Genomic DNA, 72,089 nt, shown 5'->3' on the forward strand with positions numbered 1-72,089 from the left:
CCACCCAAATTAAATTCCTTATTCAATTAAATACCAATCAAACCATCAAAATCTATTCAATAGAGTTGGAAAAATAGTTTAAAAATCCATCTGGAGTGACAAAAGTTTAAGAATATCAAGAGAACTGATGGAAAAGCTATAAAGTGAAGTAGCCTAGCTGCACTAGATCTGAAACTATATTATCAACTGGAAGTCACCAAAACTCCCTGGTACTGATTCAGAAATAGAGCAATGGATAAGTGAATTAGATTAGTTACAAAAGAAACAGTAATAAATAACTCTAGTGATAAACCCAAAATCACTAGCTTCTGGGATATGAACTCACTTTTTGACAAAAATTGATGGGAAAACTAGAAATCAGCATAGCAAAAATTAGGCAAAGACCCTCATCTCACACTCTATTCTAAAATAAGGTCGAAATGGGTATTTAGAAATAAAATGTGATTCCATAGACCAAGGAGGAGAACAAGAAATGCTCTATCTGTTGGAGCTATGGATGGAGATAAGTTTATGACCAAATAAGTAGAAAACATTATATATCATAAAATGAATGATTTTCATTATTAAATAAAAAAGGTTTTGTACAAATAAAACCAAATGCAATCAAGATTAGAAGGAATACAGAAAGTTAGGAAACAATTTTCAGAGCTATTATTTCTGAAAAAAAGAATTCATTTCTAAAATTTATAGAGAATTGAATCAAATTTATAACATTATAAATTATTCCCAAATTGATTAATGGTCAAAGGATATGAACAGTAAATTATCTGATAAAGAAATTAAAGTTATTTATAGCCATATGAAAAATACTACATATTATTGATCAGAGAAAAAGAAATTAAAATAACTTTAATGTATCACCTCACATCCATAAGATTGGATAAGATGACAAAAAAATGAAACATGTTGGGGAGAATGGGGGAACATTAGGACACTAAAGTACTGTTGGTGGAAGTTGTGAACTAGTCATTCAGTCATTCTGGAGAGCAGTTTGGAACTACGCACAAAAGGCCATAAAGTAACTATGTCTATATGCCAAAGAGATCAAAAACATTTGGGAAAAGTCTTGTGTTCAAAAATATTTATAGCAGCAATTTTTGAAGTGTTAAGAATTAGAAATTCAAGGAAGGCCCATTAATTTGGAAGTGGCTTAATACTTTATGGTATATAAATGAGTTGGAATACTATTTTTCTTTAAGAAATCATGAGTGACTGGACTTTAGAGGAAGATGAAAAGATTTGCATGAAATGATGCTGATTGAAGAGAGCAGAATCAAGAGAACATTGTATATTATTACCTATAACATTGTGAGATGATAAACTATGATGGACTGAGTTCCTCTTAGTATTGAATTCCTCAGTGATCAAGGGCAATCCTGAGAAACCTGTTAAGGAAAATATCATCTATATTCAGAGAAACAAGCCATGGATTCTGATTAGAGGACAAAGCACGTTATGTTCACTTTTTTAGAATTTCTTTTGTGTATTTCTTTTCTTTTTCTTATTTTTTTCCTTCTTGGTTCTAATTCTTCTTTCACAACATGACAAATAGGGTTTATGTTAAACACAATTTTATGGATACAACTTTTAACAGACAGTTTGCTGTCATGGGGGGAGGGAAGGGAGGGTTGTAGAAACATGTGAGACTCAAATTTGCATGTTACATACATTTGCATATATTGGAAAAATTTAATATAAAAAGAATTTCACTTAACTAACTGTGTATATGGAGAAATGGAAATAAAAAGGGAAGAAATAAATTATATAGCAACTAATATGTACCTATATATGCTAAACTACACTATACTGATCACTTTACAAGTATTATCTTATTTGAAAGGTAATTGATGTTATCTCCATTTTGTAATTGAGGAAATTAAGGCCTATGGAAATGAAGTAAGCAGCCCAGTGACAAAACTAATCTGAGGTAGAATTTCAACTCAAATCAATCTGAATCCAGGTTCAGATCCCTTACTCACATCTCATACCATAAAACAAAATAAGGTTGAAATGGATCCAGCATTTAGAAATAAATTATAATAATATAGACCAATTAAAAACAACAACAAATACTCTGTCAAATCTATATAATGGGAAAAAAACATTTATTACCAAGCAAGAGAGAGAGAATATAATATAGTACAAGATTGATGATTTCGACTATATTAATTTTGAAAAAGATTTTGTAAAACTACAATCAATGCAGTAATTGGCCTTTATTTTTGAAGACCAGGACATCAGAAAGGTCATGCTGTGATAAGCACATGAATTGGATTATGAGTGAGGGGGACTGTGCTCAGTCATTAGTCTTATAGTCTCCTCCAGAGTCATTTGGGTCCAGTGGCCAGATTTGAATTAGGATGAGAGGGCCTGGAATTCCAGTCAATAAGAGTTAAGTGTCTTCCCTGAGGTCACACAACTAGTGGTAGTCAAGCCTCTGAGGCTTGATTTGAACTACTGTCCACCTTACTTCAAGCCCAGTGCTCAGAAGGAATGAAGAAAACTGGGAAATAATTTTCACAGCTATTGTTTCTGATAAAGGACTCATTTCTAAAATATATAAAGAATTGAGTCAAATTTATAAGATTAGAAATTATTCTCAAATTCATAAATGCTCAAAGGATATGGACAGCCATATTCAGAAGAAATTAAAGCTATTTTTAGTTATATGAAAAAAATGGTCCAAATCAGTATTGATTAGAGAAATGGAAATTAAAACAACTCTGAGATAAAACCTCACATCTATCAGATTGACTAGGAAGACAAAAATAATAAATTATAAATCATGGAGTAGATGCATGAAAATTGGATCACTAATGTATTTTTGTGGAGTTGTAAACTGATCCAACCACAATGGAGAGCAATTTGGAACTATGCAGAAAGGACAAAAAACTTTGTTTATCCTTTGATCCAGCATTACTGCTACTAGATCTCTACTCCAAAAAAAAAAAAAGGGAAAATGCTCCACAATGTACAAAAATAATTATTTCCTTTGCATTTTATTCCCTTGATATTCTTGACCTTTTGCTTCTCCAAATGAATTTTATTACTATTTTCCTACCTCCAATAAGTTGTTTTTTGATAGTTTGATTGATACAGCACTGAATAAGTAATTTGATTTGTGTGTAGTGGCCATTTTTAATGTGTTTTTTATAATGCTCAGACTAATCATGAGCAATGTTGACATTTTTCCATTTATTTAGATCTGATTTTAATTGTGTACAAAGTATCTTGCTTTTGTGTTCATATATTTTGCTGGATTTATCTTGGGAGGTACACTCCCAATTATTTTATTCTGTTTACACCTACTTCAAATGGAATTTCTCTTTCTGTCTCCTGCTCTTGGACTTTATTGGTCATATTTAGAAATGCTAATGATTTATGTGGGTTCATTCTTTATTCTGCTTATTTGCTGAGGCAATTATGTCAACTAATTTCTTAGTCAATTATCTAGTTCTCAAAGCGTATTATCATATTTTCTGCAAAGAATAAAAAAATTATTTCTCCATTATCTATTCTAATTCCTTCAATTCATTCTTCTTCTAATATTGCTAAAATTTTAATACAAGATTGAACAATTGTAATGACAGTGATTATGCTTGTTTCATCCCTGATCTTAATGGAAATGTTGCCAATTTATCCCTCTTACTTATAATGCTTGCTAATAGTTTTAGATAGATGCTTCTCATCATTTAAAGAAAAACTCCATGTATTCTTATGCTCTCCTGAGATTTTAATACAAATAGGTGCTATAATTTCTTAAAGGTTTTTTTCAGATTCTTTTGAGATAATCATGATTTCTGGGGGGAAAGAAGCTGGCTTTATTTCTTATTGTTATTCTATTTTATTTTTCAAATTATATTTTGTAATAGTTTGTCAACATTCATCCACATGCATATTTAGAAATTACATAATTTTCTTCAACCCCACTTTCCCACCTTCCTCCCCTCAGCAACAAACAGTTTAGTGGACATTGTATATATAGATCTGTGTTTAACATTTTTACATATTAGGCATTCTTTGTATGAGGAATAGGAAAACCATGGCACATGAAGGAAAAACACACAAGAATTTTTTTTAAGTGAACATAAGTGTTCATTAAGATTCTGTAGTGCTTTTTGTTTTGTTTTGTTTTTTCCTTCCTCTGCTATGGATAGCATTGTCCATAGCAGGACTCCCATGTTGTCCTAACTTTCTGAATTGATGGGAGGAGCTGCATCCATCAAAGTTGATCGATTCGCAATGTTGTTAATGTGTACAATGCTCTCTTGGATTGTATATATTGTGTACAATATCCCCTTCACTCAGCATCAGTTTCTGTAGTTTAGTTTACAATTAATTTCCTTAAGCCTTTATTGAATGTAGTATTTATAGTATCATGAAGTGAAAAGTATACATTTACTGTTTATATCTTTCTGCATTGTATTATGAGGTTTTAATTGCCTAGTTCATTGCAAATTTTTGTCTAGGATCCATGAACTACAGAGAAAAATGTGAAGTCCTTTCTTTCCCCTTCAATTTTCTCTAGAAGTCTATCATATCTAAGTTTTCTAAAATTCTATTCACATAATTGCCTTCTTCTTTATTTTATGGGTAGATTTATCTAATTCTGAGAGAGAGGTTGAGATCCTCCACTATTACAGTTTTGCTTTCTGTCTCCCTGTAACTTGTTTAGCTACTTCTCTAACAATTTAGATGACATACCACTTGGTGCATATACTACTTCATCACCTATAGTACCTTTTCGGAAACTGTAGTTTCCCTCCTTATCCCACTTACTGAGATCTATTCTTACTTTTGTTTTGTCTCAGATCAGGCTTGCTGTGCCTTTTTGTTTGTTTGTTTTTAACTTCCACTGAAGCATAATATATTCTTCTCTACCCTAACTTTTTTCCATGTGCATTTATCTGCTTCAAATGTGTTTCTCGTAAACAGGCTATTGTAGGATTCTCATTTTTGATGCACTCTGCTAACTGCTTCCATTTGGTTTTCCCTTCATGTAATCTTCCCCATTTGTACTTTTCTCTAGTGGTCCCCCTTATCCCTTCTCACAAATAATTTGCTTCTGAATTGTTCCCTCCTGATCAGTTCTTTTTTTCTTATTAGCCCTTTTCCTTTCCTTCTCCTCCTTTTCCCTTTAACTTTTCTTTTACTATCACCCTTCTTTTTATCAGTTTCTTCTTTCCCTTTCTTCTTCCTTTGGGTTTAATTTAAAACCCTATTGGGAAAGTATGTTATCATGTAATGCCTCCATTCTCCTACTATAATCCTTCTTTACATATCTTAATTGTATCCACTAGCACTTGCAAGATATATTCCTTGCATCTGTCCTTAAAGAAATACTATTGCCATTGATTAATTGATTTACAAACTCATTATCTCATAATCTCTTTATACCCACAGTTCTGCCCAAGGACACTTCTCTTAAATGTCCCATTAGAAATATAGTACTTGAATTCCTGGTCAAGACAGTGGAGAGAAACCCCTGGCTTTCCCTCAGAACCAACAAGAATCAAGACTTTTTTTAAAAACGGTTTTTGCAAGGCAAATGGGGTTAAATGGCTTTTCCAAAGGCCACACAGCTAGGTAATTATTATGTGTCTGAGGCCGAATTTGAACTCAGGTACTCCTGACTCCAGCGCCAGTGCTCTATCCACTGCACCACCTAGCTACCCCAAGAATCAAGACTCATAACAGATTTTAGAGGGACAGAACCCACAAAAGGGCAGAGGGGAGCATGTTCTAGAAAACTCTATCATGAAGAGTGCTGTGGGGGAAATGGGGGGTATGGGCTTGAGAACCACACCAGTGGGGAGAACTAACCTGAAATTCTAGGTAAAGGGAGGGGAAGCCTTTGCAGTGTGTATTGTGGGAGGACTGGATGAACCCAGCATTACTGCCCAGGACACCCATTTAGCCAAGCACTACTGATCTGGACTGCCAAAACACTGAGGCCCTGGCATTCCCAAAGGAGCCTTTAGCATTCCTATGGGAGCTCGTGGCCATTCTTAAGTATAAACACAGAAACAGCCCCAAGTGTGGGTGGTGGACTTCCCCAGTAATAACTAACCAGAGACAAGCACTGGCATTTCTAGGCCTGAACAAATTACCACAACCACTGGGTTGCAGTAAAGACAGCCCAGATCCAGCCCTAGGCCTTGGGACTAGGAAGCTGATATCCCCCAATATAGATAATCCAGAGATAGCTTCTGACATTTCTTACTTCTTGGTTTACTGAGCAACTCCTGGGGTTTCTAATTCTAGGAAATGATACATATCAATACAAAAGATCTGTGAACAAGACCCCTCCCCAAGACCCTAGGGAAAGCTAATACCCCAAAATGAAAAAAGGTCACCACTAAATAGGGTCTATTGAATGCTACCTTGGAGATAAGGATACTAGGTCAGAAAAGGAGGAGAGAAGGGATGCTATATGTAAAACTTCAGAGGAGACGATGAATTGTCTCCACCTCAGAAAGACGTCTTAGAAGAGATCAGAAAGGAATTTAAAAATCAAATGGAAAAAGTGGGAAAAGAAATGCAAGAGAAAATTAACATCATACAACAAAAAATGACAGAAGAAAAATTGGAAAAAGGCAAAAAGAAAATAATTCTGTCAAAATTACAGTTGAACTTCTAGGAAAGATGGCAAAGAGAAGACAGGCACTCTGATAAGTGCTCCTATTTTCCCCTCAGAAACAAAATGAAAGAAACCTCTTAAAATAAATTCAATGAGAAAACCCAGAAAGAGAAGCTAGAAGAAGAGCACCTACCAAGGAGGTCTGTCTCAGAGGACCATGAGTGAACTGGGAGATGACAGCAGAGGGTCAGCATGGGCACCAGCTGTGGAAAGTCAGAGAGCCAGCCTCAGCTGTAGAGACTTTGCTGAGTGGCGGGTGCAAGATCCAAGTTTAGCTGTAGGAGTCATTGGTGGGGGGGCGGAGCTATAGGAGGGTAAGTTTCAGCACAGAGTTTCAGAGCATGCCTGGAGAACAATCATCTGTGCTAGGACATGAGCTCCATATTTTCAGTGGAGCCCTTTGCCCAGAACAAACAACAAACAACCCCCCCCAACCCCTTAGGCTAAGGCATGGTCAACAGAGTTCACTCAATGGAAAGAGATTAATTCCCTCCCCCAAGGCCAAGCCCAGTGCTCAAGGTTAACTCAGACTGCAGCTGAGGGCCCCCAAAACTCTAGAGAAAGCAACCAGAACTCCCTACTGGCAGGCCCTTGGAACTACTAAGCCAAATGAACAAAGTCTCTAGGATTTTCAAAAGCAAACCTCTGAGAGCCAGCACCCCACCCCAACACAAGATCCTAGAAATATGGAGAAAGGCCAGAGAAAAGGGGACCCATGGAGAAATACTTAGAAGTAACAGATTCTAACCCAGAGAGTTCTAGCACTGATGAGGACAATAGGAATTGGTCTCCAGCCCAGAAAGACTTCCTTGAAGAAATCAGGAAGGAGTTTAAAAATCAATTGGAAAAATTGGGAAAAGAAACTCAAGAGAAAATTAACACATTTCAAGAAAAAATTAACATCTCGCATCAAGAAAACAAGTCCTTGGAAAATATAATTGAACAAATCCAAAATGAGAAAAATTCTCTCAGAACTGCAATTGTGAAAATGCAAAAAGAAAATGATTCTCTCAAAACTACATAGGGGCAAATGGAAAACACCTTCAAAAATAGAATTGACCAACTGGAAAAGGAGTGGCAAAAGATAAATGAAGGGGTGGCTAGGTGGTGCAGTGGATAAAGCACCAGCCCTGGAATCAGGAGTACCTGGGTTCAAATCTGGTCTCAGAAACTTAATAATTACCTAGCTGTGTGGCCTTGGGCAAGCCACTTAACCCCATTTGCCTTGCAAAAAATCTAAAAAAAAAAGATAAATGAAGAAAAAATTTTCTTCTCTAAAAAAAAAAGAATGGAATCGGTAGAAACTAACGACTTCATGAGACAAGATTGTGGTAAAGAAAACCAAAAGATAGAAAAAGATAGAGAAAATGTAAAATAACTCATCAGCAAATCCACTGAACCAGAGAACCAGATCAAGAAGGAAAATCCTGAGAATTATAGGCCTTCATGAAAACATTGAAGAGGGGAAAAAAAAAGCCTGGACTTAATATTACAGGATTTAATGATGGAAAATTGCCCTGATATCATGCAACCAGAGGGCAAAATAGTTATTAAAAGAATACATCCATCCCCTCCTGAAGGAGATCCTAAAATGAAAACATGAAGGAATGTGATGGCCAAATTCCAGAACTATCAGATAAAAGAGAAAGTCCTGCAAGGAGCCAGAAAGAAAAAAATATTAAATAACCAAGGAGCCACAGTAAGAATTAGGCAGGACTTGGCTGCATCAACATCAAGGGATTGAAGGGCTTGGAAAGTGTTATTCTGAAGCTCAAGGGAGCTGGGAATGCAACCAAGAATCCACTACCCAGCAAACCTGAGCCTTCTCCACTGGGGGAAAAAGATGGACATTTAATGAAATTGGAGAATTCAAACATTTCATGATGAAAAGGCCAGAGCTAATTAGAAAATCATGACATCAAACAGGAGGCTCATGAGGCACATGAAAAGGTAAAAAAAAAAAAAACCCTGCTATCTAGTAAGATGAAACTGGCTATATCCCACCTGGGAGAAGGATTCCCATATCTCTGGAGAATTGTAACTTTATTATAGAGTTGCTTAGCCAGAAGCAATGGACACTCATAACTTTTCTGTGACTCAGATAGTATAAGTTAAAAACAATACCTCCTTTAAAAGGAGATGGGAAGTCCCATTACATCAAGAGGTACAAAAGACCTATTGTAATTGAGGGGAAGAAGGAAGGAGATGTGAACCACCTCAATCTTCATCTCATCAGACTTGGCTTAAAGTTAATTTAGACACACTCAGTTAAGAAACTTACCTTGCAAGCATTAAAAGGGAAAAAATGGAGGGGGGGGAGAGCAAGAGGAGAAAAAGGGGAACTAACAAAAGGAAGGGGAAAAGGGAATGGGGAAAGCAAGGGGAGGGGAGGGTTGATATGAGAGGGCAAACAAACTGAAGGTGTCGATAATAAGAAAGAAAACACTGGGGAATATAGATAAAGGGAAAGAGGGGGAAAATAAAAATAGAAGGAAGATATCATGGAGGGCAATAAAGAGTTAGTAATTATATCTTTGAATGTGAATGGGATGGACTCTCCCTTAAATGAAAACAAATAACCAAGTGGATTAAAAGCCAGAATCCTACAATATGCTGTTTACAAGAAACTCATTTGAAGCAGAGAGATACATATAGAGTAAAGGTAAAAGGTTGGAGCAAAATGTAATTTGCTTCAGCTGAAGTCAAAAAAGCAGGGGTAGCAATCTTTCTCTCAGACAAAGCAGCTTCAAAAATAGATAGCATTAAAAGAGTTAAGGAAGGAAACTATATCCTCCTAAAAGATATCATAGACAATAAAGTAATTTCAATGTATGCGCCCAATGCTACAGCATCTAAATTCTTAGAGGAGAAGTTGAAAGAGTTACAGGAAGACACAGACAACAAAACTCTAATAGTAGGAGACCTGAAACTCCTGCTCCCTCAGATTTAGATAAATCAAATCATAAAATAAACCAGAAGGAAGTAAAGGAGGTAAATAGATTGTTAGAAAACCTAGATATGATATACTTATGGAGGAAACTGAATGGGGCTAGAAAGGAAAATACTTTCTTTTCTGCAGTACATGGCACTTACACAAAAATTGACCATGCACTGGGACATAAAAACCTAATGATCAATTGCAGAAAGGCAGAAATAGTGAATACATCTTTCTCAGATCATAATGCAAAAAAAATCATATGCAATATTGGGCCAGGGAGATATAGACCCAGAATGATTGGAAACTAAATAACTTGATTTTAAAGAGGGAGTGGTTCAAGCAACAAATTATAGAAAGAATTAGTTATTTCATCCTAGAAAATGACAATAATGAAATAACATACCAAAACCTATGAGATATACTCAAGGCAGCTGTCAGAAGATATATTATATCTTTGAATGCTTACATAAATAAATTAGAGAAAGAAGAAATGAATAAACTAAATATGCAGCTTAAAAAATTAGAGAAAGAACAAATTAAAACCCCCTAATTAAATAGCAAATTAGAAATTCTAAAAGCTAAATGAGAAATTAATAAAATTGAAAACAGGAAAACTATTGAAATAATAAATAAAGCCAAGAGCTGGTTTTATGATAACAAAACAATAAAATTGATAAAACTCTGGTCAATTTGAAAAGACAGAAGAAAACCAAATTGCTAGTATCATAAATCAAGAAGGTGAACTCACCACCAATGAGGAAGAAATTAAAGTAATAATTCAGAATTATTTTGTGCAACTTTGTGCCAATAAATTTGACAATCTAAGTGAAATGCGTGAATATTTACAAAAATATAAACTGCCCAGATTACATGAACTGGAAATTAAAAACTTAAATAACCCTAAGTCCGCAAAAGAAATTCAACAAACTATTATTGAACGCCCTAAGAAAAAATCTCTAGGGCCAGATGGATTCACAAGTGAATTTTATCAAACATGTAAGGAAGAATTGGTTCCAATTTTCTATAAACTCTTTGGAAAAATAGGTGAAGACGGAACTCTACCAATATGGTGTTGATACCTAAACCAGGAACAGTTAAAATTTAGAAAGAAAATTATAGATCTCTCTCTCTCTCTCTCCCTGTTGAAGATAGATGAAAAAATCTTAAATAAAATCTTAGCAAAATGATTACAAGTTATCACTAAGATAATACATTGTGATCAAGTAGGATTTATCCCAGGAATTCAGAGTTGTTTCAATATTAGGAAAACTGTAAGTCTAATTAATCATATCAATAACATACCAATCAGTAATCATATGATCATATCAATAGATGCTGGAAAAGCTTTGGATAAAATACAGCACCCATTCCCACTAAAAACAGTATAGAGTGTAGGAATAAATGTATTTTTCTTCAGAATAATAAGCAGTATCTATCTGAAAACATCAACAACTATTATATTCGATGGGAATAGGCTCAAGGCATTCCCAATAAGATCAAGGGTGAAACATGAATGCTTATTATCACCACTACTATTCAATATTGTATTAGAAATATTAGCTTCAGTAATAAGGGAAGAACAAGAAATTGAAGGAATTGGAATTGGGAAGGAAGAGACAAAACTCTCACTCTTTGCAGATGACATGACCTAGAAAATACCAAAGAAATCATCTAAAAACCTACTAGAAATAATTAGCAAATTTAGCAAAGTAGCAGAATATAAAATAAACGCTCATAAATCCTCTACATTTCTATAAATGACTAGCAAGAAACAGCAGAAAGAAGTAGAAGGAGAAATCCCATTCAAAGGAACCTCAGACAGTGTAAAATGTCTGGGAGTCTCCTTGCCAAGGCAAACTCAAAAACTTTTTGAAAACAATTACAAAATATTTGTAACACAAATAAAATCAGATTTAAATAACTGGGCAAACATCAAGTGTTTGTGGATAGGTCAAGCTAATATAATAAAAATGAGAATTCTACTAAACCTAAACTACTTGTTTAGTGCCCTACCAATCAAAATTCCAAAAAATTACTTTAATGAATTAGAAAGAGTTGTAAGTAAATTCATATGGAGAAATAAAAAATCAAGAATTTCCCATGGATTCAGTGAAAAAAGTGCAAAAGAAGGTGGCTTATCCTTACCAGTTCTAAAATTATGTTATAATTCATCAGTCATCAAAACTGTCTGGCATTGGCTAAGAAATTGAGTTGGTGGAACAGTGGAATAGACTAGGAAATGATTATAGTAATCTGCTGTTTGATAAACCCAAAGTGCCCAATTATTTGGATAAAAACTCTCTCTCTCATATCTAAATTATACAGGGAACTGAGTCAAATTTTCAAAAAAAAAGTTATTCCCCTGTTGACAAATGGTCAAAGGATATGCAAAGGCAATTTACAGTTAAGAAAATCAAAGCAATCCATAGTCATGGGGGAAAAAATGCTCTAAATCATTACTTATTAGAGAAATGCAATTTAAAGCATCTCTGAGATACCACCTCACACCTCTCAGACTGGTCAATATGACAAGAAAGGACAATGATCAGTGTTGGAAGGGATGTGGAAAACCTGGGACACTAATACATTGTTGGTGGAGCTGTGAACTCATCCAACCTTTCTGGGAGAACAATTTGGAATTATGACCAAAGGGCAACAAAAATGTGCATTCCCTTTGATCTAGCAATGCCACTTCTAGGCCTATACCCTAAAGAGATTATGAAAAAGGGGGAAAAACATCACTTATAAAAAATATTCATAGCAGCCCTGTTTGTAGTGCCAAAGAACTGGAAATTAAGTGAATTTCCTTCAATTTGGGAATGGCTTAACAACTGTGATATATGTATGTCATGGAACACTATCATTTTATTAGAAACCAGGATGGATGGGAGTTCAGGGAAGCCTGGAATTATTTGCATGAACTGATGCTGAGTGAGATAAGCACAACCTAAAAATCATTATATACCCTAACAGCAACATGGGGGTGATGATCAACCTTGAGGGCCTTGCTCATTCCAACAGTGCAACAACCAGCAACAATTTTTGGCTGTCTGCAATGGGGAATAACATCTGTATCCAGAGAAGGAATTGTGGGGTTTGAACAAAGACCAAAGACTATTACCTTCAAAAAAAGTTATTATGCAATTTTTCTATCTCATACTTTATTTTTATTCGTTAAGAATATGATTTCTCTTTCATCACACTCAACTGAGATCAATGTATGCCATGGAAACAATGTAAAAACTAAAAGAATGCCTTCTGTGGGGGTTGTGGGCAAGAAAGTAAGAATGGGAGAAAATGTACAAGTTACATAAATCAAATCTTTCTTAAAAATAAAGTTGTTAATTATTTCTAGTAAAAAAAACACATTCGAGCAAATGGAATAAATATAACAATACATTTAAATATAGAATTGATTAGGGGCAGCTAGGTGGAGCAGTGGCCAGTGCACCAGCCCTGAAGTTGGGAGGACCCAAGTTCAAAATGGCCTGAAACACTTAATAATTACTTAGCTGAGTGACCTTGGCTAAGTCACTTAACTCTATTGTGTTGCCAAAACCAAAGAAATAGAATTGACCAAATGAAAAAGGAGATGCAAAAGCTAAAAAAGCTAAAATGGAGAAAATACCACCTTGAAAAACAGATTAGGAATAGTGGAAGCTACTGACTTCATGGGACACCAAGAATCTGTTAATCAAAATCAAAAAAGGTGATAAAAAATAGAAGAAGATATAAAATACTTTACTGGTAAAATAACAGGCCTGCAAAATGGATACAATTTAAGAATAACAGGATTACTTGAAAGTCTTGTTCAAACAAAGAGCCTGAATCAATTCTTCAGGATATAGTTCAGGATATAAAATCATTGAAAGAATCCCTTGTTCCCCTTAAGAATCCCAAAATGAATACATGAAGGGATACTGTAGCCAAATTCCAGAATTATCAGATAATGGAGAAAACCCTGTAAGTAGTCAGAAAGAAGCAATTCAAATACCATGAAGCCACAGTCAGGATTACACAGGACCTAACTGCATTAACATTAAAAGATCAAAGTATCTGAATATAATATTCCATATATCAAGAGAACTTGAATTTTGACCAAGAACAATTACTCAGGAAAACACAGACTTTTCTATCAGTAGAAAATATGAACATTTATTAAAATAGTTGACTTTCAAAATTTCCTGGTAAAAAGATGAGAGCTAAACAGAATATTCCATCTTCAAACAGGAGATACAAGACATATATGTAAAGGTAAATTGGGGAAACATTTGGTCTTCAATAAGATTAAACTGGTGAAGAAGATTCTTATAACACTTGAGAATTGTAACTTTATCAGAGGGAATATACTTTGGTTGAAGGTGTGGTCATAAATGGACTAGTGAAATAGAGGGAAAGAGAGGAGATCAGAAGCACATGAATTTAATTCTCATTGAATTTGGCATACACACAAATTGAGCTTATGAATTTGTCTTAACTTTCAAGTATTAGGAGGGGAAAGGGGGGGAAGTGAAGGAGAGACTGATAGAAGGAAGGCAAGGAAGAATGAGAAAAAGGAAAGGAGAAAGAAAAGGGAGTGTGGTGGATGGAGGGCAGTAGAAGCAAAACAAAGGGAAGGAGATGAAATGAAATGAAATGAAAGGAGGGAGAAAATACAAATAGAGAATATGTGCTTTGGAGGGTCATAAAAAGTTAGTAATTATAACTGAATGTGAATGGGATGAAGTCTCCTATAAAATGGAAGGGGATTCAGTGCCATGACAATCAAACTACCAAATAATTATTTTACTGATCAAAAAAAAATAACAAAATTCTTATGGAACAAAAAAACTTCAATGATATCAGGATAAATGATGAAAGAAATGTAAAGAAAGATCTAGCTCTCCCAGATCTAAAACTATACTATAAAGTGACAGTCATCAAAACTGGTACTGGTTAAGAAATAGAGTAATGAATCAGTGGATTAGGATAGGAGGACCTCAAAATGCCTCTCTCATAATTAGATAAATCTAATAATAAAATGAACAAGAAGAATTTGAGCATGTGAAGAATGTTAGAAAATTTAGATATGATAGACCTCTGGAGAAATTTGAAAGGGGACTCAGAAAGGAATATATCTTTTTTTTCCCCTGTGGTACATGGCATCTTCTCAAAAACTGACCATGAATTAGGGCATTAAAAACCTAATAATACAAAACAGAAAGGCAGAAAAAGAATTGAATTCTTTTGAGATCATGTTGCAATAACAATCACATGCAATAGGGGTGGCTAGGTGGTGCAGTGGATAGAGCACCGGCCCCAGAGTCAAGAGCACCTGAATTCAAATCTGATCTTAAACACTTAATAATTACCTAACTGTGTGGCCTTGGGCAAGCCACTTAACCCTATTTGCCTTTCCGAAAAAAAATATCACATGCAATAAAGGACTATGGAGGGATAGACTTAATGGAAACTAAATAACTTAATTTGAAAAAAATTAATGAATCAAACAACAAATCATAGAAAGAATTAGTGATTTGATCCAAGACAAGGACAATACTGAGGCAGCACACCATAACTTATGGGATACAGTTGAAGCAATTATCAGTGGAAATATTACAACTCTAAATGCTTACATGAATAAAATAGAGAAAGAGGAGATCAATGAACTGTATGCCACTAAAAAAGTTAGAGAAAGACCAAAATAAAATCCTCTATGAAAGGCCAGATCAGAAATGCTGGACATCAAAGGTGAAATTAATAAAATTAAAAGCAAGAAAACTATTGAATTAATAAATAAATAAAACTTAGAGTTGGTTTTAAGAAAAATATCAGCAGCATTGATTTTATTAGTACAAAAAGTTTTCAATTTAATATAGTCAAAATCATCCATTTTGCAACTTATACTGGACTCCATTTCATACTTGTTTATAAATTTCTCTCCTTTCTGTAGAACTGACAGATTATTTCTTGGTCCATTAATTTATCCATGATGTAACCCTTTATGTCTAAATTCTATATCCATTTTGACCTTATTTTGGTATAGGTTTGTGAGATATGAGTCTATGCCTAGTTTTTGCCATAATATGTTTGTCAGACTATTTTCTAGATGTCCCCACAATTTTTGTCACATAGTGAGTTCTTTTGCCAGAAGCTAATGTCTTTGGATTTGTCAAACAGTGGAATACTATGGTCATTTACTATTGTTTCTTTTGAACCTAATGTCATGGCATCACCATCCTGATATCATGGTCTTTTTTCAAGAACAAAGGACAAAGGTGGCTAGGTGGCATAGTGGATAAAGCACCAGCCCTGCAGTCAGGAGTACCTGGGTTCAAATCCAGCTTCAGACACTTAGAAATTAGCTAGCTGTGTGGCCTTGGGCAAGCCACTTAACTCCATTTGCCTTGCAAAAACCTAAAAAAGAAAAAAAGAAAAAAAAAATAACAAAGGACAAATGATAACCAATCTATGTGGGTAATAGGATTAGGGCACTACTGGGCAGTTTGGCAACACAGCTCTCTTTGTTCACAGCTATGCAGGAAACCAGGGAAAGTGTGGGAATTGTGAGTATTGGCAGGACAAAAGATAAGCTACAAGAATTGCTAGTGATAAGGAAGATGAAAAAGAACTCATGTCCATGGCTAATCTTCTCATAGAATTGCTTTAAGTGCATTCACTTGTTAATTATTATTTTTACACAGCAAATTCAGATTCTAATCATCCTATATTATTTGAGGGTAGGCACTATTTGTGTTTGTATTTCCAGTATTTTTCACATAATAGGCATATAATAAATGGTCATTTGTTGACTGATATCCTATATTATTCTTTTGATTACCCAAAGAAATAAATTTGCTTCTGAGAAATATTTATCTATAGTCTATGAATTAAAAAATGTATAATTGTTAAAATTTGGAATTTGATAAAATGCTTCTAAACCAAAATATTTTATCTTTATATGCTCTCTTTCATCTTTCCCTAATTACTTTTATTATATTTTGACCTGTGAAGTTAATTATTTAACTATTTTAAATTCCTCTCTGTTTCTGTTTATAAGTTCTTCAAAGTTATTAAAGAACTTATTAAATATTTTTAAATGAACTATGAATATTTGTATAAGAGGAAAATGAACTAATAATTACTTATTAATTAATTCAGTTCTATTCATTTTGCTATCAAGTTTAATTTTTTCATTGCATTTCATTCTGCATTGTTCTCATGATTTTGACTTCTATTTTGAAAGTTAGGTGCTGAAAATATTAATTATTATTGTTTTTCTATCAAGATCCTTTGTAGTTTGGGTAACTTCTCTAAAACTTAAGGATGAAATTATGACATTTGACATATGTGTATATTATGCATATGTATTTAATATTAACATTGTACATGATTCCTTTGATCATGATAGAATTGTTATGCTTATTTCTTTTTTGGTTTGTTTAGTTTTTGCAAGGCAATGGGGTGAAGTAACCTGCCTAAGTCACAAAGCTCAGTAATTTTTGTCTAAATCTGGATTTGAACTCAGGTTCTTCTGACTGCAGGGCTGGAGCTCTGTCCACTGTGTGCTGCCTAGCTGCCCCATATGCTTAAGTTTTAATTATTTTTAATTTGAATTCATCTGTGTGCAGTTTCTTGAATTGCTATTTCTGTATTTCTGGAGCTTATGTTTAACATATATATATATATATATATATATATATATATATATATATATATATATATTGTTCTCAATATTTCATTTAAATCTTATAAAAATCAGAAAACTTCTAGATATATAAATCCAGCTCTAGAATCTTTTCTGACAACCATTCTCAAATACTGTCAATGATCTGTCTCTTTATGAATATTATATTAACATCTTAAACTTAACATACCTAAAGCAGAACTTTTTATCTCCCCCCACTCCTTATCTCCTCAATCAACCTTTATTACTAAATTTCCTACTTCTATCTAGGACACCAAAATTCTTCACTTAGAATCACATGCTTGAAGTTATCTTTGATGCATTATTGTTCTTCATCATTTAAATACAATCAGTTATAAAAGGTTTTCCTCTCCCCTAAGTTGTTGTGCTACCTTAATCCAACTTTCATTATCCCTTGTTTGGACTGTTGTAATAACTATTTCTAATCACTCCCATGGAGACAAAGAAAATTTTATAATGATTAAGAATGAGAAATTTAAGAATGCCTATGAATTGGTGCATGGTTCATTAAGCAATAGCAAATTAATGTGATGGGCTACTATTATTCTGTAAAAGGTCATAAAGGGCTGGACTTTAGAAAAGCAAGGAAATACTTTCAAGAATTAATATTAAGTGAAGTGAGCAGAACCAAGAGAATTTAGTTCACATTAACAAAAACATGAGGGTATCAAATATGATGACCTCAGCTCCTCTTAGTAGTTCAGTGATCAAGGACAATTCTAAAAGACCTGTTATGGAAAATGCCATTCCCATGCAGAGGAAATACTACAAATTATGAATAAAGAGAAAAGAATAGTATATTCACTTTTTTTAAAAAAATTCTTTTATTTTTTCTTTTTTGCTCAAGTTCTTTTCTCCCTTAGTTCTAATTTCTCTTTCACAACATGTATGTAGTTGAAAAAAGAAAATACAATAAAAACTAGCCCCCTTGTAAAGATATGATACCTTAAATGAATTTTTCTTTCTTTCTCTCTCTTTTCCTTCATTCATTTATTTTTCCAGTTTTATGTAAAGATAGACTTTAAAATTCATTCTTGTAAATATTTACATCTCAATTTTCTCCCTTCCCAAAGATGGAAAGTAATCTAATATAGGTTACACTTGCCTTATCATGTTACCCACATTTCCATTTTAGTCATGCTGTGAAAGAAGAATCAGAAATAAAATGAAAAACAACAAAAAAAACCAAATGAGAAAAAAAGTGAAAATGTTATGCTTTTATTTGCATTCATACTTCATCATTCTTTCTCTGCAGATGGATATCATTTCCCATCAAAAATCTTTTAGCATTTTTTTATCCTTGTTTACTGATGGAAAGTGCTGAATTGAATATGATAAGAGAGAAATCATATCCTTAAAGAACAAAAATAAATTATAAGAGATAACAAAATTATATAATAACTTTTTTTCTTTAAATTAAAGGTAATATTCTTTGCTCGTTTTTCAAACTCCACAATCCTTTCTCTGGATACAAATGGTATTCTCCACTGCAGAAATCCCCAAATTGTGCCTGATTGTTGCAGTCATGGAATGAGCAAGTCCATTAAGGTTGATCATCACCCCACCATGTTGCTGTTAGGGTGCACAGTGTTCTTCTGGTACTGCTCATCTAACTCAGCATCAGTTCATGCAGATCTTTCCAGGCTTTCCTGAATTCCTACACCTTTTGATATCTAATGGAACAATAGTGTTCCATCACATACATATACCACAGTTTGTTAAGTCATTCCCCAGTTGAAGGACATTCATTTAATTTCTAATTCTTTGCCTCCATAAACAGGGATATTATGAATATTTTTGTACAAATGATGTTTTTACCCTTTTTTGTAATCTCTTCAGGGTATGGACCCTGTAGTGGTATTGCTGGATCAAAGGGTATGCACATTTTTTTGCCCTTTAGGTATAATTCCAAAATGCTCTCCAGAAAGGTTGGATGAACAATGTATTAGTTCCCCTGTCCACCTTCTCTCTTTCTTACTCTAGATATCTATACCCCATTGAGTATATATGCTGTTTCCTCTCCTAGCCACCTCTGATAAGAGCAAAGATTCCCTCATTCCTCCTTGCCTTCCCCCTTCCATATCATTGCAATAGCTCATTGTAATAAAGAAGTCTTATTATATGAAATATCTTAGCCTATTTCTCTGCTCCTTTTTCTTTCTCTGATTACATTTCCCTTTTATCTATTGACTCCATTTTTACACCACAATATATCTTCAAATTCAGCTTTCTCCTGTGCTTCATCTATAAAAGCTCCTTCTACCTGCTCTTTTAAATGAGAAGGTTCATATGAGTATTATCAGTAACATTTTTCTATACAGGAATTCATGTAGTTCATCATCATTAAGTCCCTCATATTTTCCCCTTCTCCTCCACTCTCTATGCTTCACCTGAGTCCTGTATTTGAAGATCAAACATTCTGTTCAGCTCTGGCCATTCCAACAGGAACATTTGAAATTCCCCCTGGTTCATTGAAAGTCCATCTTTTTCCCTGGAAGAGGATTTTCAGTTTTGCTGGATAGTTGATTCTCAGTTGCATTCTAAGCTATTTTGCCTTCCAGAATATTATATTCCAAGCCCTATGAGCTTTTAATGTAGTTGCTGCTAAATCCTGTATGATGCTGACTGCAGCTCCACAATATTTGAGTTGTGTCCTTCTGGCTACTTGTAATATTTTCTCTTTGACTTGGGAGTTCTGGAACTTGGCTATAATATTCCTGGGGGTTGGTTTTTTTGGGATCTCTTTCTCAGGGTGATCAGTGGATTCTCTCAATTTCGTTTTTGCCCTCTGCTTCTAGGATATCAGGGCAATTTTCGTGTAGTAATTCTTTGAAAATGTTGTCAAGGCTCTTTTCCTGATCATGACCTTCAGGTATTCCAATAATTTTTAAATTATCTTTCCTGAATCTGTTTTCCTTATCAATTGTTTTTTCAATGCAATGTTTCACATTTTCTTCTAAGTTTTCATTGTTTTGATTTTGAAGTATTGTGTTCTGATTTCTCATAAAATCAGCACCCTCCCCCAGTTCCATTCTTTGTCTGAAGGATTTGTTTTCCTCAGAGAGCTTGCTTAGCTCTTTTTCCATCTGGCTAGTTCTGCTTTTTAAAGCATTCTTCTCCTCAATAACTTTTTGAACTGTTTTATCCATTTGACCTATGCTGGTTTTTAACATGTTATTTTCTTCAGTATTTTTTTTTTTGGATCCCCTTGACTAAGCTGCTGACTTCATTTTCATGTTTTTCCTGCATCTCTCTCATTTCTTTGTCCATTTTTTCTTCTATCTCCCTCACTTGATTTTCAAAGTCTTTTTTTCATCTCTGTCATAGCCTGAGCCCATTTTCTCTTTTTCTTAGAGTATTTAGATGCAGGAGCTTGTACTTCCTCATCTTCAGATTGAGTGTTTTGGTCCTTCTTGGGATCACAGGCAAAGTATTCCTCTTTTTTCTCTGCTTACTCATTTCTCCAGTCTGTGCCTGGTTTGGGGATGCTTCCTGAGCTTTTGATTATTATTGGGACACCCCCCACAAGGATCTCAGTGTGTGAGGCTCTGTCTTTGCTCCTGGTCTATGAATGAGCATAAGCGCTCTCCTCTGTCATGGGGCTGAGATGGGAGGAACCTGATGTTCTGTGGGGGCCAAGAGTGTGATCAGGATCTGAATGTGGTCAGAAACCCAGCGTCCTGTTCCAGGGACAGAGGACAGAGCTTGGAAGTCTCTCTCCACTCCCCTCCCTAGGCCCAGCACTCATGCCTTGGGGGCTCCTGCTTATCTGCTCTGCCTGCTTCCAATTCCTGAATCTGGGCTGTCACTGCCATGCTGCTCGCTTTGTGCCCCGAGGGCTGGGCTTTACGTGTTCACTCTGGCAGAGGTAGCCCTGCTGTTCCCCCAGTTGTGCCTGGTGCTCCCCAGAGTGTAAATCAGGAAACTGCCCTTGCTGCCATGAGCCATGGCTCCCAGCACCTTGGGGCTGCCTCTGGGAGGCTGAAGTTCCTTCACTCTGGGAGGCTGCCCCTCTAACCCCATGGAATGAAGCCTTTCCACTCTTTTCCAGGTTACCTTGTGTTGAAGAACTGCCTCACTGCATCCCTCTGTGGATTCTGTCTCTCGAAAATTTAGTTAGAGCACTTATTTTATAAGTTTTGAGCCAGAGCACCTAAGAAACAATCCTCTCCTGTTGTCATCTTGCCTCTGCCCCTCAACAGTTTTTATCCCAGTAGCTGGACTCTGGGTTTATTAAATAGCAGGTTACTATAATCATTTCTTGCTATTGCAACTAGTGTATTCTGCTGATTCACTACTCTGTTTCCTAGCCAATACCAGACAGTTTTGATGACTGACGCTTTATAATTTTGTTTTGCATCTGGTAGGGTTAAGACATCTTCTTTTGCACTTTTTTTCATTAATTATTCTCAAATTTTCATTTCTCATATGAATTTACTTATAACTTTTTCTAAATCATTAAAGAATTTTTTTGTAATTTTTGTTGGTAGGTCACTAAATAAGTAGTTTAAATTAGGTAGAATTGTCATTTTTATTTTATTAGCTCAGTCTATGCATGAACAGTTGATATTTGGCAATTATTTAATTCTGATTTTATTTGTGTGGGAAATGCTTTGTAATTGTTTTGAAAAAGTTTCTGAGTTTGCCTTGGCAGGTAGACTCTCAGGTATTTTATATTGTTTAAGGTTATTTGAATGGGATTTCTCTTTCTAGCTCTTTCTGCTGCATCTTGCTAGTCATATATATATAGAAATATTGAGGTTTTATGAGGATGTATTTTATATCCTGCAACTTTACTAAAGTTGCTAATTGATTCCAGTAGTTTTTAGATATTTTTTCAGGATTCTATAGGTATACTATCATATCTTCTGCAAAGAGTGAGAGTTTTGTTTCTTCCTTCCCAATTCTAATTTTTTCTATTTCTTTTTCTTTTCTTATTGTTGAAACTAACATTTTAAATACAATATTGAATACTAGTGGTTTCTTTCCACCAACTTGTTTTATCCCTGTTCTTATTGCGAATGCCTTTAGCTTATCCCCATTGCATTTACTGTTTATTGATATTTTCAGATAGAAACTGTTTATCATTCTAAGAAACAGTGTTAATTTTATCTTATGTTTCTTCTTCCAATTTTTCCATTTGATTTTTAAACTCCTACCTGATCTCTTCTAATCAATCTTTCTGGGCTGGAAACCAATTCATATTCTCCTCTGAAGATGAAGTCTTCTGTGAGTTAGTATCCTTGGCTTCAAGGTAACATTCAGTGCAACCCATTTGGCACTGGCCTTTCTTCATTTTGGGCCCTTTGTGATGGGGGAGGGGCTGAATCACAGACCTTTGTTGTTGAGACCCCTATGTTCTTTGCACACTGGGTTTAGTAATTCCAATGGGCTGGTCAGTAGGGATGCAAGGCTTTCTCTAGAGTGTTTGTGACTGATTACTGGCCCACTCCCGAGGCCTGATGGGATTGAGAGTATGGCAGGATCTGGATTATCCTTGAACAATGTGGGCTGGTCCCTTGGGCTTTATAATAAATCTATTTAATCCTCAATCAACACTGGGTGAGATCTATGGACCACATCTAAGCCTGGTGTGAACTTGACCAGAAGTTCAGGTTTATCTAATTCTAAGAGAAAGAGAAGTTGAGTTCCCATACAAGTATAGTTTTGCTGTACCTTTTTATCTTATAACTCACTTAGCTTCTCTAAGAATTTGGATATCATACCACTTGTTGCATATATATAATATTGATTTTACTTCATTGCCTGTGAATTCTTTTTGTAAAATATTGTTGCCTTCCTTATCTCTTATTTATGTCTATTTTTGCTTTTGCTTTATCTAAGATCAGGATTTCTATCCCTGTTTGTTTTTCCTTTTTCATTTTGCTAAAGAATACTATATTATATTCTGCCTTTTTACCATTACTTTGAATGTAAATCTCACTTCAAATATGTTGTAATTGTAGAAATCTATTTTTTATTAATGTACTCTGTTATCCTCTTTGATTTTTATGGGAGAGTTCATCTCATTTACATTCACAGCTATGTTTTTAACTCTGCATTTCCCTCAATCATATTTCTCCCCATTTATACATATCCTTCTCCTTTCACCTTATGCCTCATCATCATTATTTTGCTGTTGATTACCACCTCCTTCAATCTACCTTCCCTTCTCTCAGTCACACTTTTGTTTTTATTTTACCTTTCTCCTCCTATTTCCCTGTAGGGCAAGACCAATTTCTAAAACTAGTTGGGACTATACATTATTCCTTCATTGAGCCAGATTAATTGAGACTAAGATTCAATCTGTGTTCATCCCATTCTCTCTTTACCTTTACTATGATACATCCATTGTTCCTCTTCATGTGATGTGAATAGCCTATTCTGATTCCCTCTTCTCCCAGTATAATTGTTTTTTCATGTCATAATTGTTTTTTTTAATATGGTGATATCAAAATCAACTACATAGAAGATTTCAACAATCATTTTTTCAAGGTTTGAGATTTACATTTTTCTCCTTTCCGCTCTCCCTTCTCTCTTCATTCCCCTGAAAGAAATCAATCTAACATAGACCATACAGAGATCCATGTTAGTTATATTATGAAGAAAGAATCAAATCAAAATGGAGAAAAACACAAGAGAGATAAAAAAGATAATACATAGCACAACTTTTATAAATTGAAAATGTGGGCAGCTAGGTGACACAGTGGATGGAGCACCAGCCCTGGAGTCATGAGGACCTGATCTCAAATCCCACCTCAGACACTTAATAATTACCTAGCTGTGTGACCTTGGACAAGTCACTTAACTCCATTGCCTTGCAAAAACCAGAGAATAATTACAGATAATAAATGCTGATCTGCATTTAAACACCACAGATTCTTCTCTGGATATTAATGAACACCCTTAGTCTTTTATAATTGTCTTTGATTATTGTATTACTGAAATGAACAAGTCCATCATAATTGATCATCATCCACTGATACTCTTGATATTCTTCTTGATATTGTTCTAATTCTGCTTACTTCACTGAGCATCAGTACTTACTAGTCTTTCCAGTCTGTTCGGAAATCCTGTCCCTCATGATTTCTTATAAAACAACAGTGTTCCATCATATTCATATAGCACAATTTGTTCAGTCATTATTGAGGGACATCCCCTCAATTTCCAATTCTCCACATCACATAAAGGGCTGCTATGAATTTTCTTGTATTTGTGGACTTTTTTAACCCTTTTTTCATGATCTCTTTAGGATACAGACCTCATAGTGCTCCATTGACCCCTGAATATAATTACAAATTGCTCTCCAGAAAAAAAAACAACAGATAAGTCCACAACTCCACCAACAATGCATCAGTCATCTTAATTGTCCCACACTCCCTCCAACACAAATGATTTTCCTTTTTAGTCATATGAACAATAGGTGATACCCTATAGATTTTCTTACCTGTATTTCTCCAATCAATTATGATCTAGAGCATTTTCACACATGACCATAGAAAGACTTAATTTCTTCATCTAAAAACTACCTTCTCAGATCCCTTGACCATCCATCAGTTGGGGAAATAACTATTCTTCCTACAAACTTGACATATTTTTCTACATATATTTTGAAAATTCCCTTGTCAGAAATATCAGTTGTAAAAAATTGTTTCCCAACATATTGCCTTCTCTCAGTTCCTGTTCACATTGGCTCTCTCTGTGCATAAACTTTTCAGTTTAATGTAACCAGTTATCCATTTTGCTTTTTTATAATGTCCTCTGTCTATTTATCTGACAGGAAAACCACTCTGTTGTAATTGGCTTATGATATCACCTATTATGTATAAATCCTGCACCCATTTAGAGCTTATCTTGGTATGTAGAGTGAGATGTTGCTATAAGCTTAGTTTCTGACATGCTATCTTCAAGTTTTCTCTGGAATTTTTATCAAAGATTGAGTTCTTATCCTAGTAGCTGGAATCTTTGAGTTTATTAAACAGTAGATTACTATAATCATTTACTGCTGTTTCTTTGGCACCTTGTCTATTGTACTGCTCCTCCACTCTACTTCTTAGACAATGCCAAACAGTATAAATTTGAAAAAGCTAGGCCACCTTCCTTTGCATTTGTTTTATGAATTTCCTTGATAATCTCAATCTTTTTTCTCCATATGCATTTAATTACTATTTTTTCTAACCCATTAAAGTAATTTGGGGGGAGTATCTGATTGGTAGGGGACTGAATAATTTTATTTAGTTAGTATTGTCATTTTTATTATATTAGCTTGCCATACCCACAAACAATTGCCATATTGCCATTTCCCAAGTTGATTAGATGTGTTTGTTAGTGTGTGTGTGTGTGTGTGTTGTGTGTGTATGTGCGTGTGTGTTTGTGTGTAAAAAGGCTGTTTTATTTGTTTTCATATGGTTTCTGAGATTCCATAACATGTTGACTCCCAAGTTTTTTATGTTATCTACAGTTATTTTGAATGATATTTCTTTTTCTATCTCTCTTGTTGTGTGTCTTATTAATAATATATAGCAATTTTGATTACTTATGTGAGTTTATTTCAAATTCTGCAATTCTGCTAAAGTTGCTAATTGTTTCAAGTACATTTTTTTTATAATTTTCTTGGCTTCTCTAAGTGTACCATCAGATCATCTGCAAAGAATCAGAGTTTTGTTTCTCCATTAGCTATTCTAATTTCTTCAATTTCATTTTCTTCTCTTATTGCTATAGCTAAAATTTTTAATATAATATTGAATATTAGTATTCATAATGGGCATTCTTGTTTCACCCCAATCTTACAGGAGATATTTCTAACTTATCCCTCATTGTACATATTGTTTGTTGATGGTTTTGGAAAGATACTGTTTATTGTTTTAAGGAACATTCCATTTATTCCTATGCTCACTATTTTTAATAGGAATGAGTGCTGTTTATTGTCAAAACCTCTTTTAATATCTACTGAAATAATCATATGATTTCTGTCAGGTTTGTTATTGATATAGTCCATTATATTGATAGCTTTTCTAATACTCTACCAACCCTGCATTCTTGGCATAAATCCTGCTTGAGTATAGTGTATTATCCTAGTGATAACTTGCTGTAATTACTTTGTTAATGTTCGATTTAAAATTTTTATAGCCATATTCACTAGGGAAATTTGTCTATGATTTTCTTTTTTTGTTTTGACTCTTCCTGATTTGAGTAACAATATCATATTGGTGTCATAGAACACATTTGAGAGAATTCTTTCTTTACCTAATTTTTAAATAGTTTATATAGAATTGAAATTAATTATTCCTTGAATACTTGATAGAATTCACTTGTGTTTTCTTGTTGCAAAGTATTAATTGACTCTCCCAAATTTTTCAGTTGATTTTTAAATTCCTTCCTTATTTCTTCAAGGAAGTCTTTCTGTGCTGAAGACCAGATCTTATTCTCCTAAGAGGTTCTAGGTCTCTCTGAGTTAGGGTCTTTCCCTTCCAAGAATTTTTTCTATTGACCCACCTTTCCCCTGACCCTTTTTCATTTTGCTAAGTTGGGGAGGGGCTGCTTCACAGGGGCTTGGGATCCCGAGGCTTTACTCACTGTGTGCAATTTCTCCAGCTGGCCACCAGAAAGTGCTGGTTGCTTTCTCTAGAGTGTCTGTGACCTTGATTGAGGCTTTCTCCCTTAGCTTGAAGGGAGGGGTTGGAGCTATAGAAACATTTTGCCTTTAATCAATGCTGGGCTTTACCCTGGGGTGAGGTCATTCCCCTCCCTATTGTCAGCTGGGCTGGTTCCTCTGCTCACACACCTGTGCCTGAGGCAGAGGTAGTCTGTGATTGTTCCAGAAGAGGTGTCAGCTGCAATGGAGGCCTGGACTCAGAGTTCCTCAGACCTGAGGAGCCCAGGAATGGTGTTTGCAGTTCTCCTGCACAGGACTTCTCCCCCCAGCCCTGTTGGCAAGCTCCAGAGGGTCAGCATGCCTCTACTCCCTAGTTGATAGCTGATCCAGCAGGTCTGGCTCTTGGGTCCTCAGAATCCCCGGCTCCAATGAGCAGCTAATCTGGTTGATCAGGGCTGATCTGCCCTCTGTGCCCAGACTCACCTGCCCAAATTAGCCCAATGCTGCTGGGGGAGACAAATCCTGAGGTAGATGTTCTTTCTCCTATCTTTTCTTTCTGGGTTTTGTGGGTCAAATTTCTGTTAAGAGGTTTGTTTCATATGATAGATGGGGAAAGAACAGGAGACTTTAGAACTGTGCCTGTCTTCTCTCCGCCATCTTGGCCAGAAATCCTAGAATTCACTTGTGAATCCATCTATCCCAGGAGATTTTTTTTTAGGAAGTTCACTGATGGTTTGGTCAATTTAATTTTCAGAGATGGGGATATTAAAGATTTTAATTGCCTGTTCTTTTAATCTGGGCAGTTCCTGTTTTTGTAAATATTCATCCCTTTTAATTAGATTGTCAAATTTCCTGTTATTTGTTTGGGGAAAATAGCTCAAAATTATTGCTTTAAGCTCCTCCTCATTGGTAGTGAATTCAGATTTTTTCATTTTCAGTACTTGCAATTTGGTTTCCTTTTTTCTTTTTCTTAAATCAAATTAACCAAAGGCTATTCTATTTCACTTATTTTTTTCATAAAACAATTTCTTAGTTTTCTTTATTAGCTCAATAATTTTCTTACTTTAAATTTTATTAATTTCTCCTTTAGTTTTCAGAATTTCTAGTTTGGGGTATTTAATTGAGGATTTTTAATTTCTTCTTTCTCTAATGTTTTAGTTACATCACCAACTCATTGATCTCCTCTTTCTCATTCATGAAAACATTTTGAGATATAAAATTCCCCCTAATAACTGCTTTGAGAAGTTTTGGTATCTTTCCCCCTATTGTCATTGTCATTAATTATTTCTATGATTTCTTAGTTGATTCACTCATTCTTTAAAATTAGGTTATTCAGGTTCTAATTATTTTTAGATCTAGTTCTTCATGGTCCTTGATTACAAATTATTTTTATTGTGTCATGTTCTGACAATAATGCATTTAATATTTATACCTTTCTGCATTTTATTATGAGATTTTCATGTTCTAATAATGGCCAGTTTTTGTGTAGGTGTCATGTATCAGAGATAAAAAAGACATATTCCTTTCTTTCCTCATTCAATTTTCTCCAACAATCTCTCCAATCTATCTTTTCTAGTATACTAGTCATCTCCTTAAGTTTCTTCTTTTTACTTATAATTAGATTTAGCTAAGTCAGAGAAAGGAAGATTGAGGTCCCCCACCAATAAGATTTTGCTAAAATATGTCTTCCCATAACTCATTTATCTTTTCCTATAAGAATTTGGCTGACCTATCCCTTGGTGTATTTATGTTTGGAATTAAAATTACTTCTTTGTCTATGGTAACTTTTAGGAGGATGCAGTTTCGCTCCTAAATTCTTTTAATGAGATGTGTGCAATATAAGGATTTTTAACCCAGCATTTTTCACTTCAGCTAAAGCATAGTATATTCTGTTCCAGTCTTACACATTTACTTTGTGTATGTATCTGTTTCAAATGTGTTTCTTGTAAGCAGTATATTGTAGGATTCTGGCTTATACTTCACTCTGCTACCTGCTTTAATTTTATGTGGGAGTTCATCCCTTTCACATTCACAGATATTATTACTATTAACCTCCATGCTACTTCCATTCATTTATACTTTTTTAAAGCTCCCATCACCCTGACACTCTTCAGCAGTATTTTGTTTCTGAACACCACCTCCATCTATTAATATTAATACTATCTATCCCTCTTCTATCAGCCACCCTCCTTTTCTTTTCTTTTTCTTTTCCCCTTCTTCCTTTCCTCCCTTCTGTCAGTTCCTCCTCTCCCCACCCCTTTCTCCTCATAATATTTGAAGGGTAGGATAAATTTCTCAACACACTTGAGTGTATATGTTATACCCTCTTTGGATCAAATTTAGTGAGAATCAGATTCAAGAAATTCTCACCCCTTCTCCTCTTTCCTTCTGATGCAATAGGTCCTTTGCACATGCAATGCAAATTATCTCATTCTTTCCTTCCCCTTCCTCCCATCTAATTATATTACCTGCTCTTTGTTTAATCTTATTTTTAAATCATTCTATAAAAATCAATTCATGTCCAAACCTTCAGTCTAAGTATATTTCCTCTAATAGAGTTCCTACCCTCAAGAGCAATGAGAATCTTACTCTCAAGCAGGCATATAATCAGTTTAATCTTATGGAATAACATTATTTTTCTTTTCCCCTGTTTATCTTTCCATGTTTCTCTTGAGTCTCCTGTTTGAAGATCAAATGTGCTGTTCAGTCTGGTCTTTTCATCAAGCAGACTTGGAAGTCATAATATTTTATTAAATGTCCACATTTCCCCCTGGTATTTCAACTTTGTTGGGTAATTGAATCTTGGTTGTAATCCAATCTCTGATGCCATCAAGAATATTATATTCTGGGGTGGCTAGGTGGCACAGTGGATAAAGCACCGGCCTTGGAGTCAGGAGTACCTGGGTTCAAATCTGGTCACAGACACTTAATAATTACCTAGCTGTGTGGTCTTGGGCAAGCCACTTAAAAAAACAGTATCATATTCCAGGTCCTTTGATAATTTAATGATGATGCAGTCAGGTCTTGGTTAATCTTGATTGTAGCTCCTTTTTTTTTTAAATTGTTTCTTTTTTGACCACTTGCAGCATTCTCTTCTTGACCTGATAATTCTGGAATATGAATAGGGTATTTCTTGGGATCCCTTTCAGATATTGGTGGATTCTTTTGATGACCATTTTGCCCTCTGGTTCCAGGATATTAGGACAGTTCTCCTTGATGATTTTCTTTTTTTTTAAGTTTCTTTAATTTATTTATACATTATTAAAATGTTCTTGTTTAAGAATAAGCATTGGGGTGGCTAGGATAAAAATTTAAAACCTCATGAGAAATAAAAGTGAAAGAAAGAGAAAAAACTGTTTCAGTCTGTGTTCTGAAACCACCAGCTCTGTCTCAGGTGGATCACATTTTTTATCAAGTCCATCACAGAAGTTACTTTCATCTTTTTCCACAGTTGCTGCTGCTTATTTGTAATTCCCTCCAACCATTATACTCCACTACCATCTATTATATTTTCTCTCTCCCTTTCACTCTGTTGTTCTTCAAAATTGTGGGGCAGCCGAGTGACATAGTAGACAAAGCAAGAGCCCTGGGACCAAGAAGCACCAAGCATCTATATCCCACCCCAGAGAACCAGCTACCATCTAGGCCTGTGGTCCCAAACAGGCCACCCAATCCCACCACCTTGCAAAATGTAAGAAAGAAAATGTGCTACATATCCGACTTTCCTCTCCTATGATGTTCCCTCTCCTCAGCCCCCATTCCCCTCCCCCGCCACCCTTCTCTCTTTTTTCTTCTAGATGGCTATAGCCTATTGAGTGGGTATGTTGTTTCCTCTCTGAGCCATTTCTGATGAGAATAAAGGCTCCCTCATTCCTCCATTCCTTTCCCCCTTCCATACAATTGCAAAAGCTTCATGAAATATCTTTTACATAAAATATCTTAGCCCATTCTACCTCTCCTTTCTCTTACAGTACATTTACCTTTCACCCATTGACTCCATTTTTACAATATATTATATCTTCAAATTCAGCTCTATCCTGTGCCTCATCTATAAAAGCTACTTCTACCTACTCTATTAAATGAGAATGTTTGCATGAGTATTATCAGTATCATCTTTCCATGTAGGAATATATGCAGTTAATCATCATTAAGTCCCTCATGTTTTACCCTTCTTGTCCACTCTATGCTTCACCTGAGTCTTGTACTTGAAGATCAAACTTTCTGTTCAGCTCTGGTCATTTCAACAGAAACATTTGAAATTCCCCTGTTACACTGAAAGTTCATCTTTTCCCCTGGAGGAGGATGTTCAGTTTTGCCAAATAGTTGATTCTTGGTTGCATTTTGTGTGTGTGTGTGTGTGTGTGTGTGTGTGTGTGTGTGTGTCTGTGTGTGTGTCTGTGTTTGTCTGTGTGTGTTTTGTTTTGTTTTTCTTCCTCTGAATTGGGATAATATAGTCCATATCCAGTCTAATACAGTTGTGCTATTTTTCTGAATGGCTGAGAGGAGCTTTTTCCTATCAAGGTTGTTCATCTCATAATATTGTTGTTGATGTGTACATTGTTTTCCTAGTTCTACTCCCTTTGCCCAGCATCAGATCCTGAACAAATAGTATTCCATAGTATTCATGTACCATAACTTGTTTAGCCATTCTTCAATTGATGAACATCCTCCTAATTTCTAATTATTTGCCACTACAAAAAGAGCTATTATGAATATTTTAGGACATGTAGAGCTTTTCCCTTTTTTGATTATTTCTTCTGGATATTGACCTAGAATTGCAATTGCTGGATCACAGAGTATGACTAGTTTTATTGCTCCTTGGGCATAATTCCATATTTCTCTCCAGAAAGGTTGTATCCATTCACAACTCCACCAGCAATGCATCAATGTCCCAGTCCTCCTGTAACCTCCCAGGATTGATCATCTTCCTTTTTTCTTATCTTGGTCAATCTGATAGGTGTGAAATGATATCTTCTTGATGTTTTAATTGGTATTTCTCCAGTCAATAATGATTTGGAGCATTTTTTCATGTGATTTTATATGTGTGTGTGTGTGTGTGTGTGTGTGTGTGTGTGTGTGTGTGAGACCTTATTAATTTGGTGAGATTCTCTATATTTTAGAAATGAGACTTTTATCAGAACTCCTAGTTGTGAAGAATGTTTCCCAGGTTTCTGTTTTCCTTCTAATTTTAGCAATTTTGATTTTATTAGTGCAAAACCTTTTTAATTTAATAGAGTCAAAATCATTCATTTTGCAGTTTATAATGTGCTCTAATTTTTGTTTAGTGAAAATTTCTAGAAAGATGTTATCCAGGTTCTTTTTCTGACCATGGCTTTCAGGCTGTCAAATAATTCTAAAATTATCTCTTCTGGATCTACTTGGTGTTTTTCCTATCAGCAAATTTATTTTTATTTTCTTCTTTTCCAGTCTTTTGATTTTGTCTCTGAGCTGATGATGTCTTATACTCATTAGATTCCATTTGTCCACTTCTAATTTTTAAGGATTTTCTTCAGTTTTTTTTTTAACATCTTCTTTTCCATTTCAGCAGTCCTACTTTTAGAGGAATTATTTTCTTTGGTCATTTTTGTGATTCTTTTTAAAAGCTTTTGACTCTTTTTTTCATAATTCCTTTTCATAAATCTCATTTTTTCTCATTTTTTCCCCTGTCCTTCTTACTTGATACTGAAAATCCTTCTTTAAACTCTTCAAAGATAACTTTTAAAATTTGAAATCAATTTATATTCCTCTCTGAGGATTCACATGTAGATTTTTTCTCACTGCTTTCCTCTTTTGATATTGTGTTTTGATCTTCCTTCTTTTCTTGTTTTTGCTCAATTTTAAAGTTGAGTTCTATTCCTGAAGCACAGTAAGGATAGGTCTAAGCTTCTCATGCATTGGGCCAGGGGTCTCATCATTGGATTTTTGCACTGGGGATTCAGATAATGACAACTTGCTCCACCCATTAAGATAGCCTGACCCAATTCTACCTATTTCACTGACATGCTAGGACTCACAGTATGCTTTCTGCATTGGAGCTGGAGTCCTCCCTGCTGCCTGATATAATGCTGACCTGCTTAGCTGGTACCCAGAGGCCTTGGTTATTGACCTCTACTATTAGTTAAGAGTCTTCTTTTGTCTTCCATGTATCTTCCCTGCTCTGGGCTGGGATCCCCCTTTTACTGAAGTAAGACAGAGCTTTTTTTCCTCTTCTTTCTTTCTTTCTTTCTTTCTTTCTTTCTTTCTTTCTTTCTTTCTTCCTTCCTTCCTTCCTTCCTTCCGTCCTTCCGTCCTTCCATCCTTCCTTCCTCCTGTCATTCATTCACTTTCTTTTTTCTTCCCTCCATCCTTCCTTACCTCAATCATTCCCTCCTTCTTCCCCTTTTCCTTTGTTTCTTCCCCTCTCTTCCTTCAGTTCACATAGGGTAGCACACTCTGACTTTCAATAATGAAGGATAACAAAAACAACTTACCTTGTGAATATTAACCAAATCATTATCAGTGTGAGCAGGAAAATAGTCTTTAATTGATTATTTTACCCTCCCCACTACATTCTCTACTAATCAATGTACTTGTTAAAAGTAAAATGTGGGGGCAGGTCAGTATTTGTATATTGATCATATACTAAACTGAATGGAAAAATTTGCTCCCTTAAAAAGTATAGAAATGTTTCTCTGATTTAATTTTAAATATTTTTGATTGGTAGGGTCAATCAATAATTATGTATTGATTAAATATCTCCTATGTGCTAGGAACTAGGCAAAAGTTAGCCATACCTTTGGAAGCCTTTAAAAACTGAGACTGCCAGCCCTATAATAAGTTGATGAAATCCAGAAAGAGAATTGTGAGGTGAGATCACTTCACCTATGCCAAGAAACAGTAGGGAAGTAGGAAATTCCTCTTTCTTTCTTTAGCTATGGTATCCAGCACCAGAACAACTTACCCAAAATGATATGCACTAGAGAAGCAAATCAGTTATCAAGCATATTTAGTCAGTATGTGGTACAAACATAATGCCCAAAGTTAAGCATCAAGAGAAAATGCTGAGATGGCTGCCCTGAGCATCCTCCTATAACAAAGATGTGAGAGAAAGTCTCAGCTTTTTCAAATGAATATCTGGGAAGACATACTCAGGATCCATCCCATACCCTCTTCAATCCAAGTGAGATATCCCAGGGCAGGGACTCTGAAGCACAGTTGAGAGGTAATCAGTCTAATAGGACAAAAGTATAGAGAATTAGTGACTTGAAGCATCAAACATCTATAAGGATTAGAATTTATGACAGAAAAGAACTATGCAGGGCAATTAGAAAAAAAAAACTGAGGTGATAGAGATAAGAGAGGGTGAGAACTTCAGGGAAAAATAACAAAAAGAGAAATTAAATGGGGTCCCTGAAGTGCTAAACTTGTGAATTGCTTTGGCCACATGTGTTCCCTAATTGTATGCCTCACTGACATTGTAATGGAATATTGAGTCTACTCTTATAGATATTGTATTTATGGGAGAGTATACCTTCTGTGGAGGATAGGAAACCATTTATATCAATTTTTCTTAGAAGTACATTTTAATAAATAACTTTCCCTTGGGGCAATATCTTAACTTATATGGAAAAATAAACTAATTGGAATCTCATGACTTAAAATTATAGAATAATGGTTTCATAGAAGAATACCCTAGAATTTGAGAGTAACTGCCTTTCTGGTTTGCATGCATAGTGTGGTAGTAGCTCCCAGAAGTTCTGTAGTATAATTAATCCTTAAAAGGCATCAAAGTCTATTTCCCTGTAGTTCCTCTAACCATTCTTTGGGTCTCCAGACCAAAATTCCCTTCCCTGGTCATAATACCACTCTTCATATGCTCTTCCCTTTATTAAAATTTAAGTTTTTGAATATAATGACTACTGCACTATTGCATTTACATTCCTATGATGAATTAAACATACAATATATATATTCTTTATTTGTTCATTAATTTTAATCATAACCATATATATCCCTAATATTAAATCAATGAACAAAGCACTAAAAAATTATTAAACTAAAAGAAAAAAATAGAATTGAAAATGTTTTTGAAACTAAAAAGTTAATAAATGAAGAACTATCTTTTTAAAATAAGAAAGAAATGTAGTTGATAAAACATTATCTAATTTATTAGACATTTTTCATTAGACATAATTCATTCAATGAGTTAAATGCCATCATGTATGAATAATGAAGTGGAGTTAGAAAGAACTGGAGAGTTCAAATCTCTTCAGTTGTTCTTGACATGGTCTTTGGCTTTGAAGTTCTATTTAACCTTTCACTATTTTGGGATCTTGTAGTCACCTAGTGAACTTCTTGCTTCTAGCTTGCTATGTTCTGAGTCTATAAATTAAAAAAAAAAGTTTTACCGTACTTCTCATTTCTCTCATGAGTTGCTATGGAAAAAGTAAACAAGTGAACAAACAAAAATTTCATCAACTAGCAATGAAATTTCTGACAATCATCCTCTCTCTACTTATCTAGATGGTCTTTGGAAAACAATGAAACTCATTCCCATGACTATAACTGAAATCTTTGAAGTTTGGCAGAATTTAGTCAATGTTAAACTCTACTAGCATAAGTCCTTAAAAGTCAGTCATGTCTAAATCAACACTTCCTTCTATAAAGGAAGTGTTAACAATAATCTATGGAAAATCACAGGGGAAACATTACTTGACAGCTAGAGATAAGTAAATGTTCTGTCTTTTTTTCAGATAAGAATGAAGCCATATTACTTAATCTATACACATTGCCTTGATTAAAAAAGTTCTCTTCTCTCAAAGTTCTAGAGTACAGCAAGTCTATATTAATTTTTTAAAGCATTTGATAATATCTCATTTGATACTTTTTGCCTAAAATAGCTATAGTTTGAATGAAAGAAGAATCATAGATCATAGAATTAAGAACTTGAAAGAGAATAGAAATCAGATATGAAAAAGCTTCATATCAAGGATAAAACCTAGATAGGGGACTTGCCAATATCACACAAGCTGCAGGTAGCAGATATGAGATTCAATCCCATATCCTTCTGTTTCAAATATAGAAGAATTAGTTAAATTCAGATCTTAATGAATGACCAACTCAGGGATTATTGGTTACTTCAACTAGGAAGGTCTCTGATGAAAGATAGTGGGTTCTGTTTTTGATTTGCTTGAACATTATTTTTAACTATTTGATAATGTGTGTTTCTTGTATGCTTTCATATATGATTTTAGCATAGTTAGGAGAGACAACCTGTCAAAGGAATGTATTCAAAGCTTTGTTTATTTTCCCTATGGAATAAAATCATTAATAACATTTATTCTTTTAAAATGAATCTATCTACCTCTCTTATTTCTTAATATATCCCATCCCCTCTTCACTTATTATTAAAAAAAACAGTTCAGTTAAACTAACCAATAGTAATGTTACTCAATCAACAAAATACTTTCCCAATTATTATGCAGTATTCTAAAACTCTAAGTTCCCATTCTGAAAAGAAGAGATTGTATTAAAGGTTTGTATCTTTTGTTGCTCCAGATTTGTTCTTTTAATTATTCATTTAATCAATTATTTTTAATCCATATTCACATGTATATTTTTTTAAATTATAAAATTTCCTTCCACTCTTCTTTCCCAATCCCTCCCCCCTCAGTGGCAAACAGTCAGGTTAGAATTGCACGTACATATTTTTTGATAAACATATTTATAGACAAAATTTGGTATTTATAGAGTTCAATTTTTATTTTTCCACTTTAATAATTACACATCATTTTCTTCATTAGACTTTACTTTTTCATATCAATATGTCTTTTCATGCTTCTCTGTGGCCTTCATATACATTTATATGTTTTTGATTAATCTTATATTGAATTATTATACCACAATTCACCTTAATTCCTGAAATAATATTTTAATTTATTTCTATTTATTTGTTACTACAAAAAGTTGTTGCTCTAAATATTTTACTGCTTATGGAATTTTAAAAAACTTCTTTGACAAGATATCAAGATATGACTAGCAATACAATAATTGGGTGAAAAGTTGATATCAAATGATATTTTAAAATTATGAACCAAAAATACAGCAATATTTCCCTATATATTTCATCAGTTATAGAATTTATTCTAGCATATTCTGGCATATCAAATTAATTAAAAGATATTTTCATCAAGAATTTCCTTGAGACACCAGAATGAGTGTGGAGTGAAGGAGTACCAGTCACAGAAACCTGCAGCAAGAATTGGGGGAAACCAGCCTGCACCTCCAGAACATAGTCCACAGATGGTAAGGGAGTCAGGAGAGACTGCAAAAATTTCTCTGCTCTCCATGAGGGCAGGACTGCTATTTACCCACACTCAGATCCAGGCTATAGTTTGGTCTTCCATACTAAGATAGCCAAGCAGGGCTCCTCCTTACAGCTCCAAAGCAGAGGGAAGTTCTGTGGTCATCTACATATCAAACCACAGGCAAGAGAGCATATCACCTTGGAGAAATAAAGGTCTCAGTGGGGTGTCCCCTGCCAAGACAACCCAAAGCCTTGGAAGTGCTATAAATTAGTCTTGGGCTGAGGAAATGGGTAAACAACAGAAAAAAGAAGAATCTGACCATAGAGAATTACTTTAGTCGCTTGGAAGATCAAAACACATACTCAGATGATGACAAAAACGAAGCTTTTATATCCAAAACCTCCATGAGAAATAGAAAATGGGCTCAGACCATGTATGAACTAAAAAAAAGACTTTGAAAAGCACTTAAGGGAGGTAGAGAAAAAATTGGGTGGAGAAATGAAAGTAATGCAGAAAAATCATGAACACCAAATCAACGGCTTGGTGAAAGAAATGCAAAAATATACTGGGGAAAATAATGTTAAAAACCCATTTAGGCCCGATTGAAAAAGCAAAACAAAAGACAAACAAAGAGAAGAATGCCTTAAAAAGCAGAACTGGCCAGCTGGAAAAGTAGATAAAAAAGCTCTCTGAAGAAAATAACTCCTTCAAATACAGAATGGAACTAAAGGAAGCTGATGACTTTGCAAGAACTCAGGAAGAAATAAAACTCTTCCAAAAAGACAAAAATTAGAAGAAAATGTGAAATATCTCATTGGAAAAACAACTAACCTCAAAAACATATCCATAAGAAATAATTTTAAAAGTATTGGACTCCCTTAAATTCACTACCAGGAAAAAGAGTCTAGACTTCATTTTTCAAGAAATAATACAGTAAAATTGTCCTAAGATCCTAGAAGCGGAGGGTAAAATAGAAATTAAGAGAATTCACCTCCTGAAAGAGATTCCAAAAGAAAAACTTCCAGGAATATTATAGCCAAATTGCAAAACTAAGCTGCCAGAAACAAAGAATTCAACTTCCAAGGCTCCATAGTCAGGATTACATAGGATCTGGCAGCATCTACATTAAGGACTCATAGGGATTGGGATGTGATATTCTGGAAGGCAAAAGATCTTGGTTTACAACTGAGAATGAAGTACCCAGCAAAACTGAACATCTTCTTTCAGGGTAAAAGATGGATTTTCAATGACACAGAGGACTTTCAAACTTTCCTATTGAAAAAAATAGAGGTGAACAGAAAGTTTGATCTCCAAGTACAGGACTCTGGTGAATCATAAAGGGGGATGAGTAGGGCTAACTATGAGGAATATAATGATATTTAACTATTTGTATTCCTGCATGGGAAGAAGATATTGATAACCCATATGAATTTTCTCATTTATAAGAGCTATTAGAAGGAGCATATATAGACAGGGCACAGGCAGGAGGAAAATATAATGGTATAATAGAGTAAAAAGGTGGGGGTCAATGGTGATAAAGGAAAGTACTGGGAGTAAGGTAAAGGAGATGAAGAAGAAGCTAAGAAATTTCACGAGTCAAGAAAAAGCTTTTTCAATGGAGTGGAAAGGAGGGAAGGCAAGGGAGACTGAGTGAGCCTTCATTCACATCAGAAATGGCTCAGAGAAAAAAATAACATACGCATTTAATAAGGTGAGGAAATCTATCTTACCCTAGAGAAAAATGAGAAGAAAGGGATGGCATAAGGGGGAACAGGGGGAGGGAAGGGGGGAATAGATGATAGAAGAGAGGGAAGATTGAAGGAGAGGGTACTCAGGTGCAACACACTTTTGGAAAGGGCCAGGATGAAGAGAGAGAGAGAGAGAGAGAGAGAGAGAGAGAGAGAGAGAGAGAGAGAGAGAGAATAGAATAAAATAAATGAGAGTGGGAAGGAATAGAGTGGAGTGAAATAGCTAGTAATAGCAACTGTGGGAAAAATATAGAAGCAACTTCTCTGGTGGATTTATGATAAAGAAAGTAAGTCACTCCAGATAAAGAGCCATTGGAATCTGAACACAGACTGAAGTACATTTTTTTTCTCTCTCACTGTTCTTGAGGTTTATCATCTTCTTGGGGGGAGGTTATGTTTACTTTTATAAGAAAATTATTGTAATAATATAAAATAAATCTAGATGCTTAAAAATGAAAAAAATTTTAAAAAGAATTTACAAAATGGGGTGGCTAGTTGGTATAGTGGATAGAGCACTGGCCCTGGAGTCAGGAGTACCTGAGTTCAAATCTGGCCTCAGACACTTAATAATTGCCTAACTGTGTGACCTTGGGCATGTCACTTAACCACATTGCCTTGCAAAAACCAAAAAAAATAATTTACAAATAAATTTATATTTTAAATATTTTTTTAAAAAAGAATATCCTTGAAAACTGTGCCATTCATTCAAAAAATACTTTATGGAGATGAGAAGATATAGGAGAGAACCTAATTATGTCTCTTCCATTATCATTATTCTAATAATGATTTTTACTCTTTTTAATATATTTGATTTTACATATCTTGTTATAGCTTGTTAAATAATTATGCTATCTGCATAAATGATTACTGTTGTGTGTCCATTCATTCTTTCAGCAAAAATATATTGAAAACCTTCTGTATACCTTTTATTAGTGCAAGATATAAAACAAAAATGATATAATTCCTTCTCTCAAGAATCCTATATTCAATTGAAGGTGAAGTAGAGTGGGATGAAGATAAGTTTACACAAAAAAGAAAAATGTAAAATGAGTGAATACTAACTTTGGGATGAAGGTCCACTAGTATCTTATATGAAGATGACTTTCCCAGAGATACCACTTGAACTGAATCTTAAAGGAAGCTATGATTTTTATGAGATGAACATGAGGAAGGAGAGCATTCAAAACCATCAATAAAAAAAAGAAGAAAGTCAATTTGGAAAAATTACAGAATAAGTGAAGAAGAATAATTGGCAATGTCTGGAATCGTTTCTGGAGGTAATAGAAAACCACTGAAATAGATGCTGTTTTGAAATTATAAATGTTTTTGAAGCTATGTAGAGGAAGTTTGTAGTGGGAAAACCTAAGAAGGACACATTAGGTTATGGAATTAAATCAGGAAAGAAGTGATGAAAGTATCAATAAAAGTGATGATGTGAGTGAAGCAAAGGGGGGGAGATGTAAGAAATAATATGAAATAATTTATGTAATAATATAAATATACATAAATTTAAAAATGGAATAGAATTTTATTTACTAGATAAAAATATTAGACAGATGTTAGATATGACAACAAGTTGACACTAAGTCTAGACTCGTGAATCTCAGGGATTGAAAGAAGAGTGGTAATCTTAATAGGAAAACTAGGAAGAGAAAAGATCTTTCATAGAAGACAAAGCATGTATCTCTTATATGTGTTGAATTTGAGAAGCTTATGTGATATTGCAGTAGGAAATTAGTACCAATTGCATCTTCTATCATGTGACTTTCATTTTCTCATGTAATAAACCATGAATTTAGATATTAATTCAAAATATAGTCATTTTGCTGTTATTAAAAATTAAAATCTAGCATCATAGAAAGTTAATATATTTATTCTACTTTTGTTATACTTTTCTTTCCAGTTGCATCATCCAGCATTTTCAGAATGATTTTGCTTCATTGTGTTTCTAGACAATATTTATTGATTTATTTTTCTTTTCTATTTCATTCCATGTGCTTGTATATTTTTGTGTAAATGTATCCATAGATTTGTAATTTTGTGAGAATGTGGAGTTCATGCATATTTTTGTTTTGTTTTGATCTGTGAATAGATGTTTGTCAGCATAAGCACTACTAAATATGTTCTATGACATTTTAGATATTTTCCTTCCTTCCTTCCTTCCTTCCTTCCTTCCTTCCTTCCTTCCTTTTTGCTTTCTTTCTTTTTCCTTTTCTTTCTCTTCTCTTTCATTTTTTCATCCTTCCTTTCTTTTTCTCTTCCTTTCTCTCTCTTTCTCTCTCTTTCCTTCTTTCTCTCTTTCCTACTCTCTCTTTTTTCTTCTTTCTTTCTTTCTTTTCTTTCTTTCTTTCTTTCTTTCTCTCTCTCTCTCTCTCTTTCTTCTCTTTCTTTCTTTCTTTCTTTTCTTTCTTTCTTTCTTTCTTTCTTTCTTTCTTTCTGTCTTTCTTGTCTGCTTGAATGTTTACCTGCTCTCTTGCTTTTCTGCTTTGTTACAGTGGAAGCATTTCTACTAATTCACAAAGAGGGAGCAATGGGAGTAAAGTTTATATTATTAGGAGTTTTAGAATCTTTACAAATTGAAGTTTGGAGCTTATGAATCGGAAAGTGACCTTCCATCTGCTCATGGTGTGAGTCATCTATACACCCAAAACCGAGATTAGGAGAGAAACTTAAGGATCATTCCTTAGTGCTGGTAAAAATATCCAAAGTAGATATGGTAAAATTTCTGATGAATGAAAACACTTGTGATAATAGAAGTGGTAAGTTGTATGTTTTGTGTACATATATCCATGGATTTGTAATTTTGTGACAATGTGGAGTTCAAACATATTTTTATTTTGTGTTGATCTGTGAATAGATGTTTGTCAGCATGAACAGTGTTACGATACTTGCCTGACAAGTGTCAGTATGAATAGTGTTAGTGTGCTTCTCTGTGTAAATATCCCCAAAATAGACCCTCCCAAATTTGTTTGTCCTCTTTATATTTTGGGCTATTAAAACAGTCCATGGTGTGCCAAATTATTTTTATTGTAGTTACTGGTTATGTAAAAACTTGAGCTCAGATTTAAACAAAATAGAAATATAGAGATAAATAAATATCAAGATCACTCTCAGAACCAGAAAATTCTGCCTATGTTGCTGCCAGAATGACATGAGACTTGGGTCTCACTCAGTCTGCAGAATGGTAACTTTAAGATTATGATACTGGTCAACTTTAGACCAATGGTTCCCAGCCTTTTGCGAGATCAATGTTCTTTTTGGGAAAAAAAAAAAAAAAGAATGAAATCTAGAGACTCATTATTAAAATAATACACCAAAATTCAAGAAATAACAAGTATAAAATAATTTTTTTTTAGGTTTTTTGCAAGGCAATGTGTTTAAGTGGCTTGCCCAAGGCCACACAGCTAGGTAATTATTAAGTGCCTGAAGCGGGATTTGAACTCAGGTACTCCTGAATCCAGGGCCAGTGCTCTATCTACTACACCACCCAGCCGCCCCAACAAGCACAAAATAACAAAAGATTTCATATCATCTTCCTGGTGGTTCTAACCTCCAATCATGTCAGTACTCTGATGAGAATTAGGCCAATGAAGATAATATATTAAAGTTTTAAAAATGGGCAAAATACAGATATTGCAGATATAATAGAAATTAAAGTAAGCTGAATTACCCAAAATCACAGAATAAGTGACTGTACTAGAACTTAAACATATCTTGATTCTAAGTCCAGAATATAGTGTTTTATTTTTCCCTTATAAACATTCTTTTCCACCAAAAACAAGTAAATATTGCTGTAGGGGTAGAGAATAGTAAAATTGAGGTTTTGCTAAGATTTTAGGAATCTTAGTTCATGTAAAACTTCAAAAAGATTGGGAAAGGTTATGAACCTTAAATAAGATCAAAAATGAGAGATAAACATCTAGTGGACTAAAAACAGAATCTAGGAAACAATCATCTTCAATAGATTTCTTTCTGGGTAATACTGTGAGCAGCTAGCTTGATATTAAGAGAAGTTTTACACCGGCATTTCTTATTTGCGGTCTTACAAGAGGGATAAATTACTTTTAAAGGTATAGGATTATTTATCTGGACCAGGCACAAATCATATTAATACTGAGACATATTCTATTTCCATGGAGTATTTTCATTGACTAGATTACATGTTGCTTGCATATGGAAATATACACATGTTTAAAACATACATGCTAGGAAGATGAGTTTAAATCCACCCTCAGATACTTAATAGCTATATAAACTTGGTGAATCACTTAAGATTTTCCTCAGGTTACTCAGCAATAACAGAGATAATAATAGCACTTCTCTCCCAGAATCGCTTTGAGTCTCAAATGGGATCATTATTGTAAAATATTTAGCATACTGACTGGAATATTAGTGTTATATAAATATTAGATAATATTATTACTATATAATTATTAATAGTGTATAAGTGCCAATATTGGGATATATATAAAGCTAACTACAATGATAGGATGACCAGTTCACATACTTCCCTTCAAATGTACTGACTTTGTGACCCTGGGCAAGCCACTTAATCTCTCACTATCCCATATGTAATTCCTCAAGCTTCTAAACTGTAGAATAATTACCAATCTCCTTTGAGGGAGACACCTCATCAGACAGCACTTTATAGTAGTGAAATTGCATGTAATTCCAGATACTCCACTTCCCCCAAAATATAGGTGAATGAATGAAAAGATATTTATTAATTATTGCTTAGTCAACAATGTGCTAAGGGATGGAGATATGAACACAAAGGACAGATAGTATTTGCCCTCAGGAACCTTAAGGGAGTAAAAGCACAGATAGGAGAATATAGTTCCTAGGGAGATGATAAAGCCTTGTATACACACATAGATAAAGATATCTTTTTATCTAAATGTGAATGATGTTCTTTTTAAGCAAATACACCACAAATTAAAAATCCATATAAAATACCAGTGACTCTGTAGCTACCTTGAAGAGCTATACATTTATATGAATGTGGAATTGTCATTTTAAAAACATATTTGTGGATTTTTAATTTTTAAATTATATACAGTTACTAACTTTCATTCTAAATAAACTGCAAACTCTCTATGCATTAGTTTATAAAGTTCTTAAAAATAATTGCTTTTTTTACAAAATCTCATGCTTATAGCATAAATGAGTTAATAGTCCTGAAAATGTTAGAGCACAGAATAGGTTAAAGCACAGAATAGGTATGTGCTTGCTGATCGACTGGTGAAGCAAGAGCTGCCAGAAGGGGAGCATTTTCATATTTGTTTACTGCCTTGCATTTTGGAATAAATGTCTGCATATATATGCAATGTTGTAGATTAACCTACACATATATTTTTGCTTCTGCCTCTGCCTCTGCCTCTGCCTCTGCCTCTGCCTCTGCCTCTGCCTCTGCCTCGACCTAGACCTAGACCTAGACCTAGACCTAGACCTAGACCTAGACCTAGACCTAGACCTAGACCTAGACCTAGACCCATTCCTCTACTTATACACATATTTTATCTTTTTGGCTTATATTTTCTGTGTTCTATCTATATACACATCTTGAAGTGGTCAATAATCAAAAATGTATGACTATAATTTCATGCTGTATCTTTTAAACAGATTATTATTTCTTCAAGTAATTTGAATACTACTTCCTAAAAAAAGGACTAAAGATTGAGATTACTTCAAAATAAAAAGAAAGTTAGCACTAATCTTAAGGATATGATTTCTTTCCTATTCTAACTCTAAATGCTTTAATCCTATCCCTGCTGTTTTATGAACCCACTTTGATATTTTCATATGAGATTTTGTTAAAGGTAAACTCTATGCTTATCTCCTGTGATAATATAGATATATATATCTAAAACATTTAATGAGTATAGAATCACTTGAAAAACTTTTCATTATGCCAATTTAAGACACTACTTTCTATTTCAATGTATAATTTAATACTGAATAACTGACATCTTCTACTTATTAGGGAAAAACAACAAGCAGACAATATATGAAAAAATTCAAACTACAGTATCATACTAGGAAAAAAAATAAGGCTTTTAAATGAAGGCACAAATTTCCATCCAGAGCACTATTTAAATAGCCTCAGGAGCTTTGGAACATTCATCTCATATTAGTTAAGAGAGAAAGGAAGCACTATGGGATGACTCTTGAATATGCAAATTAAGCAGTATTAATTAGCTCCATCAGCCATATATTCTAAGTTTAAGTGTTAGAACTTAGCTAAGGCAATAACACCAAATCAGGTCTCAGTAATTTACATTTTTATAGTTCTTTCCTAAAGCAATCTAGCATTGACTGTTACTGCCAAGAGAGGGTATCAACTGGCATGTAAAATGTACTATACTATTTTAAACTTTGCTTTTAAATATGATCCCTTGTCAACTCAAAGGATTTCTATATAAAATGGTAATATATTACTAAGCTATATTCTCTTGTATTACTATAAAACATGGTAAATAGGATTCCTGACCTCAAGTGATATTAACTCAGAATGAAAAGCATCTGTCATTGTCATCAGGATCTGTTAAATTATCTCGAGGTGTTATTTTTTCATTTTAATTTTTGTCTTTTGCTTTGAGCCAAAAATCTCTTTAGTCCTTCAGTTTAGCTTCAAAGTTCACAAAAACACAAGAATAAGGTTGATATTGAAACTTGATGAGCTATGAAATTTTTTTTGCTCTAAATATTTTATCTAAATTGGAATTTTGATCTATCAGTATTTACTATCTGTAGAATAAATGGAAAGATGATTAATGGAAGGGGGTAATAATATCCTAAAAATTGGAGCCATCTGAAGATGAAATAGCCAACCTCAAGATGTAGTGAATATCTCTTCACTCAGGGCAGTCAAACAGAGGGTGGTGTGTAGTTAGTGATGAATAAGTTTTATATAGAATTGTGAAGATCAGGAATTTTAACTCTTTGATTATCTGACTATCAACCACATCTAAAATAAAGATGCTCATATTAATTTCCGTGATATATCTGTGTTGCCATTATTTTGTCATGATATTTTTCTTAATAGGTGCAAAAAGCTACTCAGCTTACTCATAGATGGGTACCATGGAAAAAACACTTAAGTTCTAATCAAAGGACATTGTTCTAATCTGATGTACTATCTATGTTATATTGAACAAGACAATTTCTGGTCCTCATTTTCCTAATTTATAAATTGAAGAAAGTCAGGCTTTGATATTAAATCCTTTTCAACTCCTTCAGTTGTCTCTCTCTTCTTATTATAAAGTTTTAGGATAAAGCACTAAACTCTTCACAAACTTTCCTTTATAGAAGTCTGAGCTCTAAACTTTTGAGGTAATTCTCAGTTTCATAAACACCTTTTTTTGTTGAGACTCAATAAAATATTATATGATTATGCCAAATGTTTTTGGGTTTTGTCATCCTCCATTACAGTATTTTCCCCAAAATAAGACCAGGTCTTATATTAATTTTTCCTCCAACAAATCCATTAGGGCTTATTTTCAGGGGATGTCTCATTTTTCTCCCATGTATAACTATCTACATTTATTCATTTATTGATGTACAAAAAAATCTACATTAATTCAAATAAAGTAATTTCATCTTCTTTTGGATCCTCATCATAGCTCTCCAAACCCCTAATTCTGGCTGGATTTTTTTGTAGAACCATTGGCTGCAATTTCTCATATTCATCAATAGAACTCTCTTTAAAAGAATTTAAAAGTCCATGTAGCCTGCTCATAGTGCACTGGCTGCATAGCTATCAGTGATTTTATCTCATACAAGTCATTCATTCCCTTATAAATGCTTGTGTGCACTAGGCTTTTACAGTTTCAAGAATATAAATGCCTGAAACACATTCAATTTTATCTTTCTTGACCTTAGTGATGATTAGAGATGGAGCTTCTAGTCCATACATATGTTATCAAGTGCACACATTATTCATGGGTTGTGTTTGCACTCCAACTGGTTATTCAAGAATAAGTTTGAATATCATCTGTTTACATATACATTTATTTCCTGTCCAAAGGAAACCACTTAGGTATTTATAAATAATTAATTATAATTTATATTATCATTTATTTTAATTATTTTCAATAAAATTATTCATATATATGTAATTATATATTAAAATTATTGTTACATAATTCAATACCTCTTTGTGTGTTGCAATGGATGTACTAAATGCATCTGTCTGGATGATGATCTTAGATGGGACATGTTTTGAGGGTACAACTTATATGATGAAAATTCTGAAAAAAATCATGGGGAAACATGAAAGACTGTAAGATCCTTGAGTACAGGAATTGTATTTTTCAATTTGAAAATCCATTGCTTAGCACAGTGCTTGGCAAGTAGTTGATAATTTATATATATATTTATTTAATTTAATATGTTGAAATGAATAAGGACTGGACTATACATATAAAGATTTCTTCTAATTTCAAATCTATATATCAAGAAGATATTGACATCCTACTTATAATTCAATAGGCATTTTAAAACATTTAATATATGGCAGACAGTCTGCTAAATTCTGTCAATATGAAGAAAGGAAAAAACATAGTCCCTGCTGACATTCTACTGTGGGAATGGGCATAAAAACAACCATGTATGATATAAAAGTATATATTCACAAATCTATTTCTGTGTGTGTATATACATATAAGATAAACAGTGTTTATCAATTAATGGGAAGTAATTTCAGAGAAAAAGCCCTAGAGAGATGGAACCAGGAGAGACCAACTACTGAAGGCAGGATGTGAATGTAGTATTGATGGAAGTGAAAAAAAACTGAAGGGAGAGAGAACATTTTAGGTGTGGAGTATACCCAGAAAAATGTCAAGTGGAGGGATAAACCCAAATGAAGGGCAGTACAACTTGATCAGAGTATGTGGAGAAGAGTAAAGTGTAAGAAGACTAGAATCGGCCACACTGCCACAACACCCATTCCACTCAGCTCTCCATCTTCTCCCAGTCAAGATACCTGCATCACCATCTCAGATTGACCAACAGGGGACCTGCTTACAGACTGAGACGGGAGGTACAGAAGAAAATTGAGAAGCAGTATGATGCTGACCTAGACCTCATTCAGTAGATCACCACACAGTGTCGCAAGGAAGTCGGATGGCTCCAGCCTGGGTGAGAGAATTTCCAAATGGCTCAAGGATGGCACAGTGCTGTGTGAGCTCCTCGATGGGCTATACCCTGAAGACCAGGGCTGAGTAAAGAAGATCCAGGTTTGAGGGATGGCCTTCAAGCAGATGAAGCAGATTTCTCAGTTCCTGCAGGCAGTGGGGTGTTATGGCATGAATGCCACTGATATCTTCCAAACTGTGGACCTTTGGAAAGGAGAGAATATGGCCTGTGTGCAGCAAACACTGATGAACCTTGGTGGATTGGCAGTAGCTCTTGGTTATGGGCTCTTCTCTGGAGAGCCTGAATGGTTCCCTAAGAAGTCCAAGGAGAATCCTCAAAACTTCACAGATAACCAACTGCAGGAGGGCAAGAATGTCATCAGGCTGCAAATAAGCACCAACCATGGGGCTTCTCAGGCAGGCATGACTGGTTATGAGATGCCATGCCAGATCCTCTGATCCCCACTCTTCCTCATCCTCCCTTGAATGGTTAATATATTTCTAGCAGTGACATTCCTAGAAAGTCCTTGGAACTCTCTAAGATCCCTTCTGTTTCCTCCCCCCACCAATTCTCCACTGGTGGCACTGCTTTTCTTGTGCCTTCAGGTGATGAGCAAGTGACTTTTCACCTAGATGTATACACTTGATGAACTTGATGTATACATTCCTTGTCCACAAATCAGCAGAACTGGACCAACCACCTCATCTTCCTCTGTCCTGGACCAAAACTCAGGGGTACCTGACTCCTTCAATATTCCTATTCATTCTCCCACCCTGGCTTATCCTCTCATTTTGGAATTGCACCCTTATAGCCATTCTTTAGGCCAGGGGGCACTGCCTTGAAAGGAGCTGAACATAGGACCAATTTCTTTTCCACAAGGTTGTTCTTCTTGATACCCTACTCCAACCTTGCTACTGTGGGCACTTAATTTATAGGGAAGGTCTGGTGTGGCTGCTGTCTTGGCCACAGATGGTCTTTGAAAGCCACACATCTGTGTAGTCCTCTTCTTGTCAGGGACCTCTTTTTCCCTTGGTCCCTTCCTTCTCCCCTTATAACCCAGTAGCCTGAGACAAGATTGTGTGGTAGAAGGGATGTCTGTGGAGGTTGGTTGGCCTTGCCTTCTCTTCTCTTCTCTTCTCTTCTCTTCTCTTCTCTTCTCTTCTCTTCTCTTCTCTTCTCTTCTCTTCTCTTCTCTTCTTTTCTCTCTGCCCTCCTTCACTTCATCCTCAAAAGGCCCATCCAACGTTTGAGGCTTAAGGAATGTGAGTTTGCTGATCTGAATAAAGATTTCTAGTTTTTCTAAAAAAAAGAAGACTAGAATCATAAGAAGTCTGAGAAAGGCTTTAAAAGTCAAATCAAATATTGTATTTATGCTTAAGGAGTTTATAAAGAAAGTATACTTTATTTTCTTTCCCATCAGGATAATAAGAGAATATTAATAGAGTTTTAAGGATGGTCTTATAGCTTTAGAGCTAAAAAAGGTTTTAGTTTCTCTTTACAGCTAAGGAAATGAAGGCTTTCTAAGACTGCATAATTTTCCCATGGTGAAAAGGAAAGTCTTAGGAAGTTTTGAATCCAGTTCTTCCTATCCCTATAGTCCAGGATTCTATTTGCTATTTTCCACTGAATTATAATTTTTGTTGCTCCTTCTACAAATGTAACAATATCTTCCCATATTTCTTATCAGAATACTGCTGCTACTGCTCAGAAATGTCTAGAGTAGAAAATTAATTCTATTGGAGTACTTTGGACATGATAGACATCAGGTGCAGGTATAATGCAGTCACTTAAGAGGAAATTGTAGTCAATTGCAATGATTCATTCTTTATTAAACTTAAATTAAAAGAAATAATGGTCATTACCTAATAATAGAGACATAAAATTTTGATCTGCATTTTAACAGTGACATGCAGTCACAGTAACTTGAAAATTATTTTTAGTCACCAATATTGAAATGAGGAATCAATAATCTATTTCATTAAGGTAATGCTGGATATTCCATCTATTGAATGAATTACTCTATTAGTCTTAAATTTTAGTAATAGCATCAGTCCCCCAACATTCTGTTCCATTAATTAACAATCACTGAATTCTGCAAAAGAGGCATTTTTGCTTAGATAAAATTTACCCTTTCAAAAAAGCTAAAGCCATAGAGAATATAATAAAATTGGCATTAAAATAAACTTACCTTTGAATTAAAGATGAAATTATTTAGTAAGCAAGCAAAGGTTTCCTCAAATAACTAGGATATTACAAAGCAGAGTTCATATGCCAGAATCTCCATGCCGCACTTACAAGCTTGATGAAATACACCAAGAATAGCACTGTAAGACTTGAAAAATGACTATTTAATTGCAAACTGCTTAAATCATGTGTCTTTCTTCATTCATAAAATTGAGATAAATAGCACTTGCCTCTCAGGATTGTTATGAAAGGTAAATGATTCTATTTGTAAGGCCTTTTGTAAACATTAAATTACTATCTTAATGCTAACTATTTTAATTAAATTATTCTAAGGCAGAGTCAATATGAGGAAGTAGGACAGAGATGCACACCCTCCCTTATTTCCCTCTGCTTTTATAGATCCTTTGCACTTCTTCATGTGATTTACCCCATTCTTTGGAGACCAAAGGAGCTTGAACTATAACTAAGAATCAACTATCTAGCAAAATTGACATATTCTTTCAGGGCAAAAGATAGACATTCAAGCAAGTAGATGACTCAAACTTTCCTGATGAAAAGACCAGAGCTAAATGCAAAATTGAATGTTCAAATATGAGACTCAAGAGGCACATAAAAAGTAAATGGGGAAAAATATTCAAAAATATTAAACTGCTTACATTTCTACATGGAAGAATGATATTTGCAACTCTTTAGAACTATTAGAAAGAGTATGCTTACAGGGTGTGGTCTTAAGTGGATTTTAATGATATGTTATAAAAAAAAATTAGAATTTAAAAAAAATAATTGTCCTAGGGGAAAAAAAAAAGGGAGGCAGAATAGATAAATTAGATCACATGTGAAGCAACTTTTAAAGTGGAGATAAAGTAGGGAGGGGGTGAGAATTAGGTGAATGTTACTAATACCTAATTTAACTCAGAGAGGGAATTATGTACATGTTCAGTTGGGTTTAAAAAATTATCATACAATCTTCCAGGGCAGAGTCAAAATGGCAGTGTGAGGCTAAGAACCTCTCAGAGCTTCTTCCGACCCAATTTTAAATGAAACCTCCATACAGATGTTAAAGCAACAGGTCCCACACAAAAACGAGTGAAGTAATTTCTTAACTCAAAATATTATGGAGGAAATTCAGCAAAGGTCTATCGGTCTGTCTCTTCCAAGTAAAAGGGAAGAATAGCCTAGCATAGGTGGAGAGTGGGAAAGTCAGTGGGAGGCTCTTAGCCACAATGCAGCTTAGGTCAAGGCTCAGCAAGCCAAAATGGCAGCAGGTCAGTATTTAGGGTCCCAATCCAGGGTCAGAAGACAAAGTTTGAATCCTGGGAAAGTTGGTGGAAGGACAGAACTGGATAGGGCTACCCCAAAACAGAAAACATACCACTGCATAGAAAATGCCATGGCACAAAGGAGGGAACAAAATCCTGCAAAAGCAATGCTTCAGCCTAAAAAGTAAAAGTAGTCAACCTGGAAAATAGATCCAGGAGAAAAAATTTACTAATATTGTCTTCCTGTAGGGATCCAGTTTAATGTTATTGACTACCATTTTCCATTCTTTTCATTTGCCTTGAGGCTTATATTTAAAAACTGATTTATCAATTCAGCTTTGGTCTTTTTCTCAGATAAGTGTGAAAATCCTCCTTTGAAAAGTCATCTTTTCCCCTAAAATGATGGATTGTGCAGAGTAGTTGATTCTTGGCTATAATCCAGATTACTCCCTAAAATCAAATCCTAATCCTTCCACTCTTTTAATATTGGAACTGATAAATCCTGTGTAATCCTAATTGTGATTCCCTGGTATTTTATTTGCTTCTTTTTGACTGCTTATAGTATTTTCTCCTATTGGGACAGAGGGAGGAAGTATATTTAGAAAGTGTGACTATAAATAGATCACAAAATAATCTTTCTTTACTTGATACTTTAGCTCATGAGGATGATGTTTCTATAAAGGGTACTTGGAAAGAAGAAATGAGGATTATAAATGAATGAATCAATCTACTTGAGAATCTACTATCAGAAAGAATAAAAGGAGTATATTTTGACAGAGAGGTTTTGATACATGACATGGTTAAAACAATAATCACAAAAGCAGAAGGACTGTACAGGAGAAGGCTAGGCATTAGTGGATAATATCACTTCTAATATTGAAAAGGGAAAGAAGAAAGGGTGTGAACACTGAGTGAATTCTACTGCCAATAGATTGATCCAGGGAGGGAACAAAAGACATTCCCAATTGAGTTTAAAAATGTCTCCTACCCTACCGAGAAGGGGGTTGGGGAGGGTAAAGAAATTGAAAGAAGGAACAGATAAAAGGGAAGGTGAAGGTAAAAATAAAATTAAAGTTAAAATTTAAAAGAAAAACTACAGGGGAAAGGAAGCAAAACATTTGTGAGGAAGAATAAGAGGACAGGGAAGAGAAAAGAACAGGGAAAGATAGGTTGGAGGGAAATACAGAATTAGTAATCTTTACTGTAAATGTGAATGAGATAAACTCTCTCATTAAGCAGAAGCAGATAGAAAAATGGAATAAAAATGAGAAGCCTACAAGAAACATATCTGAAGCAGAGAGCTATAAACACAGGGTAAAGGCAAAAAATTGGAGCAAAATGTATTATGCTTCAGCAAAAGAAACAAAGGGGGGTAGGTAGCAGTCCTTATCTCAGACAAAGCAAGAACAAAAATACATCCTATTAAAATAGATAAGAAACAAAAACTCAATCTTAAATTCTTAAAGGAGAAATTGAACAAATTGCAAAGAAAATAAATACAGCAATGCTATAACAGTGGGGGACTTCAACCTTCCTCTCTAAAAATAGATAAATCTAGCCAAAAATAAACATGAAGGAAGTTATAAAGATGAATAAAATCTCAGAAAACTCAGATATGCTAGACCTCTGGAGAAAACTGAATGGGAATGAAAAAGAACATACCTATTTCCTCTGTGATATATGGTACCTATATCAGAATTGATTATATATTGGTGCATTAAGAACCTTACAATGAAATGCAGAAAGACAGAAATAATTAATGCTTGGTTTTCAGATCATGATGCAATAAAAATACAAATAATAAAGGGTCATGCAAAGAATCAATTGGAACCTAAATAACCTACTTTTAAAGAATGAGTGAATCAAACAACAAATCATAGAAATAATGGACCATTTCATACAAGAAAATAACAACAATAAGAGATCATACCAAAATTTATGGGATGCAGCTAATGCAGTTTTTGGAGAAATTTTATATTTCTAAATGCATATGTGAATAAGATTGAGAAAGAGGAGAGCAGGGAATTGAGATTGCAACTTAAAAATACTAGAAAAAAAAGAGCAAATTAGAGATATTCAATTAAATAACAAATTTTAATTTCTGAAAAACAAAGGAAAGATTAATTAAAATGGAAGCAAGAAATTCATTGATTTAATAAATAAAACTAAGAGTTGATTTTATGAAAAAATCAAATAGATAAACCTTGGTTTATCTGATTAAAAACATTAAAGAATACCAATTTATCATTATCAAAAATGAAAAGGGTAAACTCGCCATCAATGAAGAGAAAATTTAAGAGATAATTCACAGCTATTTTGAAAACTGAATGCCAACAAATTTGTCAACCTGAGGGAAATGGTTCAATATTTACAAAATATAAACTATCCAGATTAACAAAAGAGGAAATAAAATATTAAATTTACCTCATTTCAGAAAAAAGAAATTGAAGAAATGATCAGTATACTTCCTAACAAAAAGTCTCTTTATCCAAAAGGATGTAAAAGTGAATTCTACAGACTTTTAAAGAAAAAATTCATTTCAATTCTACAAAAAAGTATTTTTAAAAAATAGGATGAAGTCTGCCAAATTCCTTTCATGTCACCAAAATGCTGCTTATACCCAAAACAAGAAATGCCAAAACAAAAAAAAAATTATAGACAATCTCCCTAGTGAAAATTGATATAAAAATCTTAATTAAAATTTTAGCAAAGAAATTACAAGTTATTACTAGGAAACACACCATAATCAGGAAGGATGTTTACCAAGTAGGCAGTGGTGGTTCAATATTAGGAAAACAATCAACATAATTGAAAATCTCAATAGCAAAACCAACAGAAATCAAATGGTAATTTCAATAGATGTTAAAAATCCTTTCACAAAATACAAAATTGCTTTTTTTAAAAATTATATAAATACTTTATTTGCTTTCCAATTACATACAATAGTAGTTTCTACAAATTATTTTTGCAAGGTTTTGAATTTTATGTTTTTTACCCTTGCTGAAGTCAATCTGATATAGATCAAAATTGAATGTGGTTTTTTTTTAGGTTTTTGCAGGGCAAATGGGGTTAAGTGGCTTGCCCAAGGCCACACAGCTAGGTAATTATTAAGTGTCTGAGACCAGATTTGAACCCAGGTACTCCTGACTCCAGGGCCAGTGTTTTATCCACTACGCCACCTAGCCACCTCAAAATAGAATGTTTTGAGAGGACAAAACAGATCCATAAGGAGGAAAGAAAACATTAGAAATAGCAATATTATGTACTACAAAGTCAACTTTTTAAAAATTGAAGATAATAAACTTTAATCTTCATTTAAACTCCACAGTTCTTTCTCTGGATATAGAAGTTATTCTTCATCATAAATTCCCTAAAATTGTCCCTGATTATTGCACTGATGGAGTGAATAAATCCATCAAGGTAGATCATCACCCTTTTACAACATCCCTTCCTACTACAAAGACTAAAGAATACAGAAATGAATGGGATTTTCATTAAAATAATAAGTAGTCTATATCTATAATGTAAAACCATCAATCAAAACTATATGCAATGGGGATAAACTAGGGGCAATTTCAATAAATTCAGAGGTGAGACAAGGATACCTGTTACACCCCAGTTATTTAACAAGGTATTAGAATTGTTATCTTTAGAAATATCAGAAGAAAAATAAAATGAAGGAATAGAAAAGGCAATGAAGAAAAAGAGCTTTCACTCTTTTAAAATGATATGATAGTATACCAAGAGAACTCTAGAAAATCAACTTAAAAACTATTTAAAACAGTTAACAACTTCATCAGATTAGCAGGATATAAGATAAATCCATAAAAATAATCAACATTTTTATATATGAACAACAAAGCCCAAAGCTAAGAGAGAGAAAGGTTAATTTCATCCAAAGAACTGTTGGAAATGTCAAGTACTTAGGAATCTACCTCCCATAACAAACCCAAAAACTGTATGAACACAATTACAAAATATTTTTCACCTAAATAAAGTGAGATATAAACAATTAGAAAAGCATTAATTTCTCATGGTTTGGGCTGAGCTGATAGAATAAAAATGAAAATTCAACCCAAATTAAATTATTTGTTTAGTTCAGGATCAAACTACCAAAAATCTATTTTGCAGAGCTAGAATAAAAGAGTAACAATTCATCCAGAGCAACAAAAGTTCGAGAATATCAAGGGAATTGATGAAAAAGAAATGCATAGGAAAGTAGCCTAGCTGTATAACATTTAATAGTATATATTAAAGTGAAAGTCATCAAAACTGGTTAAGGTGATATGTAATATTGGGCCAGGGAGATATAGACCCAGAACCAATTGGAAATTCAATAACCTCATTTTAAAGAATGAGTGGATCAAAAGACAAATTATAGAAAAAATTAATCATTTTATCCTAGATAATGGCAATAATGAAACAACATTCCAAAACCTATGGGATTCATTCAAAGCTGCTGTCAGGGGATATATTATATCTTTAAATGCTTACATGAATAAATTAGAGAAAGAAGAAATCAATGAACTAAATATGCAACTAAAAAAATTAGAGAAAGACAAATTAAAAATCCCCAATTAAATACCAAATTAAAAATTCTAAAAATTAAAGAATAAAATAAAAGCAAAAGCAAAAAAACTATTGAATTAATACATAAAACCAAAAGTTGGTTTTATGAAAAAACCAATAAAATTCATAAACCTCTGGTTAATTTGATTAAAAAAGAAGAAAACCAAATTGCTATATCATAAATGAAAAAGGTGAATTCACCACCAATGAGGAGGAAATTAAAGCAATTATTCAAAAATATTTTGCCCAACTCAATACCAATAAATTTGAGAATCTAAGTGAAATGGATGAAAATCTACAAAAATATAAGTTGCCCAGGTTAAATGAAGAGGAGATTAAATACCTGAACAACCCTATCTCAGAAAAAAGAAATTCAACAAGCCATCACTGAACTCCCTAAGAAAAAATTTGCATGGCCTGATGGATTCACAACTGAATGTTATGAAACATTTAAGGAGTAATTGGTTCCAATTCTATAAACTCTTTGGAAAAATAGGGGAAAATGGACCTCTGCCTAACTCTTTCTATGAAACCAATATGGTGCTGATACCTAAACCAGGAAGTGTTAAAACAGAGAAAGAAAATTATAGACCTATCTCCTTGATGAATATAGATGCGAAAAATCTTAAGTAAAATCTTAGCAAAATAATTACAACAAGTTATCACTAGGATAACACAATATGACCAAGTGGGATTTATCCCAGGAATGCAGTGTTGGTTCAATATTAGGAAAACTGTTAATATACTCAATTATATCAACAAAAACCTATCAGAAATTATATGATCTTATCAATAGATGCTAAAAAAAGCTTTTGACAAAATACAGAACCCATTCCTATTGAAAGCACTAGAGAGTGTACGAATAAATGGACTTTTCCTTAGAATAATTAGCAGTATCCATCTGAAACCATCAAGAAGCATTATATTCAATAGGGAGAGGCCAGAGGCATTCCCAGTAAGATCAGGGTTGAAACAAGGATGTCCATTATCAACATTACTATTCAATATCATATTAGAAATGTTAGCTTCAGCAATTAGAGAAGAAAAAGAAATTGAAGGAATTAGAATTGGGAAGGAAGAGAGAAAACTCTGACCCTTTGCAGATGACATGACAGTATACCTGGAAAACCCCAAGAATTCATCCAAAAAAACTACTAGAAACAATTAGCAATTTTAGCAAAGTTGCAGGATATAAAATAAAACCTCATAAATTATCAACTTTTCTATATATGACTAGCAAGATACAAAAAGAAGAGCTAGAAAGAGAAATCCTATTCAAAGTAACCTCAGACAATTTAAAATACCTGGGAGTCTATTTGCCAAGACAAATGCAGAAACTTTTTTAAAACAATTATAAAACACTTCTCACACAAATTAAATCACATTTAACTAAACTGGGCAAACATCAACTGCTCATGGATAGGTAGAGCTTATATAATGAAATGATGATTCTACCAAAACTAAACTAACTGTTTAGCACCCTACAAATCAAAATTCTACAAAATTACTTTAATTGGTCAGAAAAAGTTGTAAGTAAATTCATATGAAGAAATAAAAAGTCACAAATTTCCAGAGATTTAATGAAAACAAGGGTTAAAAGGGGGAGCTTAGCACTACCCAATTTAAAATTATATTATAAAGCATTAGTCATCAAAACTATCTTGTATTGGCTAAGAAATAGAGTGGTGGACCAGTGGAACAGACTAGGTGCAATAGTAGGAAATGATTATAGCAATCTGCTGTTTGATAAACCCAAATAGTCCAACTATTGAGATAAAAACTCTCTCTTTGATAAGAACTGCTGGGAAAATTGAAAGTTATTATGGAAGAAACTTAGATTAGACCAACCCCCCCACATTCCTTACCAAGATAAGACTCTAATGGATACAGGATTTAGACATAAAAAACAATACTATAAGCAAATTGGAAGATCAAGGACTAGTTTACCTGTCAGATCTATGGAAAGGGGAACAGTTTATGACTAAGGAAGAGATGGAGAACCTCACTAGAAACAAAATACATGATTTTTATTACATTAAATTAAAAAGCTTTTGCACAGATAAAACCATTGTAATCAAGATCAAAATAAATGTATAAACTGGGAAACAATCTTTACAACCAATGTTTCAGACAAAGGTCTCATTTCTAAAATATACAGAGAACTGAGTCATATTTTTAAAAAATTTATTCCCCAATTGACAAATGGTCAAAGGATATGCAAAGGCAATTGACAGATGAGGAGATCAAAGCAATCCATAGTCATATGAAAACTTGCTCTAAATCCTTACTTATTAGAGAAATGCAAATTAAAGCTTCTCTGAGGTACCACCTCACACCTCTCAGATTGGCCAATATTACCAGAAAAGACAATGCTCATTGTTGGAAGGGTTGTAGGAAATCTGGGATACCATTACACTGTTGGTGGAGCTGTGAACTCATCCAAAATTTCTGGAGCTAAATTTGGATCTATTCCCAAAAGGGCAAGAAAAATGTGCATACCCTTTGATCCAGCAATACCACTACTGGGTCTATACCCTGAAGAGATGATGAAAAAGGGTCAAAACATCACTAGTACAAAAATATTCATAGCAGCCTTGTTTGTGGTGGCAAAGAACTGTAAATCAAGTAAATGTCCTTCAATTGGGGAGTGGCTTAGCAAACTGTGGTATGTGTATGTCATGGAACACTATAGTTCTATTAGAAACCAGGAGGGACAGGAATTCAGGGAAGCCTGGAAGGATTTGCATGAAGTGATGCTGAATGAAATGAGCAGAACCAAAAAACCACTGTACACCCTAACAGCAACATGAGGGTGATGATCAACTTTGATGGACTTGCTCATTCCATCAATATAACAATCAGGAACCATTTTGGGCTGTTTGCAGTGGAGAATGCCATCTGTATCCAGATAAAGAACTATGTAGTTTGAACAAAGTTCAAGGACTATTCCCTCTAATTTAGAAAAAAGCTGATTATCTTATTGTTTGATCTTGTTATCTCTTATACTTTATGTTTCTTCCTTAGGATATGATTTCTCTCTCATCAAACTCAATTTGGATCCATGTACAACATGGAAACAATGTAAAGACTGACAAATTGCTTTCTGTGGGTGGGGTGGGGGATGGAAATAAGATTGGGGAAAAAATTGCAAAACTCAAAGTTAATAAAATTTTTAATTAAAAAACTGGTTAAGATGGTGGAGAGAAATTAGGCACACTGTGTTAAGGTCTCCTGTCTTTCCCTCAGGAACTAATATGAAATTAATCTCTTAACAGAAATTCAATCAACAAAGCCCAGACAAAGAAGCTAGGAGAACATCTACCAACAATGTCTGAATCAAGGTAGTATGGATGAGCTGAGGACAGAGAGCAGAGAGACAGCCTCAGGGTTGCAGGGTGAAGCCCAAGGACCAAATTAAGCTGGGGAGGGTTTGGGGGTGTTCTGGGGAGCTCCAGTGAGATTGAAGGGGGAGTTCCAGAACAGAGAGATTTAGAATGTGACTGGACAATGATCTGCTGGTTTAGTTGGTCTGGAGGACCAAAGCCACAGGCAACATGCTTTCAGCAGATCCATCTTCCCAGAACAAACACAGTAACCGCCCCCCCACCCCCATCCCCTCCCCAGGCTCAGGAATGGGCAGCAGAACTTCCTCAGTAGAGTGGGGAGATTAATTACCTAGCTGCAGGGCATAGTCCACATTGTTCAGATACAACAGTATTCAGCTGCCCCCCACTCCCTCTAGGCCTATGGAGTGGGCCTCAAATCAATATTACAGACACTCCAGAGAAAGCAACTGGCCCACATGTAGTTATTAAATCCAGTGAGCAAAACCTCTAGGAATTTCAAGACCAAGGAGCTGTGAAACAGCTTTCCCCCAACACAAGGTCTTAGGACAATGAAGAAAGGCCAGCAGAAGGGGGGACCCAAAGAAAATTAACTTAAAGACAAAGATCCTACCTCAGAGAGATCTAGAAATTATGAGGAGAATATGAATCAATCTACAATCCAAAAAGCCTTCCCAGAAGAAATCAGGAAGGAGTTTAAAAATCATTTGGAAAAATTGTTAAAAGAATCTCAAGAGAAAATTAACATGTGGCAACAAGAAAACAAATCCTTGGAAAATAAAATTGCAAAAAATACAATGTAAATAGAAATGCAAATAGAACGCAAAAAAAAAAAATTTCTCCAAACCCCAATTGGATAAATGGAATCCTTCAAAAATATAATTGACCAATTGGAAAAGGAGTTGCAAAAAGTAAATGAAGAAAATTCTTCTCTAAAAAAGAATGAAATCTGTGAAAAGCTCTGACTTCATAAGACAACAAGAATCTGCTAAACAAACCCCCAAAATCAGAAAAATAGAAGAAAATGTAAAATACCTCATCTACAAAAGCAAATACTTCAAGAATATATCCAGAAGAGACAACTTTAGCAAACAATGGGCTTGCCTAAAATTTTGAAGAGGAAAAAGAAGTCTGGACTCAATTTTACAGGACTTAGTAAAGGAAAATTGCCCTGATATCATGGATCCAGAGGGGAAAATAGTTACTGAAAGAAAATAACTATCCCCTCCTCAAACAGATCCCAAAAAGAAATATTGGGACCAAATTCCAGAACTATCAGATAAAAGAAGAAATGCTATAAGCAGCCAGAAAGAAACAATTTAGATACCAAAGGAACTAGAGTAAAGACTACACAGGACCTGGCTGGATCAAGATTAAGGGATAGAAGAGCCTGGAATGTAATATTCCAAAGAGTGAGGGAGCTTGGAATGCAGCCAGGAATCCACTATCTGGCAATACTGAGCCTCCTTTCCCAGGGGAAAAGATGGATATTAAATGAAATAGGTGACTCCCTACTTTTCCTGATGAAAGGACCAGAGCTAAATAGAAAATTTGGACTTCAAACAAGAGACTCAAGAGACACATGAAAAGTTCTAAAAATATTGAAGAAAAAAATGCTAACCAATCATATGAAACTGGCTATATCCCCATTTGGGAGAAACATTCTTATGACTCTCAAGAATTGTGGCTCTACTAGAGAAAATATACTTAGCTGGAAGTAGTAGACACTCATGACTTATCTATGATTTTGATAGAATTATTTAAAAACATTATCTCCTTAAAAAGAGGGGGGACAGTAAAGACAAAGGAGGTTCAAGGAGACTGAATTGCGTAAATTATATTACATAAAGAGATACAAAGGATCTATTGCAATGAAGGAGAAGAAGGGATGAGGTCAGAAGTGCTGGAAAGCAGTCAAAGGACTCATTATGAGAAATATTATATCACTAAATGATTACGTGAAAAGAATAGAGAAGAGATCAATGAATTGATAATATAACTAAAAAACTATAAAAAGAACACATTCAAAATTGAATAAATTTAGAAATTCTGAAAGGCAAAGAAGATATTAATAAAATTGAAAGTAAGAAAACTATTGAAAAATAAATCAAGGTAAGAGTTGGTTATATGAAATAATAGATAAACTTATTTGCTTAAATAAAAGAAGGAAGAAAATCAAATTACAGTATGAAAAATGAAAAAAGTGAATTTTCCATCAATGAAGAGGAAATTGAAGTAATAATTCAGAGCTATTTTGTGCAACTGTATGCCAATAAATACAATAATTTAAGTTTATTGAGTGAATATTGATAAAAATATGAATTGCCCAGAAAATAGTAGATAAAATAATAAATAATCCCATTTAGGAAAAAGCAATAATGAAGGCCCTAAGAAATTATCTCAAGGGCCAGAAGGATTTGCAAGTGAATTCCACCAAACATTTAAAGAGCATTTTTTTCTAATTCTAAATAAACTATTTGAAAAACTAGATAAAGAAGTTCTGACAAACTCCTTTTATTAAACCAATATGGTGTTGATACCTAAACAAAGAAGAACCAAAACAGAGAACAAAATTATCCTACTAGATACTGATGCAAAAACTTTAAATAAAATATTAGCAAGGAAACTACAACATGTCTCTAAAATAACACACTATTATCAGGTAGAATTTCTACCAGATATGAAGAAATATTTAGAAAACAGTGAGCAGAACTGATCATTTGTGTAACAAAACTATGAGAAATCAATTCTCTCAATAGATCCTCAAAAACCTTTTGACCTAATAAAAGATCCATTCATTTTAAAATACTAGAGAGTGTATAGAAATAAATGGAGTTTTTCTTAAAATAAAGGCAATGTCTTAGTAAAACCAATAGTAAGCATTAAATGTATTGGGGTTAAGCTAGAAGTATTTCCAATAAGATTAGGGATAAAACAAGGATGCCAATTTGCTACTGTTATTCAATATTGTCTTTGAAACATTAGATAACAATAAGAGAAGCAAATGAAATTTAAGAAATTACAAGTCAATGGATAAACAAAATTTTAACTCTTTGCAGATGATATGAGAGTATACTTAGAGAGCACTTGAAAATGAATTGAAAATTCCTTTAAACAATTAACAACTTTAGCAAAATTTCAAGATATAAAATAATCCCACACAAATCATAGAATCTCTGTTTTATGAAAGTAGCCCAGCAGAGAGATATAGAAAGATAAATTTATTTTAAAGTAATGCTTGATAATATAAAATATAGGAATCTACCTGCCAAGATAAATACATAAACTATATGAACAGAATTATTAAAAAAAACTTTTGATACAAATATAATGAGATCCAAACAATTGGAAAAATGCCAATTGCTCATGTGTAGACTGAGCTAATAGAACAATGACAATTCTGACTAAATTAAATTATTTATTCAGTGCCATGCCAAACAGACTATGAAAAATATATTTTAATAAGTTAGAAAAAGTAGTTACAAAATTCATCTGGCAGAAGAAAAATCAAGAATATCAAGGAAATTAATGAAAAATTAATATAAAGAATGGTGGCCTAGTTGAAACAGTTCTATAGTCATACTGTAAAGTGGAATTCATCAAAACTTTCTGGTACTGATTAAGAAATAATATTGTATCAGTTAGATCCACACACACACACACACACACACACACACACACACACACACACACACATATATATATATATATATATATATATATATATATATATTATATATACGTATGTATTAGAATTTTGCAAGGCAAATGGGGTTAAGTGGCTTGCCCGAGGCCACACAGCTAGGTAATTATTAAGTGTCTGAGGCTGGATTTGAACTCAAGTACTCTTGACTCCAGGGCCAGTGCTCTATCCACTATGCCACCTAGATGCCCCTAGATCCAGATATAATAAGTACAAAAGAAACAGTTGTAAATAATTATGATAATCCTTCATTTTATATACCCCAAAACTCTAGCATGGGATAAGAACTCAGTGCTGGGAAAACTGGAAAGTAGTGAGGCAGAGATTCATTGAAGACCAACATTCTTTACCAAATTGATGTCAAAATGGGTACATGATTGAGACAAAAAAGTTGATACTGTAAGCCAATTAGGAAAACAAAGAATAGTTTATTTGTCATATCAATAGAAAGGGGAGAATTGTGTGGCAAAATAATAAACAGAAAACATCATGAAATGTAAAATGGATAATTTTGATCACTTAAATTTAAAAGTTTTTGCATACATAAAACCAATACAACAAAAATTAGATAGTATGTAGAAAGCTGGGAAACAATCTTCTCAACTAGAGTTTCTGATAAAGGAGTCAATTCTAAATTATATAGAGATCTGTGTCAAATTTGTGAGTATATATATCAATCCCCAATTGATAAATGGTCAAAGAATATGAACAGCAAATTTTCCAATAAAGAAATTAAAGCTATCTGTGGTCATATTGAAAAATAATCTGAATGATTATTGATTATAGAAATGCAAATTAAAATAACTTTGAAATACCATCTTATGAAAATCAGATAAGTTAAGAAAACAAAAACAGAAAATGTTCAATGTTCAAAGAAAGCTGGACAAAGTGGAAAGTGGGAGACTAAAGCCATGTTGGTGAAGTTGTAGACTGATCTAACTATTCTAGGGAGCAATGTGGAATAATTCCCAAATTAAATTGTGTATGCTCTTTGATACAGAAATAAAACTGTTGGATCTGTATTCCAAAGAAATCATAAATAATGGGAAAAATCCCATGTATCAAAACTATATATATAATATTTCTTTTTTTAGTGTCAAAGAATTGGAAAATGGGGGAATTCCCATCAATTGGCAAATGACTGAAAAAATAAGGTATATACATATGATAAAGTACCAATATTCTATAAGAAATTATGAGTGGGAAGATTTCAGAAAAGTCTGTAAACACTTACATGAACTGAAGTTGTTTGAGGTAAGCCACACAAGGAGAATTTTTTACACATTTGTACATCAACATTATATTAGGTTCAACTATGATGAGCTCAGCTTTTTCTCAGCAGTATTGTGATAAAGGACAATCCTACAAGACTTGTGATGTAAAAGACCAAACTCATCAAGAGAGAAAAAAGCAAACTGGAATCTGAATGAAGACCAGAGAACATTATTTTGACTTTCTAAAACTTGTTTTCTGATTTTTCTTTTTCTCATGTTTTTCCCCTTAAGTTCTGATTCTTCTTTCACAACATGATTAATAGAAATGTGTTTAAAACAGTTTTACATGAATAATCTATATCGATTAATGACAGTCATGGGGAAGAAGGGAAAGGAGAAAAACTTTGGAACTCAAAAGCATACAAAAGGATAAATTTTGAAATGAAAATCAAATGAAAAATTAAAATAGAATTAAAAAGAAATTGACATACTGGCTAAGAAATAAAGAAGTCGATCAGAATAGATTAGGTGCAAAAAAAACAGTAGTAAATGAGTATGGTAATCTATTGTTTGATAAACCCAATTTGTCCAGCTTCTGGAATAAGAACTCACTATTTGACCAAATCTTCTGGGGAAACTGGAAAACTGTGTGTTAGAAACTCATCATAGAATCACATCTCACAGCCTGTTTCAAGAAAAAGTCAAAATGGTTATAAGATTCGGACAAAAAAGGGGAATGGTTGAAAAAGTTATGGTATATGAATGTGATGGAGTACCATTGTATTCTAAGAAATCCTAGGTGGTACAATGATTAGAGCACCAACCCTGGAGTCAGGAGGACCTGAATTGAAATCTGGCCTCAGACACTTAATAATTACCTAGTTGTGTGACCTTGGGCAAGTCACTTAACCCCATTGCCTTGCCAAAAGCTAAAAAATATAGAGAGAAGACATCTGAAATTGCTGAAAAGATTTACATGGACTGATGTGGAATGAAGTGAGCAGAACCAGGAGAACATAGTGTATAGTAACAGTACCGTTGTGTGATGATCAGTTATGATGGACCCAATCCTAAAAGCAGTTCAGGAATCAAGGACAATCCTAAAAAACTTGTGATATAAATGATCATTCGCATCCAGGAAATACTGTGAAATCTGAATGCAGAACAAAGCATACAATATTCATGTTTTAAAACTTTTTTTTACTTATTTTTATTTTCTTTTTCCTGCTTATTTTTCTGTAGTTCTAATTCTTATTTCACATCATGTCTAATATGGAAATGTTTAAACATGATTGTCCACATACAACATATATTAGATTATTTACTGCCCTGTGGATTGAGAGGGATGGATGGTGGTGGATATACTCAAAAAACTTACAAAAAGATGTATGTTGAAAACTATCTTTGCATGTAATTGGATAAAATTACATTAAAAATGATCAATAGTACCTATCAAAACCATCCATAAGAACTATCTGTAAGTCTTCCCAATAAATTCAGATTTGATGTCCATTATCATCACTATTATTCAATATTTTACTAGAAATGCTAGCCATGGTAATAAAAGAAGAAGAAAATGATGGAATTTGAAGAATCAATAGAGAAAATGACAAATGCTAGGGGGGAATTGTGAAAAATATAATACTGGTGGAATTGGAATTGATCTAACAGCTCTTCTCTATCTTCTGGAGAGTTATTTGGAACTATGATCAAAGTGCTATAAAAAGTGCTCTATCATTTAATCAAGCAATGTTACTTTTAGATGTGCAAGAAATCTCAGATGTTCCATCAGCTAGCATCACACCATGCATATACAGAATAATTGGTTCCGGAAATGGAGAAGCTTTAAATATTGTGCCTAAGTTCACTTTACCTTGGCAATATACTCCCCAGGGAGGTATACATTGATAATGAGGTTGACAAACTCATTGCCTTTACTAGCTCATTATTTGAGCAGCTCTGAAAGTATGGAAGAGAGGAGGAAATAGACATGACTACCAAACTGAAAGCAAACAGAGCCATTATGGTTACCTCATTGATGTTTGGCTCTGAAACCTGGATAGTCTATCAGTCCCATGCCAGAAAACTGATTTGGTTCTATTTAAATTTTGATTCTGAAGATCACCTGATAGGATAAGATAACAGTTACTGAGGTCCTTTCTCCATCTAAATAGCCAAGAATTCAAAAATTACTACAAAGAGTGCAATTATGATGAACTGGCTACTATTCTCAACAATGTTTGAAAAAAGATTATTGGCAAAAAGACTATTTTATAGAGAACTCACAAAAGGCTACTCCTCATAGGATAGGTCAGAAAAAGTGATACAAGGACACTCTCAATGTTTTCACATCTCTCTACTAACATGGAGAGGTGGTAAAATGTTTCTATATTCTGAGATCTGGTACTGGCCAGGGTATCAATCTTGGTAAATGTGTTTCAAGAGAGTTGATTCTGTTTTTTCTCCGCGTGCTCATGCGCACACATGCATGTGTGTGTGTGTGTGTGTGTGTGTGTGTGTGTGTGTAATTCAGAAGGAAATTATATTGGGATAAATTGTATTTCTAGGATTTGGGGAATATTGAATCATATAATTTACTCATTTCTTTTGGGAAAGAGATATTTGTACTATCCAATCTGTTTTGATGTTAAATTGATAAATCCTCAAATAGTTGCTTATGTTTGGGTTTTGAATTTAATTGATTTGGGGGAAATAGCATATGAAATTGATAATGCTTCAGTACAAGATCTTCCTCTGGATCATGCTGAATCTGAAAATAATCCACCCTCTTGTGGATGGTTTACAGGAAATTTGCCTCAAAAACAAAAAGGGGGATTTGTAAGAGACAGTTGAGGGTTGTAAACTTTTAACACCTGCTATCTGCAGGCACCCAGGCATTGTTTGATTTGTAATTAGAGAACGCCTTGGGATTGGGAGTGAAAAAGGATGTTTAAGCATTTGTTTGGGACTAAATAAACAGAACTTTTCAGAGAATTTTTTATCTTTTGTCTCTGGCTGGTTCAACATCTGAGTAAAGGATAAACTAGCCTGCAGGAACACAGCAACTCACTTTTAAATTTATGGAGCAGATTATTCAAAAACATTAAGGTCCATTAGTTTCCTTTAGTATAGTAGAGGTCAAGTTTAATAGAAATTGAATGTATAAATGATCAAAATAGAATAGTAGTTTACATCCAAATGAATTGTTTATATATATAAATATACTTATATTAATTATAATTATATATTTGATTATATATAATTATATTCATCTTACAAATATAGATTTATATTACAGCATATGGGTATGCAAAACTAAATATAAATATACTTTTTCCATTCTCTTACCTGATCATATTTTCCATGAAGCATTTACTTAATTTTATTGTGATATTTTATACATATTATTTATGATAGCTGTTGTTTAGTAAAAACCTGTTTACATGTATATATGTATATATGTATACAAGTATATATGTGTTTACTTACCCATGCATACCCACTCAATCCCATAACATAAATTCACTTCTACATGCATACATATAAATATGCACACATTATATGTATATATTATTTGTGTATGTGCATGTATATTTTATACATATATACAAAATATGTGCATATGGAGATACATTTTATGTTTATGCATATATTGATACATATTTATATACTTTTATATCTACATCTACATAAGCATAAGGCAATTAGATGACCCAATGGTTTGAACGCTGACTCTGAATTCAAGAATACCTGAGTTGAAATATGGTTCTCATACACTTGTTATCTGTGTGATCTTGGGCAAGTCACTTAATCTTGAGTGTCCCATATCCAGGGCTATCTCCAATTATCCTGATTAATAGCTGATAATTGGACCCAGATGATTCTGGAGGACAATTAGTGGATAGTGACTTAGTTCAGCACCACCTTACTAAATCCAGTATACATGCATGTTGTAGCATCACTTTGCTGATGTCATGGTCTTCTCTGAGAATGAAGGATAAATATCATCATGTATGTGGATGTGTATTATATGTGTATACACATGCACACTATATATATATATATATATATATGTATATAGTGTGCATGTGTAGTGATTGTAGCTATTGTTTAGTTATTTCAATCATGTTCAGCTTTTATTGAATCCATTTGGGATTTTCTTTTAAAAGGTAATGGAGCATCTCATTCTCTCCAGCTCATTTTACAGATGAAGAGCTGAGAACAACAGGATTAAGTTACTTGTCCAGACAGTTAACAAGTATCTGAGGCTGTATTTGAACTCTGGAAAATGAATCATTTTAGATCCAGTCCTGGCAGCAGGGCATTTAGGTGACAGAGTGGATAGAGTACTGGGTCTTGGTGTCAGGGAGACCTGAGTTTAAATATAGCTTCAGATATTTACTAGCTGTGTGAGTTTGGCCAAGTTTGTCTTAATCCACTGGAAAAGAAAATGCCAAGAAAACTACAAATGAGGTCACAAAGAGCCAGATATTAGTGAAACAAACACACACCAACACCAAAAACATATATATATACACACACATATATATGTATATATATATAAATGTATGTATATAGACATGCATATATACATATACAGAACATACATAAATTTATATGTTTGCACACATGTAAGCCCATACATATATATATATATATATCCACTCACATATACATATTTTCAGAATGCTCATTACACTATAATCAAATAAAAAAATCAGTCCTTGAGCTAAAGCATTTAGTTCCCATTGGGTTTTGCATTTTGATTTGTGTGCATATGTCAGGAAGGACAAGGAGAGTTTCAAAATATTTTATTTAATCAACAATAATAAAAGATTATATTATAGAAATTATACATCTTATAAAGTCATTGTATTCAGGACATATAGTAATATGTATGACAGTCATCTATATTATGTATACATAGATATAAATATACTTACTATAATTATAACTATGTATTTGATTATATATGATTATATGTATTTTACAAATATAGATTTATGGGTATGCAAAACTATATATATATATATATATATATATATATATAAATATATATATAATTCTCCTACCTTATTTTATATATGTATTCAAATCACATTTCAGAACGCTCATATACCTATATATACACCTATATGCATATATACATGCATGTATATATATACAAATATCATATATATCTCTCTATGTGTATGTATATATATTATATTCATATACATGCAGACTATACTAAGATCTTAATTTCTGAGAAAATATATGATTTTATATAAAATTAAAGTTTTGCTGAATAAATAGGTTTTTAATCACTTTTGGTCTTCTAGTAATAGAGATTAGTTTAAATTGGTTACAATATTCATTTGCATCAATCTAAATCATTTTCCTTGTATTTGTTAGTTTAAATTTTATGCCAATTTACTTACATAATTCATGTGGTATTTGTTTTAGTAGATGTAGAACTTTATTTTACAAATTTCTATATTTCTAATTTTGTATTAATTGCATATGCATTAAAAATTATTGGTCTGATTTTATACCTACACAGTTTATTAATCCATCAAACCCATATAATCAGTGACTCATTTGCCATCAGAAAAAAAATCATTCAATTTCATTTTGAGATGTTATTCAGGGGTGGCTAGGTGGCATAGTGGATAAAGCACCAACCTTGGAGTCAGGAGTACCTGGGTTCAAATCTGGTCTCAGACATTTAATAATTAGCTAGCTGTGTGGCCTTGAGCAAGCCACTTAACCCCATTTGCCTTGCAACAACCTAAAAAAAAGAAAGTAAAGAGAGATGTTATTCAAGGATCACCACGGGCAGTGTTTTCTAATTATTTTCTCAGATCATATATTCCTAATGTATAGTCAAATTGGTTATTTTTCAGACTTCATATCTTTGACCATTCCTTTGATATATGTTCTCCCAATGTATTTTTCACTTATCTAATCTATTCCTGTTTTTTACTGAATTTACCAAGTATTAGTGGATATATTGATTTGATATGGAAGTTAAGATTAAATTTTCCAAAGAATTTTCTCCATTTTTTATATACTCTACACTGAATACTGACATATACATTTCAGCTGTTCCCTTGGAGACTTTTTACAAATACCTATCATGACAATTTAATATGTATTGACTAATATTCAGTGATGAATTTTATTGCCTTTGAAAATAAGGTTAAACTAATCTTTCATTTGCCTCTCAAAGGAGAACTTTTGCTAAACTTCCATTTTAGCTGCAACTTCCTTTTGTCCTCTGGATTCATTTATAGAGAAAATGTCAAGAGTGATAATTAAATACATTCTATATATTCTCTGCATTGGATTTTGGACAAGGATCTCATTTTTCAATGTTAACAGTTGTTAATATTATAGATATACTAAAAACAGCATTATTCCTAGCAACCTTTTACCATTCTCCACTAGTATGCCAAACCAGTCAGTTGAAATCAAAACAGTAAATAGTTGAAGAGGACTAGAAATCCTTTCATATTTTTCTTTGTTTGTCATACCAAGTAGCAAACTTACTACTTCTGAGCCATTTTGTACTTAGTCTGATCAATGGGGGTAAAAAAAAAGAGAAATTATGTTGCGAAGGTTATACTTAAAACTTTACAGCATGGTAGAATATGTTGGAGGTTACTCTCACTCGGCTAGAATAACCTTCATGTTCCCAGGATAATGAAAGGATTGGAAAAAGATTGTAACTTGTTAAAGAAATAATATTCTAAAATGGTGAATGATTTAAACATTTAATCGGCAGAATTTTGTGTTGTTTAATTTTAATATATTAATAGCATTATTGCAAAATGATATTGTCAGGCTCCTTAATACAATGTATATTAATCTAGATATGTTCATTCAGAACCTGAGACTTATTGACATTGAATGACTTATCCAGGATACACATTAGAACACTGTGCATAAATTCTTCTCAGAGCAATGATCTTTCCACAAGATCACATCAGTCAAAATATTTTTAATGAATTTTTTTCAGTTAATAAGCAATTTTTCTCTCTCTTTAAACACACAGAGAGACACATAAACAATGCACACACAAACACACACACACACACACACACACACACACATACAAGAAAAAAGAAAAATAAAACTCTTGCCAAAATATTCATAGTGCAGGGGCAGAGACAAGATGAAGGCAGGAATTTCTGGAAACTCAATCCCCCAAAAGCTGTAAAATTATGGCTCTAGCCAAAATTTAGAGGGTCAGAAGCCACAGAAAAACTGATACAATTTTCAAATCCAAGGCAATTTAGAAGTTCTGCAAGAAAGGTCTGTTTCACCAAACCAGGGTGAGCACTGTGAGCACAATCCTAGTGCAGCATAGTGCAGCCAGGCCTGGTACCTAGATCCTTGGGAGTCCCCAGGTCCATGACAGAGGGGCCAGTTTTCAGACCTCCTGGCCCAGGGATCACTGGCCACAGCTTGAAGGGGTGGTGAGAGAACTCTGTCGCATCAGAGTAAGTGCAGAGCAAGCCTCAGCCTCAGAGCATCCCTGCTTGTGAGAATCTGCAGTGGGAATTGGGGAAGCCAGCCTGCACCTTCAGAGTACAACCCATAGACAGTGAGGGGGTCAGGGGAGACTGCAGAGGTCTCTCTGCTCTCCCTGGGGCAGGACTCAGCTGTTTGCCCACACTCAGTTGAGGTTTTGGGCTCCCATACCACCATAGCAAAGCAGAGACCCTCCTCACAGCTCCAGGGCAGGTCATCCACATACCAAAGCACAGGCAAGAGAGCAATCAGAGCTTCTCATAAGACTTTGG

General features: G+C 33.9%; 1 pseudogene; it reads left to right on the top strand.

The window, feature by feature from the left end:
• The first annotated feature begins 6,797 nt into the window (after nucleotides 1-6,797).
• LOC141489255 (transgelin-2 pseudogene) lies at nucleotides 6,798-48,487 on the top strand (annotated as a pseudogene).
• Nucleotides 48,488-72,089: the final 23,602 nt, after the last annotated feature.

This window comes from Macrotis lagotis, chromosome 5 (genome assembly GCF_037893015.1).
Source record: "Macrotis lagotis isolate mMagLag1 chromosome 5, bilby.v1.9.chrom.fasta, whole genome shotgun sequence".
Classification (NCBI taxonomy): Eukaryota; Metazoa; Chordata; class Mammalia; order Peramelemorphia; family Peramelidae; genus Macrotis; species Macrotis lagotis.